We start from the raw sequence: 72,089 nt of genomic DNA, 5'->3' as shown, positions 1-72,089 counted from the left end.
TGAGAATCGAAGGTCTCGACAATGGTATTCCAGCGGTAAAGAGTCTGGCAAAAACCAACATCAGATAAAGAAGTTATGAATTTTCAAAGAAATTCCTTAAACACGATGGGTTTTTAATATAATAAAAAAAAAATTTCGGAATTTGCTGACGGAGTCTAAACGAAAGTTGTAGAGCGTAGTCTCACCTACGCGAGGATATAAAGACCATCGAAAACGGAGTTCGTATGAAGAAGATATGAAATTTTGAAGTTTATTAAATAAATTAATTATTTATTTAATTCAAAATTCGGATATTATCCGAAGGGGAGTCAGCATCCTCCTCCGAGGTACGCGCTGCGTACCCCTGTACGCCCCGCGTAACTGAGAGGATTGGCCTCTGATCGTCCACGTCGCGCTATCCGAAGAAACCGACCCATCCGACCCGTCCGAAGCCCCGACCCGTCCGACCCGACGTCCCATCCGACCCGGCGTCCCATCCGACCCGCGTACCCAGCAAACCGTCCCATCCGAACCGAGGCAGTCGAGGCTTCGGTCATGCATGACGTACGCGTACGCGCTGCGTACGAGCGTACGCCCCGCGTACCGAGGCAGACCAGCCTTACTATAAATAGGATGCGAGGGTTTCCAAAGAAAGGGTTCATTTCTCTTCTCTCTCTCTCAACTTTGCCTCGTTTTCCGTGTCCGTTCAAACCCGAAGCTCTGGTCTTTTTGGCTCAAGTCCCGAAGGTCGATTTTACTCCCGAGATTCCCGAGAATCCCGAGGAAAATCCGTTTCCCGAGACGAAACTCTGCCCGGTTTTCCATCTCGCTATCTCCAAAACTTTCAAGTGAGTTTCATACCCCTTAATCAACCGTTTTAATTATTCTAAATACTTTTATATGCTTTCAAGGGGGGGGGGGGGATTACAAGTAAAACACACGAGTATTATCGTGTGTTACATAAAGAAACTCTTTTATATACTGTTATATATTCAAATCACATGCGATTTATAAACCTTTAAGGAACTTTTATATATATATATATATATATATATATATATATATATATATATATATATATATATATATATAACATATGTTACAATAGCATTCGATCTTTTAAAAATATAAAGTTTTTGTAATGCCTGTATAAAACTAAACTGTTCTTAGATTATTCTTTTCTATCTTAGACTCTACACCAAAAATCTATGCTTTCATAAACAAGTGATTCTTTTTTTCTAGGTATTTCTAAACAAACAAGACACACTTTTTGAAAACTATAATAGGTATAGTTTACGAACAGATTTCTAACTCTTATGTACTAGAAACATATATTTCAAGAAGTTTACTTTCGTATACAAGAACAAACGTAACATTTTAACAAGTAGATCTGTTTTTATACCACGGTTTTGTGAGACACTAACTTCATGTACGTTCGAGTACACATTTCAAGTCCTGTATTATATACCAGAATCCCTTGGAGGGGGAGCATGGTGTTTGTGTATAGATCTATACGGGCTTGACAACCCGCGCCCTGACTGTTAGCTGCAGTCCACCGTTTGGGGTGACAAACGTCATAACATTCCAACGCCTGAAGAACGTTGTGTATAGGCATTCAGAGTCAATAGTATGGTTATAAAACTCACAAGGGGTATTAAAAATGCATTGATTTACAAGGTTTTCAAACTCATTGGTTATTTTACATTTACATACATTTTGGAAACAAACATTGGTCTTGAGTGAAGGCTACTTTTATACTAGTAGAAAATATAGGATTTTCTAAACACAAACAAACAAAGATAAAACATTTCATTTCATTCAAACATTGTCACTTAAATACTTATGAAATTCACCAGCTTAAATGTTGATCTACTCTTTCAAAATTACTTGTATGTCCCAGGAAATCAGTAATTTCAGGTATTCATTTCGCTTTTGATGAAGGGATGCTGCGGCGCCAGTTTAATCTCGTATTTTGACATCATATTGTAATTGAGTTTTGAACATGTAACTTTTGACAAATGTAAACTTTCAATTATATATATGATGGTTGTATTGCTTTCTTTACTATGTATTCATTTGTTACGCTACCACATGAAGTCATCCGCCCCCGAACGTTTCCGCCGTTCAGGTTTGGGGGTGTGACATATTACTTCACTTTTTGGTAAGTAGTTCCTTTAAACTCAAGTGTTATTCCATGTTTTCATAACATCCTTGAATCATCTACACACATTCTAACACCAAAGAATCGTTCTTAGGATCATCCAAGCGTTTACGTGTTCATCAAGTGTTCTTGACTTGATACTCCTCGTCTTTGACCTTCCACTCTTCCAAGAATCACTAAAGGTGAGTTCATAACCCTACATTTTCTAGTTTTATTTAGTTTTCAGGAGGGGGGGGGGAATACAAGTTAAAACACCAAAACATATTTGAAACTTAACTTGACAGCTTACAACATAAAAGTTGTGACTTGCTCACGAACTGTTTTACCCAACTTAAACTTAATATTTTTCAAAACTGTTCAATATGAAAATAGTTAATGTTTATAGCTTTAAAATGACTACTTTCACATCTCCATACAATTTTTATACAATTTATGGTGATTTTTACAAAACTTCCTATCACTGCTGCAACGAAATCGGACCAGGTTGTGAAAATCAACATTTTCACACTGGTTTGAGACCACCAAAAATTATAAGAAAATTTGTGAACATAGTAGACTCTTTTTCCAAACTCTCTGAGTTTACGGATTTAGTTTTTGACTTACGATAATTTTTCTATAAATAATCTAAAACAGTGACGGTTAAGAGTTAAATTGTTAAAACAAGTTTAAGAGTTATTCACACCTTGTAACATGCTGAGCAAGGTGTGTAAGATTTTATACTTAGCATTTTCAATGTCATTTTATTGAAATACAAGGTCATGCATAACAAGGTTTCATTTACAACATAAAACATTTTGATAAAACTATAATAGGTATAGTTTGGACACCTCAAATGGTAATACTATCGATTTATAAAGCGAGTAGTTTATCACAAACTACGTGAACATGTTAATAAATAAATTTTGTGAGACATTCATCTTCGGAGTACTCTTTAGTACTATAGAAAAGTCATGTAGTTATAGCCAAAATCTCTTGTAGGGAGAGCGTGATAGTTGTATATAGATCTATATTGGGTTTGACAACCCGCACCTGAGCTGCTTGCAACAGCTAGACCGGCAGGTCTGGGGTGACAAATGTCATAACATTCCGATGTTTGAAGAACATCGAGTACGAGGTCTTTGAGTCATAGTATGGTTATAACAACTCACATGGGAAATTAACAAACATGCCGTTCACGGGAATTTAAGGATTTCACAAAAAGGAGTTTTATTTACATATAAAACCACATATAAGTATGATGATTTACTTACATATACTAAGTCTTGGTTCAGTTAAGACTATAATAAACCGTTTAGAAAATATTGGATTTTCTGGAAACAAACTCATAACAAACTTTAAGGAACAACATTCATTTTTCATTCATAAATTGCTTATGAACTCACCAGCTTTAATGTTGATACTCTTTCAAAAACAACTTGTATTCTCAGGTAATCAATAATATAGGTAACCAAAAGACCTTTTGAAGATAAGACGCTAAGGCGTAGATTTCTTTTGAACTATTTTGACATCATATGTAATTTATTTGGAAACATGTATTTTGCAACAATGTAACCTTTTAAATTATATGTATGATGATTGTGTTTACTTTCTTCACTATGGTTATGATATTGCGCATGACGTCCTCCGCCCCCGAATGTTTCCGCTGTTTGGGTTTAGGGGTGTGACATTTCTGGGTCAGTGTAGTAAGTGGTTTAGCGATGCTAGAGTAGTTCTGTATGAACCTGCGATAGTAGCCAGTGAGACCTAGAAATTGACGAATTGCTGTAGGTGTCTTCGGTGCTGACCAGTTCTCAATAGCTTTGATTTTGGGAGGGTCCACATCAATTCCCTTCACTAATGATGTGACCTAGGAATTCGACTCTTCGAATCCAAAACTCGCATTTAGAGAACTTCGCGTAGAGCTTCTCGAATCGTATTGTTTCTAAGACTCTTCGTAGGTGTTGACTTTGCTCCTCCTTACCTTGAGAGTAGATAAGTATGTCATCGATGAAAACAATGACAAACCGATACAAGTAAGGATGGCACACCCTATTCATTAGATCCATGAATACAGTTGGTGTGTTGGTTAATCCGAACGGCATCACTACAAACTCATAGTGTCCATAACGAGTTCGGAAGACTGTCTTGGGGACATCTTCCTCTAGCACTCGTAATTGGCGATTTGGCTACTGGGGTAGCCCCTGGAACTATGTCGATTCGGAACTTGACTTAACGTTGTGGTGGTAATCCTGGTAGTCTTTTCTGGAAAGATGTTGGGAAAGTCGCGTACTTCTGGAATGTTCTAAATGCCTTTCACTTCTTGGCTCGTATCGACGATGTGTGCAAGGAATGCGTGATATTCCTTTCGCAAGCGCTTATGAGATTGAATACACGAAATGATGCGAATGTTTGTACTTGATTAGTCATCGTAGATAATTACAGTTTCATTGTTAGGGAGGTTAAGACAAATTGCTTTCTCAAAGCACATGATGTCGGCTCGATGTAGACTCAACCAATTCATACCGATTATGACGTCAAAACCTTGGGGTGGATTAGATGTCGTGAAGATCTAAAAGAAAGTATGATTACTCATGAATTATGGAAAAAGATAGGTACTTCTGTTCCATATGCATCTCTTGTCCCGATCGGCGGGAAAGACATTCGTTTGGCTTCTAAGTTTATTTGCATGGCAGCACAATCACTTGTAGTCTTGAGCAGTCTTTGTCTTGAAGTTCATAATATAACTCATACTTGGTTCATCAATCGCAGCCTCATGTATACGAGTCGTATATAATTAAGATTGAAAAGGCAGTCGGATAAATGATTCTTCTCTAAGCTCACATCCAAACAAGGAAAAGAAGTTAAAGCGGAATCATCAATTCTAAGCCTGTAGAACCTTGATTATGTACCACCCTTGCATATACATTCCTCAGTGATAGATTAACAATATGGGTCCTCGGATTGAACTTGACGTACTGTACGAGTGGTATTCCGGGGAGGTTTGCTGAGGTTACTTTGGGAAGGATACAAAACATAAGGCACTCTACGCATGAGTACCTCGGAGTTCTGGAACGATGGCTTTGCTAGAAAGTTGATTACGGGGAAAAGAATTTTCGCACGAAACTGGCACTGTGAGGATCGGATTGACTCAATTCAAATGGTAATGTCGGACTACTCAAAATAACTGGCGTTAGACTAGTTCAAAAGGGTGTTACAAAAACACAACGGTGCAAATTATGTCAGAGTTTCAGTATTTTAGTTTTATCTATGAAACTACTGCTGCGAACAAGGTATACTGCAAAAAGCAAGTACAAGCAGCACGGGAGTCCCTTGAACCGATGGGATCTTGCAGAAAGATATTGACTTGAGTTGCACTAGTTTTTAATAGTTTATAAGTCTGACTTTATCACTACGGAACGTACCAGTATTTCAACGTGGGTCCGGAGTAGTCTCTCCTACGGCGGTGATCCTTAGTATCTTCCCGTCTGCGCCAAAGTTCTTTGTTATTAGACAATCCTTCTTGAGATGTCCTATCTCACCGCATATATGACATATCTGGCTTGCACTAGCGTTGGTGGTGGAAGTGATGTGCAGGGTCAGAATTATGGGGACACGAGCACTTTCGTTGTCCCTCCTTTTTGGACAATTCCTTTTATAGTGTCCGGTTTCACCACAACGATAGCAAGTCGGGCTGACTCTGCTGCTAGTGATTTGGAAGATGGTTCGTGCCGACGTTCTACAGACACGAGCAGTGTGCCCCATTTTGTTGCAATTGTTGCATTGCAATTCTCGGCAAACTCTGTTATGACGAAAGTTACACTTGTCACACTTCGGGAATGTTCCCTCATATAGTTTTATCGGTGTTGAAGTGGCAGGGGTCACCATTTGTTGTTGTTGCATGGCAAGTCTTTGAGATCGCTTGCGCTCATTTTTGGCTTGACGCTTTCGTTTCCTATACTCAGATTTGTGGCCTTGGGGGTTTGTGACTACTATCTTTAGTTGATTTCCCGGGTTGTTACAAAAATTTGAACTAACAACACCGTTTCCATCTTTGTTTGTGTTACCATCGTTGAATTGTGCTAGGACAGCTGTCAGGGCAGCTGTTACCGCGGCTTGCAAAGTAGTGGCGTCTATATGCAGGATCGGGGTTTCATCGTTTGGCTGACTATTTCTGGATGATGACATGATTCTGTTATACGATAAGAAAATGAGTTCGTGAGCGATTATGGTCGTCCCTAGATGTATTCTAATCATTCATGTAAATGTAAATTTTTCGTTTTATTAAACTGTTCTCAATGGTTTGACCTACATCCCTATGATGCAGTACTGTTGAAGAGTAGAAGTAAGTTCATAGAATGGTCACAAGACGATTGTCATCCGAACTAGGCTATCATTGGTTGGTGGATAATACGATCCAACTTTCAACAAGAATTGGAAGTGATCCTTGAGCTAAATTACTATAGTTCAATACTTTGACGAGAGCGAGATTTAGATAGAATTCTAACGATAGGATATGATGAAAGTATTTGGATAAGGATTGTCACAGGGATTAATCGACTATCAATATCATTGATATTTAAGATGTAATAAGTTCGGGAAAATTTGACCTTAGAGTAGGTCTTTCATCAATATTTAGAAGTGGGAGAAAGTTTGACAGAACGAAGATCTAGTGAAACAGTACCTACGGTATATGAGTAGTTACATGGAAAAGTGCTACATAGAGCATAGATACGAAGGCTATTCCTTAAACCAAAACAGAGCATGAGTAGAGTATCTTCTACCGGCGACGGGTACCCCTCGGGTGAACCTCAAACTTGCCAGTTGACGCTCTATGTCGAGAAGGTGTCGTTTATAAACTCTCTGGCGAACCTGGAGTTCTATGACTTCAGCCCGATTCGCAGCAAGCTCTTGCTGCTGGGCCTCGTGGTCTCTCCTAGACATCTCACGAGCATCTTCAAGATGAATGGTGCTGATGGTATGCATTCTCACATTGGCATTAACTTTCGTGATTCGATGGAGAGCTGTCTTGCCCTGTATTTCGTTTCGGGCAACTCTACGGACCAGGATTGACAAGACCCTGTCTGTTGAGCCTCCTTTTCTCAGCTCATAAAAGCTTCGGTCTCGATTGAATGGCATGGGCTGATTCTGCTCTTGGCTCCATGTTTCCAAGCTTTCCACCCACGGAGACATCGGGCCTTGAAAAGTCGGACGAGGGTTCGGATTTGGGATTGGAGCCACTGGGGGTAGATTGTCAACTCCTGGCTCGAGATCAAGATCCTTGGTAAGGTCTTCTGCCAGATCATCATCTAAAGGGAGTTCAAGTTCTGCTTCTGGTTCTGCATTTAGCCCTCCTCCATTCTCTTGGCCGGGAAATTAAGGGTCGCCGAGGAGGTGGAATCCAGCCATTTATCTAGACGAGAAATAAGGGTAGAGAATCTATTTAACAGTTCTAAAATAGCGCGATAAACAAATAAAAAGTTTCTATAAGGGAAACTTGCTGTTAATCCTAATAATTTTGTTCTTTGAATAAATAGTGCCTAAGACAATCCTATAGTATTTTACTTTATGTTTTGTCATCATGTTCTTCTGTATATGAAGATGTATATGTATAATTTGGTAAGTTTTAGGTTTGTTGCAACACCCCAATCGCTCCCCAATACACGTTCACCGTATCTCAAATAAATATAGTTGACCAGGTTATATTTATCCCAGAGACGATTACAGAACTGCCAAGGTTTGACTGTTGTGTCCAATAATTAAATACATTTGTTATGTTCTAGTATGACACTGTTCTATAGTAAGTATGTAGGTATGTAATTATGTATACTTTTGGTTAAGTATTTTAGTACTTAAAAGTATAAACTCTTGGTCAGAGTATTTAATCCCTTTGTTATTATAGTTTGTATATCTTTTATGGGTTGATATGTGACAACCCGAAATTTCTATTCTGTACAAACATATCAAGTCAATAGAAGTCAGAACAGTTGCTGTTAATTTTCAGACTTTTTAGAGTAAGTTTGAGTATTTCAGGATTTCACACTTAGTGATAACAGAAGAGAGGATGCACTAGGGTTTCTGTGCAATGCAGTTATTCCAAAACTCTAAGAAATTAGAGTTCACTGCTTGAATAAAATATTTTCTAACAAAAACCCTAAATTTGAGAGTATATATAGAAGATCTAGTCATTATTTTCACTTTTTCCAAAACTTCTCAAGATCCAAAACCATTCTCTCTCAAGTATCATCCAAAAAGATATTCAAGATCTTCAATCTAGTAAGTGTTTCTAGCTTCCTTAAGTGATTATATGCTTAGATCTAGTGTTTTAAAACACTTCTAACCGTGAAATCATTCCAAAAAGGTTGATTCTTCCTTTTCACCAAGAACACCAAGAACACACACTAGTGTTCTTGGACTTTTAGCTCCTTTCAAGCTTCCACAAAGTAAGTACTTCTATCCTAGAGTCTTATAAAGCTTGCTATACATCTTTACATCAAGGAAATCACACAAGAACACCAAGAACAAGGTGTTCACGGTTCAAGAAGTTCTTGAACCGTAAACACCAAGTTATGGTGCCAAAGGGTGACTTAGGGTGCCTAGGTACTTCACAAGCCTTTGTAACAAGTCTAGATCCTTCCTTGATGGGTTTATCACACAAAAAGCACAAGAAAACACTCATTTATATGTGTTTACAGTTTGGGGATCTCCCAAAACCGTAAACACCCCAAAGAGTGTATAAATGTCCCATATTTATTCGTTATGCCTAGAATCTAACCTAGAATATTACCTTGATGAGCAAAGGACTTGAAAAGCCCCAAATACCATAAACCTTATGGGTTTACGGTAGTAAACCCAAAGGAAAATGGTTTAGGGACCGTAAACTCCAATTAGGAGTGAAATGGTGCCCTAGTTCCTTCCATGATCACATACATCAAGTAGAAAAGCTTCTAGGGACTCTTAAAGCTTCAAACAACAAATGGTCACAAAGGGGGTGAGCTTACGACCGTAAACCCTTTTGCTGGTGACCGCAAAACCGTAAACTCCCTAATGGAGTGTTCCTTGAACCCCAAACACACTAGCCCTTCCCTACAACACTTAGATGCAATCCTTGGGACTTATAACACTTGTATAAGGTGTTTAGCATGTCCTAGGGTGTCTTGACTTTGTTTTTTAGTTGTTTAAACACTAATTGGATACATATATGTGATATTATATGTTAACTAGGATCATAGAGTGTGTTCAAGACCTCACTTGACACCTAGCAATCCTACATCTTTAGTTCATCCGTACCACTCACTACAGGTGAGTTTATACCCCTTAATCAATGGTTTAAATGTTTTAAATGCTTTTATAGGGGGGAATACAAGTTAAATACTTATAGTTATTACATCAATCACATGTGATTAATAACTACAAAACTAGTGGTTTTCTTACTGTTCAAACTGTTTTACTTCAAACTGTTTTACAAACTCTTTTACTTATCAAATACTTTTACTTAAACTCTTTCATACTTATATATTGTCAAATGCATGTCTATGTATGTATATTTATATAAGCAATGTTTAAAAGACTTAGGAAGGCCAGCTCGCTTTAATTCATTTTCCTTGTTTGGATGTGGCTTTAGGGCATCGGTTATCCGTCCGAAGGTCGTTTAAATATTAGTTGTATATCATGTATACATACATAGTCATAAGAGTTCCTTCAATCAGTTCTATACCTTTGGGTAGCAAGGGTACACAAACATGATCATACATTGCTAGTAAACTACTATAGGAGTAGTTTAGGAAGACACTAATACTATTACTAGAACAATGAAACATACAATGAGTCAGTTCATACATGAGTCAAGAGATACAATGCCCTTGGGTAGCAAGGGTATATAAACATGTTAACACTATGATGAGAAACAAACAATGGACACTATGACGAGAAACAAACATACAGGCTAGACAGAGAAAGAACACACAATACAGCTAGCACACATATGCATTAACACAGTTATGTGAGCCATTAAACAGGGCATGGCACTACCTGCCATGACTGTTTTTGTATCAAAATCTCCTTAATTAGGGAGCATATGAGTTTGCGTATAGATCTATACTTGATTGACTATCCTACACCTTGCTGCTCGCTACAGTGGGACTTGCAAGTCTACGGGTGCCAAATGTCATTTCTTACGGCGTCTTACATCGTCGTTTTACTATTGAGTTGGTAGCAGGGTCAAGCCGATCACATGGTACTTTAAATAACAATTGGTTTAAGGTAGTTAGTACAAAAATAGTTACTTAATACAACACTATAGTACTATAATATTTATCCCATTACATTCACTTCGTGAACATTCACACGATGCACGGTAATGCAAAAACTATATTTTTTTGTTAATGAGAGTCGGATTTGGGAATATACACACTCTTACAAGAGACACACACAGTTACTAGATGCCTTCGTAGAAGGCTACTCTTAGTAGGAAACATAGGGTTTTATAGGATAGTTCAAACAAATACAAACTTTACAAAACTTATACATTACATCTTACAAATGCTTTCATACAAACTCAGACACTAATATACTTATGATCTCACCAGCTTTAAAGCTGATACTCACTTTCAAAATAACTTATATTCTCAGGTCACCAATAGACAGGTACAGGTGCCAGGCTTTTCAGAAGATGGAGTTCGTTCAAGACTCATCTTTTATTTTGATATGTACTTTCTGGTGTCTATAAAACTTGACAGAACACACTTGTATGAAATTATATTATTAATGCAATGGATGATGTTGTTGCTTGTTTACTACTTTGCATTGTTGTGATACTATACATGACGACCTCCACCCCCGAACGATTCCGCCGTTCAGGTTTTGGGGTGTGACATGATATACTCGATTGACTATAAACATTGCTCTGATACCAATTTGTCACACCCCAAAACTGGAACAACGGAAACGTTTGGGGGCGGAGGACATCATGTGAAGGGATTTGAGCATTCTAACACTTCCTAAGTGTACATGCAACCCTAATAACCTTGGATCTATGTTTGTCTAATTATCATGCTAAGTTGAATTCCAAGGTTATATTCCTATCTAGCATACATGGGGAACAATTTTAACTTGAATAATAGATAGAATAACTTACCTTGTTGTTGCTTGTGTTCCTTGAAACCTTGTGAGCCTAGCACCCCAAGTGTGATGCCTCAAATGCTTCACACAACACCAAATGCACTTGGAAAGACTCTTGAGATAATACACACTTCTTAAAATCGGCCAAGCCCTCTAGTTTCTTTTGTGTAGCCGATTTTGGTGGAGAATATGCTTCTTATATAGTGTTGACACATCTAGGGTTACACCATGTAAACCCTAATGTGTCATGACTCTTCATTTCCATGACCCATGGGTTTGTAACTCCCATGGAGCATCCATGGAGCATCCTATAGGTAGAACCCAACTTGATAATACATGGAGCCTCTTAGCCCACTATACAAGATATGGATGATTTACATAATCAACCCATATATTTAATTAGTTATCCTTTGATCACTTAATTAATTCCAAATTAATTCTTTGATCAACTAATCAAATAATATTATTAATATATTAGAACTTATAATATATTAATAATCTCCAAGTGTTATTTCTCTCATTTACTCTATCCAATTGCATGGTGCCATGCAACCCAAATGGACCATGCCGGGTCGGGTCAAGTACACACCTGAAATAGTTATGGACTTAGACACCTTATCCAACAGTCTCCCACTTGGATAAGTCTAATAACTATATCTCTAGTACTTCAGGAACCGACTGGCAATCGTAGCTCTTTCAAGGTCTCTCGGAACTGAGAAGATGATGGTACGCCATTTAAGATAAGTGATCATATAATCCTCCGTTCTAGATATCAGCCGGACAAATACATGGAACATTGTCTTGCTTATTGTCCAGCATTTGTTTCCCGATTTCCGATTTGTTTGACATAGAACTTAATTGAACACATCAACTTAGTTTTGACCGGGCCCGGTACATGGGTCAAAACAAAATCATCGAGGGGCCCAGATATCAGCTTCTAATCCAAGAAGGAACAGATAAACTTCGACTCATATGTTTGTTCTACCACTCATTGAATTACACACAAAAGTACGTTTTATAACATCGAGTTACCAATGCGGTTTCGTACAGTCAATGCATAACCAACTTGTAAGTAACAAATCATATCTCTAGGTTTAAAGACTTATATGATATTACCGTCTCACGATCACTCGAGATAGAATTCCATGAAGTGATTCCAGTGAGCGTGGGTTGAGTCCAATACTCAGAACTTATGAGCACTCATGATTGTTGTAGCCTTGTCCAAGACCTCTACAACCAAACATGACAGTCTTGATTCATATCTACTTCCAACATATGACCGACTGTGGAGGTTTGAATAATATGTTATACCAAACAGAATTATTCTGGAAGTCAAAACATGCAAAAGAAATATAGTAAACGATCGACAAGAGATAGCAACACTTTACTCATAAATAAAACACTTTTATTTATCATCAAATGTCAATTACACTTTACAAATTTCGAGATTATCTAACTACTAAATCTAATATCATCCTTCAGCCCTATGCTCCGAGCATGCTGAAGATGCTTAACCCGAGTCAGTCCCTTTGTGAGGGGATCTGCCGGATTCTCATCTGATGATACCCTCTTTGCCACGAGGTGTCCTTCTTCGATCCGATGTCTAATGAAATGGTATTTTCTGTCGATGTGTCTGGATCTCCCATGATCCCTTGGTTCCTTGGCTAAGGCAACAGCACTTTCACTATCACAGAAAATTTCCATTGGCTCTTTAATAGCTGGTACAACTCCAAGGTCTCCAATGAAGTTCTTCAGCCATATCGCCTCCTTTGCTGCCTCGCTAGCTGCAATATACTCTGATTCACAAGTAGAATCTGCCACTGTCTCTTGCTTGGAACTCTTCTAAGAAATTGCTCCTCCGTTTAGGGTAAAGACCCAGCCCGACTGAGAGTGGAAATTATCCCTATCAGTCTGGAAGCTAGCATCACTATACCCTACAACTCTCAAGTCATCACTCCCACCGAGGGTAAGAACCCAGTCCTTAGTCCTCCGTAGGTACTTGAGGATATTCTTTACCGCAGTCCAGTGTGCCTTGCCAGGGTTCGCCTGATATCTGCTAACCATGCTCAAGGCAAAAGCTACATCGGGTCGAGTACACGTCATAGCATACATGATCGATCCTACAGCCGAAGCGTAAGGTGTTCGACTCATTTCTGCTATCTCAGCCTCAGTGCTAGGGCTTTGTGTCTTACTCAATCTGGTGTTACTCTGGATGGGTAACTCTCCTTTCTTGGAATCCTGCATGCTGAATCTCTTCAGCACCTTATCCAAGTAGGTACTCTGACTAAGTCCAATTAGTCTTTTACTCCGATCTCTCAAGATTCTTATCCCTAAAATATAGGCAGCTTCACCAAGGTCCTTCATAGCGAAACACTTCCCAAGCCAGGACTTTACTTCCTGTAGGGTTGGAATGTCGTTTCCTATGAGTAGTATGTCATCCACATACAATACCAAAAAGCTAACTATACTCCCACTAGCCTTGACATACACACAAGATTCATCTTCACTCCTAGAAAAGCCAAATTCCTTGACCTTTTCATCAAAGCAAAGATTCCATCTGCGAGGTGCTTGCTTCAATCCATAAATGGATTTCTCAAGCTTACACACTCTATTAGGGTACTCGTTGCTGACAAAACCCTCTGGCTGACTCATGTAAACATCTTCAGCCAACTTTCCATTAAGGAAAGCGGTTTTGACATCCATCTGCCATATTTCATAATCATGAAATGCAGCTATGGCTAACAGAACCCGAATAGACTTAATCTTGGCTACCGGAGAAAACGTCTCATCATAATCCACTCCAGGAATTTGAGAGAAGCCCTTTGCAACCAGTCTAGCCTTATAAGTGTGTACTTTACCATCCATGTCGGTCTTCTTCTTGAAGACCCATTTGCACCCTACTGTCTTACGACCTGGTACATTTTCAACCAAGTTCCAAACTTGATTGTCATACATGGATTGTATCTCGCTATCCATAGCCTCTTTCCATTTAGCAGACTCGGGGCCTGCTATGGCTTCCTCGTAGCTGTTAGGGTCATCTTGACTTACTAGTGTCCCATCACTAATAAGTGTCTCACCTTCTGCAGTATTATGGAATCCATAGTAATGCTAAGGTGCACTCCTAACTCTCGTGGAACGTCTCAGAGATACAGATTTGTCAATTGGCTCAACAGGAGTTTCCTTCTCAAGTTGAGGGCTAGAGTTTGAAGTTCCTTCACCGCTTGATTCTTGAATTTCTTCAAGATCAATTTGCCTCCCACTGTCTCCTTGGTTTATAAACTCTCTTTCTCGAAAGACTCCTCTTCTTGCTACAAAGACCACATTTTCACTAGGTCTGTAGAAGAGGTAATCAAAGGATCGCTGTGGGTAACCGATGAAAATACACCTCTCGCTTCGAGGTTCGAGCTTATCATGAGTCTCGCGTCTCACGAAAGCCTCACAACCCCAAATCTTGATGTGGTCTAGTTTAGGTACTTTACCAGTCCACATCTCGTGAGGAGTTTTGGCAACTTTCTTTGTAGGGACTAGATTAAGAATATGGGCGGCAGTCTCTAAGGCATACCCCCAGAATGAGATTGGTAGCGTAGCTCGACTCATCATGGAACGAACCATATCTAACAAGGTTCGATTACGCCTCTCAGCCACACCATTCAACTGTGGTGTCCTGGGAGGTGTCAATTGTGAGACTATCCCACATTCCCTTAGATAGTCGAGGAACTCTGAACTAAGATACTCACCTCCTCGATCGGATCGAAGCATCTTAATGTTCCTGCCCAATTGATTCTCGACTTCCTGTTTAAATTCCTTAAACCTCTCGAAAGTCTCTGACTTATGCTTGATTAAGTAGACATATCCATATCTACTGTAATCATCAGTAAAAGTCAAATAATAACGATTAACATCCTTTGTGGCATGTTTGAATGGTCCACACACATCCGTGTGTATAAGGTCCAACAAACCTTCACCCCTCTCACACGAACCTGTGAAGGGTGACTTTGTCATTTTTCCAAGTAAGCATGATTCGCAACTATCATCTGACTTTAGGTCAAACGACTCCAAGACTCCATCCTTTTGGAGTTGGCCTATGCGTTTCTTGCTTATATGTCCAAGATGACAATGCCATAAAGATGCTTTATCCAAGTTATTATTAGTAGAATCAATACACAAAACATTATTTCCTAAATTATCTACAACAGACACAGCTTCATACACACCATCACAAGGTAATGCTTTAAAATAAAGAACATTATTAAAGAAAGCATCAATAGAACCAACTTCATTATTAAATGAAAAGGTAAACCCTTGTTTGTACAAAGCATGAAAGGAAATAATATTTCTTGCCATTCCTGGCGAGTAACAACATTTATTCAAATCTAAACTAAACCCACTACTTAGCGATAAAGTATAAACTCCAATCTTGGTAACAGGTATAGCTTTCCTATTCCCCATGATCAAGTTTATCCTTCCTTGCTCCACATCCTCACTTCTTCTTAGTCCCTGCAAGTCACAACAAATATGAATACCACACCCGGTATCAAGGACCCAAGAATTAGAATGGGGTGAGTTATTAGAAATGATAGTGTAAATACCTGCATGGTTGGGTTTAACTTTCCCATCCTTCACATCCTGCTGGTATTTTGGGCAGTTCCGCTTCCAATGAGATTTTTCATGGCAATAGAAGCATTCAGCCTCTTTTGGGTCAGAAGAAGGAGTAATGAAACCTTTCTTGGTTCCACTTGAAGAAGAGCCATCAAGGGTCCGAACCTTGGTACCCTTAGAAGAGCTCTTTCTCTTCCTCCCTCGACTTTTCCTGATTGCCAAAACAGGAGTAAAGTTTTGAGTAGGAGTGATAGCAACCGACTTCCCCTTAAGACCTGATTTTGCGGTCTTGAGAAGTCCCTGAAGTTTGCTGAGGGTGACTTCTTCCTTGTTCATGTGATATGTCATGCGGAATTGATCATAGCACGATGGTAAGGAATGCAAAATAATATCTATTGCAAGATCCTCCGGGAAGTTCACATTAAGCTTCAGCAAACGATCCACATACCTTTGCATTTTCTGCATGTGGCTCGTAACGGATTCCCCGTCCTTCATCATGGTTGTTATCATGGAGCAGATGATTTCATACCTCTCTTGTCGTGCACTTTGATGGTATCTTTCCATCAAATCTTGGTGCATTTCATAAGGGTAGAAATCCTCATAAGAATTTTGAAGTTCCGCTGTCATCGTGGCCATCATGATGCAAGCCACTTTCGTAGCATCCCTTTCATGTGCCCGAAATTCAGCGACCTCCTGAGGAGTTGCAGTGGACTCATCAATCTCCTTAAGCTCCTTGTCAAGGACATATTCTTTGTCCTCGTAGCGAGTAATCATCCTGATGTTTCTGATCCACTCATTGAAGTTGGATCCATCAAAGGTGACTTTCCCACACAAGTTCATAAGGGTAAAGGAGCCATTAGGATTAGAGCCAGAAGCATTGTTGAAAGACATCTGAAGAAAAGAGAACAAGATTAGTTTAGATATAGGAGAGTCCTTAATAAAACACCCAAATGTAATATTAAGGCTAGGATCCAATCACAATATAATATAACTTAGAAGAGGTATGCCGTAATCTAAGCTATATCATATTTGAAAGGTAGGTGAATAACGATTCACCAATTTCCACTACGAAAACCGCAATATTTTAGTATTAGGTTTTTGAATGGTTCTTAGAAATTCCTAGATTCTTTGAGATTCAATGAACTTTTCAAAGACATGTTTCAATCTCGAGTGTGCCCTCCAAGTTTTGTGACTGGGATACCGAGGATCACAAAACGAGGTGTGAAGTAACCATGCAAATCACTTGGTACCCTTAAAGTTTATCACTCAATCGATGTGCCGGTTAACCACACACGCTCCATCGATACTATAATAAACCCTAAGTCACCCTTTACCTACCTTGTTAAGTCCAAGTTAGTGTGCCGGTTAACCACACACGCTCCACCAACGACTTAATCAAAGTGTAAAGTGTAATTTCATGGAATAGCACCTTATTCACATTTTTCCTAAAGTAACTAAGATTGGGAATTTAATAAAACATTTAGTTACTTTATAATATTCATCATACTTTGAATGAGAATTAATAAGTCCTTGTCTTACCCGTTCGGCTAACGACCCTCCACCGATCAAGCAAGCGGTGGGTGAGAGTGGACACCCATTAAGTCACCATTTTATAGGCAACAACCTTATACCCACCTTATAGACCGACTTCGTGAATGAGGCGTACTAGCGGTAAGACGACTTTGTTCTTATACATATATATATAATTATTAAATCATAATAATATAAGTATAAGGGTTGAATTTTAACTTTTAAAATTCTAGGGGTTGGAACTAAAGTTTTAACTTAACTTTACTTGTTCCAAAACTTGAGGGCAAGTTTTGTAAACTTTCAAAACTTTTCATTTCTTGTAACTTATGAGTTTAATAGAGTAATAAAATGAGGACTTTTCATTTTTCCTAACTCTTGTGTTCTTTTAATGGTTTTTAATCCAAGAGACTTTTGGTTTTCCATAACTTGAGGACAAGTTATGGACTCCATTAAAACACATTATGATCACGAATTAATCTACCACATAGGTTACAAATAATTCCTATGATCATCTAAACATCATAAGAACAAGAATATGAATATGAACACTTTCAAGAATCAAAATCACATTTAATCTTTGTAATTTTGATAACTAGTTGTTGTAAATGAGTTAGAAAAGACATTACACCTTCTAAAACAAGTTTTCAAGTACCAAAACATTTTAGGGTAATGATTCTAATCCATTTCCAGCAACTCAAGTCGAAATTCTGCACTCTGTCGACCCTACTCGCCGAGTGCATAAACCTACTCGCCGAGTAGGTTGAAGATACACATGAACTCGACGAGTCCTCCCCATGGACTCGCCGAGTCCATCAGTCAGACAGCAGAATTTTCGACTTTCTTCAACTTTTAAGCACAAATAACAAACAAACAAGCCAGGCTCTGATACCACTGATGGGATTTGAGCATTCTAACACTTCCTAAGTGTACATGCAACCCTAATAACCTTGGATCTATGTTTGTCTAATTATCATGCTAAGTTGAATTCCAAGGTTATATTCCTATCTAGCATACATGGGGAACAATTTTAACTTGAATAATAGATAAAATAACTTACCTTGTTGTTGCTTGTGTTCCTTGAAACCTTGTGAGCCTAGCACCCCAAGTGTGATGCCTCAAATGCTTCACACAACACCAAATGCACTTGGAAAGACTCTTGAGATAATACACACTTCTTAAAATCGGCCAAGCCCTCTAGTTTCTTTTGTGTAGCCGATTTTGGTGGAGAATATGCTTCTTATATAGTGTTGACACATCTAGGGTTACACCATGTAAACCCTAATGTGTCATGACTCTTCATTTCCATGACCCATGGGTTTGTAACTCCCATGGAGCATCCATGGAGCATCCTATGGGTAGAACCCAACTTGATTATCCATGGAGCCTCTTAGCCCACTATACAAGATATGGATGATTTACATAATCAACCCATATATTTAATTAGTTATCCTTTGATCACTTAATTAATTCCAAATTAATTCTTTGATCAACTAATCAAATAATATTATTAATATATTAGAACTTATAATATATTAATAATCTCCAAGTGTTATTTCTCTCATTTAGTCTATCCAATTGCATGGTTCCATGCAACCCAAATGGACCATGCCGGGTCGGGTCAAGTACACACCTGAAATAGTTATGGACTTAGACACCTTATCCAACATCATGTACAGTATCATAACAATGCAAAGTAGTAAACAAGCAACAACATCATCCATTGCATTAATAGTATAATTTGATACAAGTGTGTTCTTTCATAGTAATATGACACCAAAACAAATAATCAAAATAAAAGACGAGTCTTGAACACGCTCCATCTTTGTCACACCCCAAAACCATGAACGGTGGAAATGTTCTGGGGCGGAGGACGTCATGTACAGTATCACAACAATGAATAGTATCCCATTCCCTACAATGGAGACAGAAGTTTCTACAACCTCACTATAGGAGGTTCTGCTGACAGAGTCCTACCCATCATGGTTCGTAGGATGTCTCGAAACACGATACTGGGTCAATCATCTATCAATCGAGTCTTGGAGATTGACGCCAACACTGGTGTTAACACTTCCGGATTCTCCAACTAGAGTCTGCTCATGAAAGGGCTCTGGTTCACAATGCAGCTCTTCATAGGGAACTCACTAAAACGCGAGCTGAAGTCAGAGAACTTCGAGCTCAGCAAGCAAGAGCTGACAGGCGTATGAGGGACATAGAACATCTTCTGTCGGGATCAAGAACTCACTCTGGTAGTTCTCGTCGCTGATAGATTCTCACCAACTTCACTCTTTTGGATATAACCTAGTTATGTAAGACTCTGGTCTAATTCTCTATCGTTGTAAATCGTAGGCCTGTTAGGTAATGGTTAGGTTGTAATTCTGTCAAAATTTTCCCATTTTGGTTGATGTAAGGCCTATTTCTGTTGGCCGTTTTTCCCGAACTTGTTACATCTATAATTCCAGTAATATTGACAGGTACCTAATCTTATGGGAATTATTATCCAAATGTGATCATCTATTAGTTCTAAATTTCCATGTAATCGTATCGTTGGGCTGTGGAGAGTTAGTCCATGAGTCATTCTCATCAATTCTTCCATTGAAATCTTATCAATATTTTCATCTTCATAAACTATAGATCAAAGATGCCGCCTCGCAGAAATCCGAGGGGAAACCTCAATAACGAAACACCACCTCCCCAACCACCTACTCCTCAGTTCGACACGATAGCCTTAAATGCTGTTGTAGCTGCAGCTGTGGCTACAGCCATGGCTCAGTATCATTCATCTGGTACCAATGGAGGAGGAACCCCTGTTCAATCTATCCAGGTTGAAGCTCCTGTGTGCTCGAGAGAGTGCTCCTATAAGGACTTCACCAACTGCAAGCCACTGTCCTTCAAAGGGACTGGCGGAGTCATTGCCCTCTCGCAATGGTTCGAGAAAAGCGAATCGGTTTTCGAAATCTGCTCTTGTTCCGAGGAGAGCCAGGTGAAGTACGCTGCTTTCACCTTTGAAACCAAAGCCCTAACATGGTGGAATAGCCATGTTAAGTCGCTATCTCTCATAGTGGCTAATGCTATGGGCTGGGATACTTTGAAAGACCTCATAATTGAGGAGTACTGCCCGAGGGACGAAATCCAAAAGTTAGAGGAAGAGCGATGGAGCCTAACCATGAAGGGCTCCAACATAACCGCTTATACCGCCAGATTCTGCGAGCTGGTGGCTCTCTGTCCCAACATGGTTCATACAGAGGGAAAGAAGATTGAGCGATATATATGGGGGCTGGTGCCACCGTACCAGGAAAATGTCTTGGCATCACACCCCACTACATTTGATAGTGCCAAGCAATTGGCACAAGGGCTCATAGACCATGGGGTTCATACCTCGGCCGCAACAACAACTACCCTGGCCATCTCAGAACCCGCAAGAACCACTGACTCCAAGCGGAAGTTTTGGGATGACAAGAAGAAAGCTAAGGCTGCCAAAAAGCAGCAGGTCGTGGCAGTACATGCTGCGATAGCACTTGCCGCTGCTGCTCCGGTAAAGCAGTATGCTGGAAGTTTGCCTAAGTGAAACAAATGCAACTTCCATCACGTTGGTGCCTGCCGGGAAATGCAGCGTATGAGCTGCAACAGGAAGGGGCACACTGCCCGTTTCTGTAAAGCTCTGGAAAATCCAATCAACCAAGTACCCGATGTAGGAGTGGGCAAAGCCTGCTATGGATGTGGCGAAGTAGGCCACTACAAAAGGAACTACCCGAAGGCAGGGATTGCCGATGGAGTGGCAAGAGTCCTGGCCATAGGCCATGAGGAAGCGGTAGCCGACCCCATAGTGGTCACTGGTACGTTCCTCCTAGATAACACTTATGCATGCATTCTATTTGATAGTGGAGCGGAGAGGAGTTTCGTGAACCAAAAATTTGCTCATTTACTTAAGCAAAAATCACGAGCACTTAATGAACCGTTCACTGTAGAAATGGCTAATGGAAAGACAGAGAGCACTAGCAGTATATTCATAGAGTGTACCCTAACTTTAGATAACCATTCATTTTCTATCGATCTTATACCGGTCTCAATTAAAAGTTTCGACGTCATTATCAGCATGGATTGGTTGAGTCTTCATCGTGCCGATATCATGTGTTACGAAAAGGTTGTTAGCCTTAACCTGCTGTCTGGCGAAACCTTAGTAGTTTATGGCGACAAACCCAACACGAACCTTCGTATCATCTCTAGCAACCAAGCACAGAAATTCTTGCGAAAGGAATGTCGTGCATTCCTTGCTCATGTGGTCAATGTGATCCAAGAAACCAAGGCCATTCAGAACATTCCAGTAGTACGCGAATTTCCCGACATCTTTCCAGAAGAACTCCCAGGATTACCTCCGCAACGTCAAGTCGAGTTCTGAATCGACTTAGTTCCAGGGGCTACTCTAGTAGCCAAATCGCCCTATCGTCTAGCACCTGAAGAGATGCAAGAACTGTCCGGTCAACTTAACTGTGACAACCCGAAATTTCCATTATGTATAACATATCAAGTCAATAGAAGTTAGAACAGTTGCAGTAAATTTTCAGACTTTTGGTATAAGTTTGGGTATTTCAGGATTTACACTTGATGAAATATCAGGAGAGAGGATGCACTAGGGAATTGTGGAACTCTATTATTCAAAAACTCTATGATATTAGAGCTCAATGCCTGAATAAAATATTTTCTGCCCAAAAACCCCAGGAGTATATATAGGATTCTGAGCCATATTTATTCATTTGTTACATTTCCAACTAGAGAAAAGCCGAATTCTCTCTCAAGGATCTTTGGACTTTCATCCCAAACCATGAGTACTTCTATCTAAGTGTGTTATAAGGCTTGATATGTGTCTAATACACTAGAAATCATAGGAAACCATCAATATTTAAGAGTCTACGGCCCAAGAACATCTTGGACCGTAAACCCTTCCTTAAGGGGCAAAGAGTGCCCTAGTCCCTTCCTTGTGCAATAAAACTAGTTTAGACTTGTACTCTAATGTGTTTAGGACTAGAAAACACCCTTAGAACACCAAGAGTAAGGTGTTCACGGCCCATGAAGTTCTTGGACCGTGAACTCCAAACAAAAGGGCCAAAGTGTGCTTTAAACTCTCCTAAAGCCTTGGACACTAGCCTAGATTAGTTCTTAGTTAAATTAGGGACTTAAAATCACCAAAAACACCCTTCCATGGGAGATTACGGCCGTAATCTCCAAGGGGTTTGGTCCCAGGGCCGTGAACTCCTCAAAGGAGTTAAAGGATGCCCTAAACTCTTCCAAAGACCTTGCGATTAAGTGGAAATTCTTCTTAGGGTCATGTAAAGCCTCAAAACTTTAAAAGATCAAGTAAGTAGGAGCTTACGGCCGTAAACCCATGAGTTTATGACCGTAAACTCCTTTGTTGATGACCTTAGGGTCGTGAACTCCATTAGGGAGTTTTCCTTGAACCCTACACACACTAGCTTGTCCCTACAACACCTAGATGCAATCCTTGAGGCTAATAACACTTGTTGAAGGTGTTTCACATGTCCTAGGGTGTCTTGACTTTTTTTATTAGTTGTTTATAGACTAATTCGATGCATATATGTGATATTATATGTTAACTAGGATCATAGAGTGTGTTCAAGACTTCACTTGACACATAGACATCCTACCTCTTCAGTTCATCCGTACCACTCACAACAGGTGAGTTCATACCCCTAAATCAATGTTTTTAATGTTTTTAAATGTTTTATGTGGGGATACAAGTAGAATCATGCTAGTTATTATATCAATCACATGAGATTAATAAGCAGCATTCAAATGATTTACTACTCATTCGTTGTTTTACCAAACAGTTTTCTTCACATGATTTTCATAAACGTTTTATATGTTTAAAACTCCTTATTAGACTGTTCATTATACACTGCATGTTTCGTTTCAAACTCATTTACAATTGTGTTTCAAACAAATGTTTATTTATACTTAAACTGTTTATCAAACTGTTTTGCTTCAAACTGTTTTACAAATTCTTATACTTCCCAAATACATTTACTTAAGCACTGTATTACTTATTATCAATTGCATGTCTATGTATGTATAGTTATATAAGCAATGTTTAAATGGCTTAGGAAGGCCTGCCCGCCCTATTTTCTTTTCGCCGTTGAGATGTGGTCTGGTGGGGTATCAGGTATCCGTCCGAAGGTCGTTTAAATTTTAGTTATATATCATGTGTACATATATAGTCATAAAGGTTCTTCCAGTCCATTCAATACCCTTGGGTAGCAAGGGTATACTTCCGTGTTCATACGTACCAGTTACTTCGCTAGTAAGTTACCATAGGGGTAGCACAGGAGGATACTAATACTATTACTAGAACAATGAAACATACCATGAGTCAGTTCATTGATGAGTCAGTTCGAGTAGCACTCACAGTACATTGCTATACATGCTAGATAGAGAGAGAACATACATTACAGCTAGTACACACAATACATTACTATACATGCTAGATAGAGAGAGAACACACGTTACAGCTAGCACACGCAGAACATTATAGTACATTACCATACTATTACATAGATAATATATGATGAGTTACTATTACATTTTATATGTATAGATCCTGTTATATAATCCTCATTCTTATCTTTACTTTGTGATACCATCACATACTTGACGAGATACATTGGATTTAATATCCTAGTACCAAAGGATACATTGCGGGATTAACCATTCCTAGAATCTCTGTTAGCTACAGAGGTAAAAGCACATCCCCGGATGTCAACGGTTGATACCATTACAGGTATACTTTAAGGGACTAACTATTCCTATACCCAGCTGTTAGCAAAAAAGGTAAATGTACATCTATGGATGTCTTCAGTTAACACTGTTAGTTATCCTAGTACAAAAGGGTAATACTTAGGTTAACATGATTACGCTTACATGAGTACGTTTACATAGATACGTTTACATGAGTGCGTTTACATATACGATAATAGGACATACATCACTAGGTGCTATAGCACGGAACGATTTCAGGATCTAACTATACCAATGAATCACAACGCATTGTGATAGTTATATTGGGTATACATGATCATAGTAATGTGGATGTTCACTGCTTGGAAATATGCAGGGGTGTCCTAAAATCCCTTTGACAAGGGAGCGTCTAGCCTGGGATCTAGCCATCACATTATGCCTTATCCCTCAAATAAGGCAATATTAGTACAGAAGTAGTCACTTATTACAAATACTACAGTACTTACTGGATTACAATAGACTTAAGGTAGTTAGTACGGTCGTAGTTATTTGATACTACACCATAGTACTATTTCATTTTCCCATTACATTCACTTCGTGAACATTCACACGATGCACGGTAATGTAGAAACTATATTTTTGGTTAATGATAGTCAGAATTTGGGAAAATACACACTCTTACAAGAGACACACACAGATACTAGATGCCTTGGTAGAAGCATACTTTTAGTAGGAAACATATGGTTTTCTAGGATGTTCAAAACGTTTTCAAATACTTACAGTTCATATACATACAAATACTTACATTTCAAATACATACAAATACTTACATACAAATTAAGACACTAAAATACTTATGATCTCACCAGCTTTAATGCTGATACTCTATTTCAAAATAACTTGTATCCTCAGGTCAACAGTAGACATGTACCGATGCAAGGTTTAGAGAAGATGGAGCTCGTTCAAGACTCATCTTTCATTTTGTTTTATACATTAGTGTTTATCATAATTTGACATAACACACTTGTATTAAAATTATATTATTAATGCAATGGATGATGTTGTTGCTTGTTTACTACTTTTCATTGTTGTGATACTGTACATGACGTCCTCCGCCTCAGAACGTTTCCGCCGTTCATGGTTTTGGGGTGTGACAGATTGGTATCTGAGCATTGTTTATAATGAATTAAGTATATCAACCCATAAAAAATATACAGACTATAAATACAATGGGATTAAAATACTCTGACCAAGAGTTTATACTTTAAATAATAAAATATTTAATTAAGTATACGTGCCTGCATTCATACTAAAATCAGTGTCACTAGGACAGTACAAAAGAATTACGATTGTTGGGCAACACTGGTGGACTTAGAGACATATAGTCAAAATTGGGAAGATATAGCCTGATCAACTATATTATCCGAGGGTTGACTAGCATGTGCCTAAGTGTAGTTGTGTGGTTGCAACAAGTCTAAAATCTTACCAACAATACCACAATGAGAACAGTAAAACATAACATTAAACTTAAAATACTATAGGAGTATTTTGTGTTACTATAAGTACTTTATACTTGAGAACTAAAACGGGATCTTCATTACTAAATTGATAGTTGCTAAGTGGATACACTAAAGTTATATGTAACTAGGATGTTATAGACTTAGAATCTGTGAAAATTTTGCTTTACCCCTATTCTGTGTGAATTTGGAGTTAAGGTCACTTATTCGAAGGCCTATCCTATTTCGATTACATATAACTGGTATGCACTTCACAATTAGTGATGTAACTAATGAAGATTTTATAAATAATTATCTAGATAGTTCATCTAATAATTATTTTCTTACCCCAATTCTCGCGTAGATAACATGGCTAGACTCCATCCCCATGATAATCAGTACCTTCCGAACGAAGTCATTGCTGGATGGTTTGGAGAAGAACCAGAGAATGATCATCCTATCCCTTTGAATGATCACCATGATGAAGACCTTTCGGACGGTGCTAACTCCGAACCCGAGGTTGAGAACCTACCCCAGGCAGCTCCCTTTCTAATTCCTAACCCTCGTCCGACCTTTCATGGCCCGACGCCTGAGTGGGTGGAATGCTTGGAAACATGGAGCCAAAGGACAAGAGCAGCCCATGCCATTTAATGGTGACCGAAGCTTTTACGAACTGAGAAATGGGGGCTCAGCAGACAGAATCTTGCCAATCTTGGTCCGTAGAGTGGCCCAGAATGAGATTCAAGGCAGGACAACCCTACTTTAGATCACAGAAGTTGTCACCAATGTGAGAATGCATACCCTACGCACCATTCGTCTAGAAGATGCTCGTGAGAGATCTGAAAGAGACCATGAAGCCCTACTTCAAGCACTGGCTGAATCACGAGCCGAAGTCATAGAACTCCGCGTACGCCAGAGGGAGTACGAAAGACACCTACTTGATATGGAACGCCAACTGGCTAAACTGAGAGTTCCCCAGAGGGATGACTGTCGCCAGTAGTACATGCTTTACCTTATTTTTCCTTGTTAAAAAGGAATTGTTTTTCTGTCTATGCCCGATGTGGCATTTTCTATGAAACTATCTTGTATTGTGGGTACTTTTTTGTTAGGTCTCTATGTTGTCAAGGACTATCTTCTCTGGATATGATGTAAGACCTTTTTAAAAGGTCATTCTCCCGAACTATTACGTCATGAATATCAAAGATATTGACAGTCGGCTAACTTATGTGTCATTCTTTATTCAAGTACTCTTATCATACTTTCATTAGAGTCTATCTGAAACATGCTTTAGTCTAGACATTGGACTATAGCAATTTAGCTCCGGAGACATTTCCAAGTCTCTTTTAGTGGTTGGATCATGTTATTCTCTAACCATCGATACCTCAGCTTGAACGACAAACGTCTTGAGACCATTCTACGAACTCACATCCACTCAGTACTAGGACTGCATCATAGGGATGTAGGTCAACCCTTCATAAACACACTTCCACTCAGTACTAGGACTGCATCATAGGGATGTAGGTCAAACCTTTGCGAACATACTTCCAATCCGTACTAGGGATGCATCATAGGGATGTAGGTCAAACTTTCGAGAACATACTCTTACTCTTTTCTTGAACAATCGAAGTACATCTAGGGTCAACCCAAAATCGCTCACAAAATCCTTATCTTTCATGTTACAGAATCATGTCGTCATCCGGAAACAATCAGCCGAGCAACGAAACCCATATCCTCCATATCGACGTTGCTACTTTACAAGCTGCAGTAGCAGCTGCTGTGACAACTTTCCTTACACACATCAACTCAGGAAACACAAGCAAGACTGACAAAGGAGTCGAGAGTTCCGATGGTAGTACCAAACCGGGAAACCAACAAATGGCAACAGTCATGGACTTGTGAAGCCATAAGACCGAAAAGAAGAGACGATATTGTCAAGCCCGAAAGGAGCGCAAGAGATCCCAAAGACTTGCCATGCCACCGCAGCAAGTGGCAACTCCTGCAGAACGCTTTAGGAAGCAATTTCCAAAGTGTAGTAATGAGGAAGGCACTCGTGTCCACGTAACTCTAGCTAAACACCTCACTCCCACCACCAATGCTAGTGCTAGCCAGTCATGCCACCAATGCTGTGAGATAGGGCACTTCCAGAAGGATTGTCCTATAATAAAGAACTCCGACACAGACGACAGAATTCTAAGGATCACAACTGCAGGAGAACCTACTACGGAACCATGTTAATGTAATTTAGGCGTTTCGTTGTAACAGACTTATAAACCATCCAAAACTAGTGCAACCATAGTTTTACCTTTTGCGAGACTCGTCGGTAGGGATGCTCGTGCTGCGTATACTTGTCTTTTGTAGTATACCTTATTCGCAGAAATAGTCTGGTAATAAGTCTAAAGTACTCTGTAACTCTGTTGATGGTTGCACGGTTGTGTTTGTCTATAACGCCTTATGTTCAAATTTAATGTCTTTAAGTTTCCTTATGATTCTGACATTATCATACGACTCGATTCAATTTGATCCGCACAAAACCAGCTTCATACGTACATCTCTTTCTTCGAAATCGTCTTTTTAGAGAAGCCGTCATAGCAGGACTCGGAAGTACTCCTACAGAGAGTACCTCATATTTCTTATCCTTTCTGAAGAAAACTCAGCAGACCTCTCCGAAGTACCACTCGTACAGTACATCAAGTTCAATCCAAAGATTCATACGGTTGATCTATCACTGAAGAATGTATACATAAGGTGATATATAATCAAGGTTCTACAGGTTTAGAATTGATGATTTCGCTTTAACTTCCTTTCCTCATTGGGATGTGGACGCAAAGATGAATCAGTTATTCGACTATCTTTTCAATCTTAATTATATACGACTCATATACGGGAGATTGTGTTCTTTGAACCATGTATGAATTCTAATATGAACTTCAGGATGGAGACTGCGCAAGACTACGAGTGATCACAATGTTATGCGAACAAACTTAGAACCCAGTATGATTCCTGTAACCAGATCGCCCTACGGTCTAAACACCTACGGCGATACAAAAACAGTCCGGACAACTTAGCGAACTACACAGAAATAGAATTGGAAGAATAGGCTTCTCACCCTGGAGAGCTCTGGTCTTATTCTTTCATAGTTCGACGGATTGCATCATATGTACCTCAGCTATCGAGGACTCCGTCAAGATTTTCCATTAGAAATCGTTGTCTCTGCCTCGCATAGATGAATTGGTTGAGCAAACGCAAGGAAAGAATTACTTGCAGAAATGGACCTAAGATCCGAATATCACCAGTTTGAGTGTTAGGGAAGGATGTCCGGAAGACTACCTTCCGAACTCGATGCAGACACTTCAAGTCCGTAGTGATACCCCTCGGATAGGACCAATACGCCCGAAGCATTCATGAGTTTAATGAATTGGGTCCGTCTTTCTTACTTGGATCAGTTCGTCATTCTCCATGTAACGACTTACTTATCTACCCTCGTAGTAAAAAGGAACCCACGGAAACATTACCCTCAGAGAAATTTTTCGCAAAGTTCCCTTAACGCGAGTTTTGGAATTGAAGAGTCAATTTCCGAAGACACACTATTAGCGATGTGGAAATCCTTGAGTACTATGTCAATTTATCCAAAACCGTTGGGAATTTGTCGACATCGAAGACGCCGACAGAAATTCGCCAAATTCTAGGTCTTACAGACCTACGGTCATAGTTCATCCAGAACTCCTCGCATATTACAGAAACCCTTACGACTTTCACCCAGCAAAGGGTGGCCTTTAACTGGGAAGTTAAGCAAGAAAAAGAAACCTTGGAAATTCCAAGTGAGAGACCAAATTCTGTAGGTAGTCTCACTCTGGGAATGGCTTAATATGCTTCGTAAAGCGTGGAAAGCTAAATCCAAGATAGTTACGACCTCGGAGATTCTTACAAGAATCGGTCTTGTATCTCACGAACTAGACCTACGATGCAAACTCAATAATGTACATTTTACCCGTCGCATCTCGATCTTGAAACCGTATCTTTCCGTTAGGACTCTCGAAAGTCCACTCGACGAGATCGAAATTCACGAGATCCTCGCCTTTGTATAAGAACCATAGTGACCCTCGCCCGAGAGGTCAAGCGGACGAAGCAAAGTCGTCGCCCGTTAGTGAAGGTTCGTTGAGATACCAACCGAGAACTTGAATTCACTTAGGAGCGCAAGAACCAATCGATTAGGAAGTTACCTACCTCATGACTCGATCATTCATACCTACTTCCTTACCTAAATTCTAATTTCGGGCCAAAATTCCCTTTAACAGGGGGATGATGTGACAACCCAAAATTTCCATTCTGTATAACATATCAAGTCAATAGAAGTTAGAACAGTTGCAGTAAATTTTCAGACTTTTGGTATAAGTTTGGGTATTTCAGGATTTACACTTGATGAGATATCAGGAGAGAGGATGCACTAGGGTATTGTGCAAATGTATTATTCCAAAAATCTAGGATATTAGAGTTCAATGCCTGAATAAAATATTTTCTGCCCAAAAACCCCAGGAGTTTATATAGGATTCTGAGCCATATTTATTCATTTGTTACATTTCCAACTAGAGAAAAGTCGAATTCTCTCTCAAGGATCTTCGGACTTTCGTCCCAAAATGTGAGTACTTCTATCTAAGTGTGTTATAAGGCTTGATATGTGTCTAATACACTAGAAATCATAGGAAACCATCAAGATTTAAGATTTTACGGCCCAAGAACATCTTGGACCATAAACCCTTCTTTAAGGGGCAAAGAGTGCCCTAGTCCCTTCCTTGTGCAATAAAACTAGTTTAGACTTGTAATCTAATGTGTTTACGACTAGAAAACACCCTTAGAACACAAAGAGTAAGGTGTTCACGGCCCAAGAAATTCTTGGACCATGAACTCCAAACAAAAGGGCCAAAGTGTGCTTTAAACTCTCCTAAAGCCTTGGACACTAGCCTAGATTAGTTCTTAGTTAAATTAGGGACTTGAAATCACCAAAAACACCCTTCCATGGGAGATTACGGCCGTAATATCCAAGGGGTTTGGTCCCAGGGCCGTGAACTCCTCAAAGGAGTTAAAGGATGCCCTAAACTCTTCCAAAGACCTTGCCATTAAGTAGAAATGCTTCTTAGGGTCTTGTAAAGCCTCAAAACATCAAAAGATCAAGTAAGTAGGAGCTTACGGCCGTAAACCCATGAGTTTACAATCGTAAACTCCTTTGTTGATGACCTTAGGGCTGTGAACTCCATTAGGGATGTTGAGTTATAAAAACTCTTATGATCGATTAGATCTTTGTAACAGGTAAATAAAGAACATAAAAAGTAGTGAAATAAAACACAAGTATGGATCACAATGAGTCGAATGATTCAATTACTCAATCCTCAGTAGAGCTCGACTAAGAACTTCCGCTGTAAAGGATTCTAGGGTTACAAAACAAGAACGATGAATATGCTTGAAAATACTTATCTAATCGTTTCTAATCATCATGTTCTAGGATGCATGCAAGCATCTATTTATAATAAACCCTACATAAAAACTCTTATGATCGATTAGATCTTTGTAACAGGTAAATAAAGAACACAAAAAGCAGTGAAATAAAACACAAGTATGGATCACAATGAGTCGAATGATTCAATTACTCAATCCTCAGTAGAGCTCGACTAAGAACTTCCGCTGTAGAGGATTCTAGGGTTACAAAACAAGAACGATGAATATGCTTGAAAATACTTATCTAATCGTTTCTAATCATCATGTTCTAGGATGCATGCAAGCATCTATTTATAATAAACCCTACATAAAACTCACGGATGGACAGGCCCATACCGGAGATAAACATTGGACTAGTTAACGAGCCCAATAGACGCAACACAATACTGGACCTAACAATCTCCCCCTTTGCGTCAATTTGGAGCAAGACTATCATTTCTTCTTGCTTGGACCAGCAGCATGAACTTTCTTGGTTGTATCAAACAGACGCGAGATAAGCGCAAGGATAGTCTGTCTGAAGCGAATGTATCATTGAATCATGTCGTCAAAGTACTTCTTGTCATCCGCTGTGTTCTGCTTGCACCGATGGATGATCCCTAAGACATGTTCCAGACATGCAATTGTATAAAGATGTTTGTCTGCCAAAGCGAAAAGACATTTTTGGCCTTCGTTTCTGGTAAACATAACAGAGTTTCTCTTCGGGTCTATCTTCCTCATCTGCATCATGTTTAGGTCACTTGCTGAGCCAACAGGAGATATGGTAGGCTTTTTCTTAAATACGGTCGCTATCTCCTAATCCATCTTGGCGATTGCCATAATGTAACAAACAAGCATCCTCTTGATGTGGTCGATGATCGGACCATATTCAACTTCATTAGTAAGAAGGATGTTGTGCAAGATGATCTAGTCGTGTGGATTCAAGTTGGGAAGATCAGCAAGCGAGATGGCATGTTCGGTCTTAGAAGATCTCCTTAGCACCTTAAAGCGAACGTTAGTGAAGTTTCCTTCCTTGTACGGCTTCAGAACCCGAACATTGATAATCTTCTGAGCGCTCCATGATTGGTACTGTGGTTGAGCGGCCCTCAGATAAAATTCGACTAAGTCCCTGTCAACCTTTGGATGAGGATGAGGGAACTCAGCAACGTTGTCAAAGGCATGGAATACAAACGCCTTTCGGGTTAGTGGCATGTCAAACTGAGAATCGACAGTATTATCACGATCAAGAGAGATGACCGGTTCTAGCCACAAGATGTTGGGTGTTTCGATGGCTTCTTTCAGTAGCTTCTCAAGAGTCCAAGGAGGAAAAAGAGTTTTCCTGCTCTCGAGAAGGTCGTGAGCTTCTTTTTGTCTTCTTTCGGCTTCTTCAGCCTCTCTAGCTACACGAGCACTGATGTCTGCATCTTTATCTCGACCCTGTCTTTTTAAATGGTCGGCAATTGTCTCCTTATCATCATCGTCGCTCTCCTCAGCAATTTTCTTGCCCTTGTCTTTCACACCGGAACTTGAGGCTTGACCTGTAGGAGGAGGTTCGGTTGTATGTGTTGCTGTTGAAGTAGGAGGCGGTTGAGACACATTCTCTTTTTCTCCCCCTTGTTTCGGAATGGACACGAAATCAAGGAGCCCTTCAATCTTGCTCAGTAGAGAGAGGGCAAGAGCAAGCTTTTCTACAAGAGTTCGCCTGACAGAATAGTTGATTATCGGGTCATGTGCTTCCAGGATGTTGGATATAGTTGAGTGGACATCTGAAACACACGAAGAAATTATCTCTCTTTCAGATCGAAGAGACTCAATCTCCTTTTGTGAGTTGGAGAGTTGAATACTCTTGACCTTAAGAGCGGTAGTCTTCCTTGCAAGAGCATCCATGAGGGAATTCTCAGCAGCTAAGTCTTCTTGAAGCTTGGAGAGGCGCTCCTTAATGGTTGTTTTGAAGGCTGAGTTGTCGTTAGAAAGAGTTTGAGGAAGAGAAGCGAACGACTTCAGCTCTGATACAACTGATGTAGCCAACTGGTTGATAATGGGTTCCAGCTTTGTTTTGGCAGCATCAGCAGATTCCTGTAAAGATTGTAACAAGGAAGAAGCATCAGTGAATAGTTTATCGACTTTTTCGGTCGCTGCCTCATAGGCTTTGGTTGAGGCATCAATGGCTGCAGTGGCAGAATCAAGAGAAACTTGATGAGCTTTGGAAAAAGCATCAACAATTTTCTGTATGGCAACTTCAGAGATGGAGGACTGGGATGTAGAAGATGAGGCGATGAGCGAATCGATTTTATCGTGAAGCTCTTTGAGATGCTTCTTTGTGATAGGAGCATCGTCATCATCGTCACTCTGAACTTGAAACGGACTATAGTAGACCAAATCGAAGGTCATGTCCTCTCCGCCAAGGAATGGTTCTTCGTCCTCTGCTGCCTGAGGTGAGGGTGGTGGTGAGGGTGGAGGCTCGGTAGTTGTAGTAGGTTCGGGTTGGGTGGTATGTTTGGTAGTTGGTGTGGGTTCGGGTGTTGAGGTGGATTTGGGTGTGTTAGTATGAACCCCCGTATCAGATATGTTGGTTTTTACATCTGCAGTGGTGGTGGTTGCTTCGGTAAAGATGGGTGGGGGTACTGGGATGGAGGTGGATGGTATTTGAGTGGTGGAGGTTATGGGGGGAATGGAAATAGGAATAGTAACTAGTGGAGAAGAAATTGGAGAAGTGGAAATGTGAATCTCTGGTGTAGGCGAACGTGGTGGAGTGTTACCACGAGGAGATCCGTCAGAATCAGAACCCTCTCCCTCAGATTCGCTTAAGGGAGAAGCGATAATCAGCTTTCGCCTTGGTTGGGTTTTTCTCTTCTTCATCGGAGGGGATTGGACAGCCTTGGTGGTTTTTCTCTTCTTGGGAGATGGGCCTTTTGCTCCCTTTGCAACCTGCTTGCCCTTATCAGTCTTCTTTCCTCTTGGGGCAGGCTTGTCAGCATCATGGATTGACTTGAGCATCTCAGGAGTAAGCTCTCTCAGACCAGAGCGTCGGAACTCCTTGTATGTTGTTATAATCCGGCTGTCAGCAGGAACATCGCCGTACATCGATTCAGGGATTGAACCGTTGAAGGGAAATTTTGAGGCGTCAGAGACAATGATCTTCGTGGTATGGAAAGTACCAATCGAAGACATTGGAGAACCAGCAACAATGGGGATGTTGTGCTTGTCCATCACCCACTTAGTAACAAGAGTCCAGAAACGGGCGTATGAAATTTCAGAGTGCCAAGAAGTTGAAGAGAGACTCTGAATAAGTTGTTGCCAAAGGACTGATCCGTAGTCCATATTGATTCCATTGTAGACCCCGTACAGAATCGAGAGAAAAAGACGACTTGCCCCGTTTGATCCAGCACTACATTCAGACAGCCCCTTGAACAGTACCGTAAATAACCCATTCCACAGAGGAGGCAGGCACGATTTCTTGAATTTCTTGACCGTAGTCAGCACCTCGGTGTACCCCATGTTGTAGAACATTGAAACAGGTGACCCACTGGAATCGATTCAGGGTTAACCCTAGTTGAATCAGGTTCAAACCCCAAAATCGAGCAAAAACGTTGTTTGGAGATCGACGCCTTGTGATCGAGCACGTCGAAGAAAATCTTGTCGACTGCCTTGTCGTAATGAGCAGTGGCGAAGATCTGAGATAAGAACTCCATAGGAACTGCTTCAACCTTGGTAAGAGCAGGAGCAATCGGCGAGTACTTGAGACACTCGATTATCGGGAACATGAAACCTTCGTACACCTCAGGAGTAAGATCGATGATCAAACTCTGCTGGGGACGAATCAGCAAGATGTGAGAGGTTGCATGAACTGATGAAGAATCCGCCATTGTTGTGAAGAAGATGGGAGAGATGATGAACAGTAGAATGCTTGAAGGTTTCTTGCTCTCTGAAATATGGGGGCAGTAAAGAGGTAAACAATGGTTTATGTTGCCTTTTATACTGTGAGTAGAGGAGAGAGACGAATCTGTCCCAAATCTTCAAGGGAAATGCGAAGGGTTTTTCGGAAGTGATTGATGCGTGACAGTTATGAGCACCGATGATCACGCATGAGAAAGAGTGTCAGTCCCGATTAGCACGCCTTCCCATCAGGCGCCGTTTAGAAATCAAAGGGTTCCTCTTCACACGCCTGGCTGGCAAGCGCCGTTTGAAAATCAAATCGATTGGACTCCCGTCTGAGTCAGCATTTTATCATCTTATCTTTTTAACGACATCTTTAAAGCAAAATTACCCACGTGGATTAATATTAACCACAACCCGTTTATAACTGCCAATCCCATTAGAATGCCTTGTAACTAATGAAATCGGAATTTTGGAAAATCAAAAAGATTTTCGTGATTAGTGTGTAAAAGAAAAAGAAATAAAGCAACACATTTGAGGGATTATGTGATGTCAATAAAGACACGAAACAATGGATCCCGGGCACGAATCTCTTCCTTCAAAGTCAAGAGAGACCTTAAAGTGTGTGTGTGGTTTCCCGTTGAATAACGATCAGACACTTATTAAGAAGTGTTGAAAGGCTTCTTTTAATTAGGCTTATTTGGGTGGCTTTCGCTTCAATGCAGAATTCCTGATCTTGATATAAGACAGAAATCGAACGAAGTACTTGTGAGACCAGTGTAGTCTGTTGAACAAGTAGGTTGGAGATAATTTAAGTGGCAAGGTAAAATAATGTATATAAAATCTCAAAAAAATAAAACTGGATTCCAAGGGAATAAATGTTATTGGTTTTAACAATTTCATAGAAATCACTCAAAAGGAATTTAGAGATGTTCCTTTGTATCCCCATGGATAAGTCCGTCAATTCATGAGTGAAACCTAGAGCAAATTTATTGTTCACCGTCAATGCATAGTAGGAATTGAATTGTGGGTTTCACTTAGCACGTAGTGACACGAGGCTAAGATCATGAACACAGAAATTGTGTAACCATAAACCTCAGTGGTAATTTCTGAGAGTCTCAAGGGTTACGTTTGTGAAGCGAATAAGATGAAGAAAAGTAGTGTAGATGGTGTAAAGAAACCAATGTACCTCTGCTGTTAAAATAGGGACCAAGCAGAAAACTCTTATCTCAGGTGAGAAGAGAGTTAGGTAGCTCATGATTAGAATAAATATGAAAGCCTAATTGGGAAGACAAGGTTTGTTTGTACCAAGTCAGTAAGGTTATTATTCAGAATCAGGTGAGGCTTTGGACACATACATCAGCATGCTTCTAGGGACACTTAACTAGTGAAATGATTTCCCACAAAAAAAAACTTAAAAAATTGGAAACATAAAAAATTTGGAACCGAACCCGAGCGTTCGGTCTATTTCGATTGATAAAAAAAATAAGTGTGAAAAAGAAAATAACTTTGAAAAAGAGTAAAATAAATAAAGAAAATGATACAAAAGGTTTACAACCAAAGAAACTACCTTAGAGTGATAAGCGACGATCAGATGATACGACCGAACCCGAGCGTTCGGTTCATTTCGGTACACCAGAACAAAACCTGAACCCGAGCGTTCAGTTTATTTCGGCATACATGAGACCCGAACCCGAACGTTCGGTCTATTTCGCTTCCAAGTTTTGATTTTAAGAAGTAATCTTTGGTACTGACTCCGATTCCATCATTCCTAGCCCTTGTAGAATTTTGTTGAAAGAAGCTTCAGGAAGAGCTTTGGTGAAGATGTCGGCCAGTTGATCAGTGGTTCGAACAAAGTGAATTTCGAAGTTCCCATCTTCCACATGATCCTTTATGAAGTGATACCTCAGTGCTATATGCTTGGTCTTGGAATGTTGCACTGGGTTATGACAGATCCTAATTGCACTTTCTGAGTCACAATATAGTGGGATCTTTTTCATATTGAGTCCATAGTCCCGGAGCTGGCTTTGGATCCAAATCACTTGAGATGTATAGGAGGCAGCTGCGATGTACTCTGCTTCGGCTGTAGACAGAGATACACATGTCTGTTTCTTTGATTGCCAGCTAACCAACTTCCCGTCTAGGAATTGGCAGCCTCCAGTGGTGCTTTTCCTGTCTAAACCACAACCTCCAAGGTCTGCATCTGAGTAGGCTTGAACGAAGAAACCTGAGTTCGATGGATACCATAAACCGAGAGAGGTGGTTCGTTTTAGATACCGGAGTATGTTTTTCACAGCAAGCATATGGGGTTCACGAGGATTCGCCTGAAATCTAGCACAGTAACAAACAGAAAACATTATATCAGGCCTGCTAGCAGTAAGGTACATTAAAGAACCAATCATCTAACGATATAACGTAATATCGACTGCCGGTTTCTCCAAGGATGGTGTAAGATTAGTGTCGAATGCCATTGGAACTTTAACTTTTGAGTCTCCCATCATGCCAAATTTAGCAAGAAGAGTCTTGGTGTAAGCTTCCTGGTTGATAAAGATGCCTTCGGGTCCCTATCCAATATTTAAACCAAGGAAAAAGTTAATCGGACCCATTGAGCTCATTTCAAATTTAGTCTCCATCAGCTTTCTGAATTCAGCCGTTAAGCTAGGATTCGTTGAGCCAAAGATGATATCATCGACATAGATTTGAACAATCATAAGGTGGTTACCTTCCTTCTTACAAAAGAAGGTTGGGTCAACTGATCCTTGTTTGAATTTAGACATCTTTAAAAACTTAGTTAGCATTTCATACCATGCCCTAGGTGCTTGTTTTAGACCGTAAACCGCCTTGTCCAGAATATAACAGTGATTGGGGTACTTTTCATTGACAAATCCAGGAGGTTGCTCCACGTAAACTGTTTCTTCAAGTTCTCCATTCAGAAAGGCGCATTTCACGTCCATTTGGTAGACCTCAAAGTTCTTATGTGGAGCATAGGCCAGAAATATTCGAACAGATTCCAACCTCGCTACCGGAGCAAAAGTTTCCTCATAGTCAATTCCTTCCTCCTGGCAGTATCCTTTCACCATGAGACGAGCTTTGTTTCGAATCACATTGCCTTCCTTGTCCATTTTATTTCTGAATACCCATTTGAGACCAACAACTGAGGCATCTTTAGGAGTTGGAATGAGGCGCCAAACCTTGTTTCTTTCGAACTCGTTGAGTTCGTCTTGCATAGCTTGAACCCAGTCAGAGTGATCAATAGCAGTATTAACTGTCTTTGGTTCAACTTTTGAGACGAAAGAATTGTACATACAGAACTCTACTTTGGAGAATAGAGAAGTTTGCTTTGCCTTCAGTTGAGATCGGGTCAGAACCTTTTCAGAGACATTACCCACTACCTGAGATACAGGATGATCTCTGGTCCACTTAACGAGAGGAGGGTAATTTGGATCATAGGATGGATCCAATTCAGCATTTACCATTTCTTCTAATTCAGATTGGCTATCATCGTCGTAAAACACATCGGCATTCTCCCCCTCGACTGAAGAGCTTTCAAGTGTAGCTGGACTTTCTGGTGCTACAAGACTTTCGGGTGGTGTTGAGCTTTCGGGTGCAGTTGAGCTTTCGGGTGGAACTGAAATGGAATTCTCCCCCTCAATTTGTGAGCTCGGTTGTTTTGAAGAAGGTGGATTCTCCCCCTCAACTGAAGCATCATGCTTTGGAGGTTCGTTTGGAACATGTTCTCCTTCACCCATTCGTTTGGCGGCATCTTCGACGATTTGCTTCAGATGGTCGACTTTGTTGTCTGCTGCCTTGGCTTCCGAGAGAGTAGCTTTCTCCGGTTCATCGAATAGTTCTACAATCTGCTCAAACAAATTAGCAATTGAGGCCGTGACTTGACCTGTTTGATTGAAAATCTCTCCAATTGCATCTTCAGTGGCCTTTAGCTTCTTGACATAGCTGTCATCGAAAGTTACATAATACGTTTCTTCGATCTTCCTCGAACGCTTATTTAAAACACGGTACGCTTTTGAAGTGAGTGAGTATCCCAGAAAAATTCCTTCATCAGCTTTAACGTCGAACTTGTTACGATGTTCTTTAGAGTTGAAGATGAAGCATCATGAGCCGAATACATGGAAGAATTTTACGTTCGGCCTCCTGTTGTTGATGATCTCATAAGGGGTAAGAGAAAAACGCTTGTTGAGATAGGACCTTTTCTGCGTAAAACATGTTGCAGCAATAGCATCAGCCCAGAACTATAAGGGTAGAGAAGCGAAACTTAGCATCGTTCGGGCCGCCTCACACAAGGAGCGGTTTCGTCTTTCGACAATACCGTTCTGTTGAGGGGTGTAGGGGGCTGAGAAGTTGTGACTGATTCCTTTTTCTGCCAAAAAGTCTTCAAATTCTTTGTTTTTGAACTCCAGTCCATTGTCGCTCTTGATGTTGCGAACGACTTTTCTCAGTTGCACTTCAACCTGCTTAATAAACATCTTTAGCTTGAGAGTGGACTCAGATTTGTGCTTCAGAAAGAACACCCATGTAAAACGTGAAAAGTCATCAACAACACAAGAATATAATTGCTACCGCCAATGCTTTCGATAGATGATGGACCGCATAAGTCAATGTGAAGTAACTCAAGTGGATCGACAACTTTAGTGTTTATAATGGATGGGTGACTTTGACAACTCTGCTTCCCCATTTCACATGCAGCACACAAATGTTCTCGATCAAACTTGAGCAATGGAAGACCCCGAACATGACCTCCAGTGACAAGCTTGTTGATATCCTTGAAGTGTAGATGGGAGAGCCTTCGGTGCCACAACTAGCTTTCATCAGAATGAGCTTTGGATAACAGACAGATAGCTAGATTTCCTTTGATAGGTTTGAGATTGAGAGGAAACATTTCGCCTTTGCGTTCTGATTTGAGAATCACCCTTTTTGTTTTCTTCTCTATGATTTCCGAACCCTCATCGTCAAATGAAACTTTAAGACCGGTACCTCCAACAAGCTGAGATACACTGATGAGGTTATGTTGTAGCCCTTCAACGTACGTCACCTTTCTTATAGTGAAATCTCCATTGGTTATCATCCCATATCCCTTTATTGTTCCATATGAGTTGTTCCCGAACTTGACATTCCCACCATTCTGAAGAGATCGAAATTCCCTTAGCTCTTCCTTCCTTCCTGTCATATGACGTGAGCAGCCACTGTCAATATACCATTCTTCGTCGAACTGCTCGTCACTAATAACCTGCAAAAATTAAGCAGATTTAGGAACCCAAAGTTTCTTGGGTCCATGTGAGCATTTCACAGGAACAGGAATAGTAAGAGAAACATCAACAAGATATGTTCTTTTTATTAATGTTGTTTCATCTTTCTTCTTAATGGTGTATACTTTGATTTTGTTAGGATTAGTTACAGTCGTTTTGGTTTCAGGTTTTGGCGTTTGGGCCTTGGACTGCTTTCGGTCATTCTTGACTGTGGAAACCTTCGATTTTCCTTTCAAATCCTTTGAAGATTTTGAACTTTGAGCAGGAACAGAATTAGGTTTAGAATGAGAAGTATTAGAATGAGAGAATTTGGATTGAGAATGTTTCCTGACATGAGGTTCTAAGTGACCCTTTTGTTTTTGATCATTAGAGGGACTGAACCTTGAACTTTGGTAGCTTTTGATTTCGGAACCGAACCTATGCTTTCGGTTGCTGGTGTTCTCTGAGCCGAACTTGTCCTTTCGGTTGTTGTTGCCCTCTTGCGGCCTGACAGTACTTTTCTCTGACTTTGATTTTTTGTTAAGATAAGAGAAATGGGCGTTTTGAGATCACCAGAACTGCTTTCGCTCTGAGAGTTTGTATCTCAGATTCCTTTGCTGCTTGTGATCCTTCACTTGTTTTGGCTGCTTTTGATCCTTCACTTGTTTTGGCTGTTTGTGAATGTTAGCCTTTTGCTTCTGATTTTTGTTAGCCGGTTCACTTTTCACAGATGATGTTTCGCTTGTGGAAGTAACTTCTTCTACAGGAACTTCTTTTGTACCACTAGTGCTTGGCACGTCGAAGTTGTCAGGCTTGTTTAGTGGCTCTGGCACATATCTGCCTTTGGTTTTCCAGGATGTCCGCTTTGACAGACCAACAGTTTCGTCGGCATTATCTATAGGAGCAGACCAAAAAAACTCATCATAGCCATCTACATTATCTTCGTTCACTATGGCAGTGAGTTTGGCTGTTTGATGTTCGGTTACTCCTGTGACCTTATATACCTGATTTGGTGTTGTTCTCACCTTTTGGTACACAACAGCCTTTTCTTCTAGAATCGGGGATTTATTTTGGGACAATCGAGCAAACTCCACAGAATTTTCAGAAATAAGATTTTTGTGGTTTTCGGGTTCGCTCTTGACAAACTCAGAAAATTTGACTTCATCCTCTACAGAAATTACGCTCATATCATCATCCTCATTAAGCTCAGACGCGTTTTCAACATCAATTTTATTTTCTGAGCTCAAGTTGGCATTCAATGAGTCAAATTTTTGTATGGTTTCGGTCCTTAGTTTCAGCTTATCGTTTTCATCCAAAAGGTTTCTCAGCATGTCCTTATGGTCCTTGGACTTTATAAAAGATTCGATTTTGTCCAGACCATACATATAGGTGGGATTCACATCATCAGACGATACAACACTTTCGCAGTTATATGCTTCAGCATCGATTTCATCCTCCTTAAACTCAAGAAAAGGTAAAATCATACGATGAATTTTCTGCCCTATTTCACAGTTTAGATGCAGTTGAGTGATGTTAGTATAAAGACGTTTAGCAATTAAACAAAAAACATTTCTCTGTTTCAAAAGTTTTAAATCGTCTCTTTGTAAATAAATGTTTTCGTCCTTAGACTTAATCAACTCTGACTCCTTTAGCTCTATCCACATCCTTCGTTCCTCACTCTTGGATGACACCCTACTTATTTGGTCAGTTAGGTTAGAATTGGTGACCCTTGTTTGAGTTAAACAACTATCCAGATTTGAAATTCTTGAATTTAAGCTATTTAATTCTTTTTCATATGATTTTTGTGGGACTTTGAATGAAGCAAAAAGAGATTGTACCTTCTTGATCAATTCATCAAGCTTATTGATCTGCACACTGAGAGGTTTTGCTGTGAAACATAAGTCCTCTCGCTCCTTGGTGTCCTCTTTTCCACTGTCTGTATTGTATCCCCTCATGTGAGATACATCAGTCACCATCAAACACTTCCCACTGCTTTTGTCACCTCTCGCAACATATGTCTTTCCATGAGATGGCTTCCTGACTTCATCATCCTCTGAGTCGGTTGACCACACCTGCACGCCACCGAACTCGTCATCCTTTGTCGAACCCTGTACAATAAGGGCATTCATTGAAGGGTTAGTAGCAGCTTTCTTCCTCTTGATCTCTTCCAGCTTTTTCATCAACATAGCCTCTTCATCTTTCTCCTCATCCTTTTTTGCCATTTTCTTCAGAACACAGTCTTTGGCATAATGGTTCTTTCCTCCACAGTAGTAGCAGTTGACACCAGAATCTCCTTCAACCTTCGCCTCTTTCTTTGGTTCTTCTGTCTTCGGCTCCTCTCTAACCTTTTCAGAACTATAGCTTCCCTGCCAATTTCGGTTCTTATTGGTAGGGAACCTTTTCTTGATAAACCTCTTTGGATTAGACACCATCATTGCATAATCTTCAGAAGTAAGATCATAGTTTTCTAGGTTTAGATCTTCATCTTCTACCACACTTTTGCTTTTAGACTGGAGGGCCAATGACCCCAAACTTGAGACCACATTCTTCTCTTGCATGACAATCTTTTCTTGGGATTTCAAGATTCCCACCAGCTTTGCTAGCGAATAAGACTTGAACTGCTCATGAGCTTTGACTGTAGACATAACTGCTCTCCATTCGGGTCTTAGGCCATTCAAAAAGGTGACCTTCTGTTCAATCAGCTTCCTTTCTATATCATGTTTGATCATCTTGCTAAGAAGATGATTGAAGCGATCGAATGTCTGAGTGACAGTTTCATCAGAATTCTACTTAAATTCACCAAACTCAGACAATAGCAACGTCTAAATGGAATGCTCCAAATCTTCATCTGTGGAATAAAGCTCTCGCAACCTATCCCAGATTTCTTTAGCAGTACTGCAGGAACTCAGTAACCTGAATGTATTAGATTGAAGAGTGAATCGGATTAGTCTCAATGCTTTGATATTGCACTGAAACTTTTCCTTTTCGTCTTGAGCGACGTCTTTTACATCTTTTAATAGATCATTATATTCTTTCTGAGTTTTGATGATCTTTGATGTTCCTGAGTGAGCGAATGGTCCAGACATGATTGCTTCCCAAATAAGATATCCATTATCTTCAGATCCGATGACATAATCTTCAAAATGATGCGCCCAGACTTCATAATCTTAGGTGTAAAGAATAGGAATCTTCGTCGTTGAACCAATGTTGTTTGAGATGTTGATAGGATTAGATTGAGACTCGTCCATGCTTGATCGTTTAACCTGTTTGAAAGATCAGACTTGTAATACGTAATATTAAGGCAAAACAAATAAATGCTAAGTTACGTCAATTATGGAATGACGGCTCAATAAATATCAGTTAATGCAGAATAACCCTAATCGTAAACTCTTTCACAGAAAAGATATGTATCGATTACACAGCCTCCTCCTCTGATACCAATTGTTGAGTTATAAAAACTCTTATGATCGATTAGATCTTTGTAACAGGTAAATAAAGAACACAAAAAGCAGTGAAATAAAACACAAGTATGGATCACAATGAGTCGAATGATTCAATTACTCAATCCTTAGCAGAGCTCGACTAAGAACTTCCACTGTAGAGGATTCTAGGGTTACAAAACAAGAACGATGAATATGCTTGAAAATACTTATCTAATCGTTTCTAATAATCATGTTATAGGATGCATGCAAGCATCTATTTATAATAAACCCTACATAAAACTCACGTATGGACAGGCCCATACCGGAGATAAACATTGGACTAGCTAACGAGCCCAATAGACGCAACACAATACTGGACCTAACAAGGGAGTTTTCCTTAAACCCTACACACACTAGCTTGTCCCTACAACACCTAGATGCAATCCTTGAGGCTAATAACACTTGTTGAAGGTGTTTCACATGTCCTAGGGTGTCTTGACTTTTTTTATTAGTTGTTTATAGACTAATTCGATGCATATATGTGATATTATATGTTAACTAGGATCATAGAGTGTGTTCAAGACTTCACTTGACACATAGACATCCTACCTCTTCAGTTCATCCGTACCACTCACAACAGGTGAGTTCATACCCCTAAATCAATGTTTTAAATGTTTTTAAATGTTTTATGTGGGGATACAAGTAGAATCATGCTAGTTATTATATCAATCACATGAGATTAATAAGCAGCATTCAAATGATTTACTACTCATTCGTTGTTTTACCAAACAGTTTTCTTCACATGATTTTCATAAACGTTTTATATGTTTAAAACTCCTTATTAGACTGTTCATTATACACTGCATGTTTCGTTTCAAACTCATTTACAATTGTGTTTCAAACAAATGTTTCTTTATACTTAAACTGTTTATCAAACTGTTTTGCTTCAAATTGTTTTACAAATTCTTATACTACTCAAATACATTTACTTAAGCACTGTATTACTTATTATCAATTGCATGTCTATGTATGTATAGTTATATAAGCAATGTTTAAATGGCTTAGGAAGGCTTGCCCGCCCTATTTCCTTTTCGCCGTTGAGTATCGGGTATCCGTCCGAAGGTCGTTTAAATATTAGTTATACATCATGTGCACATATATAGTCAGAAAGGTTCTTCCAGTCCATTCAATACCCTTGGGTAGCAAGGGTATACTTCCGTGTTCATACGTACCGGTTACTTCACTAGTAAGTTACCGTAGGGGTAGCATAGGAGGATACTAATACTATTACTAGAACAATGAAACATACCATGAGTCAGTTCGAGTAGTACTCACAGTTCATTGCTATACATGCTAGATAGAGAGAGAACACACATTACAACTAGTACACACAGTACATTACTATACATGCTAGATAGAGAGAGAACACACGTTACAACTAGCACACGCAGAACATTACAATACATTACTATACTATTACATAGATAATATATGATGAGTTACTATTACATTTTATATGTATAGATCTTATTATATAATCCTCATTCTTATCTTTACTTTGTGATACGATAACATACTCGACGAGATAGATTGGATTTAATATCCTAGTACCAAAGGATACGTTGCGGGATTAACCATTCCTAGAATCTATGTTAGCTATAGAGGTAAAAGCACATCCCCGGATGTCAACGGTTGATACCATTACAGGTATACTTTAAGGGACTAACTATTCTTATACCCAGCTGTTAGCAACAAAGGTAAATGTACATCTATGGATGTCTTCAGTTAACACTGTTAGTTATCCTAGTACAAAAGGATAACACTTAGGTTAACATGATTATGCTTACATGAGTACGTTTACATAGATACGTTTACATGAGTGCGTTTACATATGCGATAATAGGACATACATCACTAGGTGCTATAGCATGGAACGATTTCAAGATCTAATTATACCAATGAATCACAATGCATTGTGATAGTTATATTGGGTATACATGATCATAGTAATGTGGATGTTCACGGCTTGCAAATATGCAGGGGTCGTGTAAGGGTCCCAAAATCCCTTTGACAGGGGAGCGTCTAGCATGGGATCTAGCCATCACATTATGCCTTATCCCTCAAATAAGGCAATATTAGTATAGAAGTAGTCACTTATTACAAATACTACAGTACTTACTGGATTACAATAGACTTAAGGAAGTTAGTACGGTCGTAGTTATTTGATACTACACCATAGTACTATTTCATTTTCCCATTACATTCACCTCGTGAACATTCACACGATGCACGGTAATGTAGAAACTATATTTTTGGTTAATGATAGTCAGAATTTGGGAAAATACACACTCTTACAAGAGACAGACACAGATACTAGATGCCTTGGTAGAAGGATACTTTTAGTAGGAAACATATGGTTTTCTAGGATGTTCAAAACGTTTTCAAATACTTACAGTTCATATACATACAAATACTTACATTTCAAATACATACAAATACTTACATACAAATTAAGGCACTAAAATACTTATGATCTCACCAACTTTAAAGCTGATACTCTATTTCAAAATAACTTGTATCCTCAGGTCAACAGTAGACAGGTACCGATGCAAGGTTTAGAGAAGATGGAGCTCGTTCAAGACTCATCTTTCATTTTGTTTTATACTTTAGTGTTTATCATAATTTGACATAACACACTTGTATTAAAATTATATTATTAATGCAATGGATGATGTTGTTGCTTGTTTACTACTTTTCATTGCTGTGACACTGTACATGACGTCCTCCGCCCCAGAACGTTTCCGTCGTTCATGGTTTTTGGGTGTGACATTAACGAACTGCTCAGCAAGGGCTTTATAAGACCAAGCTTCTCACCCTGGGGAGCTCCAGCCTTGTTCGTCAAGAAGAAAGACGGATCATTTCGTATGTGTATCGACTACAAGGAGCTTAACAAGCTGACGGTTAAAAATCGTGATCCGTTGCCTCGTACCGACGATTTATTCGATGAACTTCAAGGGGCGAACTTCTTTTCAAAAATCGACTTAAGATCAGGATATCACCAACTACGAGTGCTAGGGGAGGATGTTCCAAAGACAGCCTTCCGAACTCGTTATGGGCACTACGAATTCGTAGTGATGCCGTTCGGATTGACAAACGCATCCGCTGTTTTCATGGACTTAATGAATAGGGTGTGTCGTCCTTACTTGGATCAGTTCGTCACCGTCTTCATCGATGACATACTTATCTACTCTCGAAGTAAGGAGGAGCATAGTCAACATCTGCGATAAGTTCTCGAAACATTATGTTTGGAGAAGCTCTACGCGAAGTTCTCGAAATGTGAATTTTGGGTTCGACAAGTCGAATTCTTAGGGCACGTGGTTAGCGAAGAGGGTATACACGTGGACCCTTCCAAAATCAAAGCCATTGAGAACTGGTCGGCACCGAAGACGCCTACAAAAATTCGTCAATTTCTAGGCCTCGTTGGCTACTATCGTAGTTTCATTCAGAACTTCCCCTGCATAGCGAAACCTCTTACAACACTGACCCAAAAGGGCGTGGCCTTTGACTGGGAAGAGAAGCAGGAGAGAGCGTTCCAAATGCTCAAACGAGCCTTGTGCACCGCACCAATACTATCCCTTCCCGAAGGAATAAAAGACTTCGTTATCTATAGCGATGCATCGAATCAAGGGCTCGGATGTGTTCTGGTGCAGCGAGGTAAAGTCATCGCCTATGCCTCGATACAGCTAAAGACACATGAGGTCAACTACAATACCCACGATCTTGAACTAGGAGCAGTTGTGTTTGCTCTGGAGATCTGGATACATTACTTGTACGGAACGAAGAGCACTATATTTACGTACCACAAGAGTTTACAACACATCTTCGACCAGAAAGAGCTCAACATGAGACAACGACCGTGGGTCAAGCTACTCAAGGATTACGAAAGCGAAATTCGTTATCATCCAGGTAAAGCAAATGTAGTAGCTGACGCCTTGAGTCGGAAGGAATATTCTGGGCGTAGAGTCAAATCATTGACTATAACTATCCATTCACACTTGTCCACACAAATTAAGGCAACTCAGCTCGAAGCTTTGAAGCCTGAAAATGTGGCGGGTGAATCCTTAAGAGGGATGGATAAGAACTTGGAGTTTAAGGGTGACGGAGCTTATTATTTCATGAACCGGATCTGGACCCCGAAACTCGGTGGTTTCAGAGACTTGGTCATGAACGAGGCGCACAACACTCGTTATTCCGTGCACCCAGGATCAGATCAGATGTATCTGGATCTCAAAACGCTATACTGGTGGCGTAACATGAAAGAAGAGATTGCTACCTTCGTGAGTAAATGCCTTACTTGCGCAAAGGTCAAGGTCGAATACCAGAAACCCTCCGGTCTACTACAACAGCCTGAGATACCGGAATGGAAGTGGGAGCCGATAACTATGGATTTCATAACCAAGTTGCCCAAGACGACGGGTGGACTTGATTCCATATGGTTCATCGTCGATAGACTGACCAAGTCTGCACACTTCCTGCCGATCAAAGAAACAGACAAGATGGAGAAACTTACAAGAAATTACATTAGGGAGATTGTAAGACTGCACGATGTTCCCTTATCCATTATCTCGGATAGAGATAGTAGATTCACTTCGAGGTTCTGGCAGTCGTTACAAAGTTCCTTAGGAACTAGGCTGGACATGAGTACAGCCTACCATCCACAAACCGATGGGCAAAGTGAGAGAACTATCCAAACCTTGGAAGATATGTTGCGAGCATGCGTGATAGACTTTAGGAAAGCATGGGATACTCATTTACCCCTTGTCGAATTTTCCTACAACAACAGTTATCACACGAACATAAAGGCTGCTTCATTCGAGGCCCTCTATGGCCGAAAGTGCAGATCCCCTCTGTCCTGGGATAAGGTGGGTGATACCCAGTTAGCTAAATGACAAGTTCCTGAAAGCACTCTCACAGGTCCGGAGATCATACGGGAAACGACGGAGAAGATCGTTCAGATCCGACAACGATTGAAAGCCTCCAGAGACCGACAGAAAAGCTACGTTGATAAACGTAGGAAACCGTTGGAATTCCAGGTGGGCAACCATATTCTATTGAAGGTCTCACCCTGGAAGGGCTTGATACGCTTCGGAAAGCGTGGAAAGCTAAATCCAAGGTACATTGGGCCTTTTGAGATTCTCGCAAGAATCGGCCCTGTAGCATACAAACTTAACTTACCGCACGAACTCAGCAACGTACATCCTACCTTCAACGTATCGAACATGAAAAAGTGTCTGTCCGACGAGACTCTTGTTATTCCACTCGACGAGATCGAGATCAACGAGAGCCTCAACTTCGTGGAGGAACCAGTAGAGATCATGGACCGAGAGGTCAAGCAAACGAAACAAAGCCGTATCCCGATAGTGAAGGTTCGTTGGAACGCCAAGCGAGGTCCGGAATTCTCTTGGGAGTGTGAGGATCAGATGAAACTGAAATATCCTCGTCTTTTTACTTAGTTATTTGTAACTACTTATTTGCTTAAATTCTAATTTTGGGACGAAATTCCTTCTAAGGATGGGATGATGTGACAACCCGAAATTTCTATTCTGTACAAACATATCAAGTCAATAGAAGTCAGAACAATTGTTGTCAATTTTCAGAATTTTTAGAGTAAGTTTGAGTATTTCAGGATTTTACACTTTAGTGATAACAGGAGAGAGGATGCACTAGGGTTTCTGTGCAAAGCAGTTATTCCAAAACTGTGACGACCCGAAATTTCTAGCTTACATTCTTCATTTTTATCAAAGTTAGCTTTGTTTTGTTATTTTATAATGAAGTTTTGGCTCTAAAAGAGTGCTTAAAGCTTAGTATAATTGAGATACGTGTCGAAGGATGGGTTAGATTGGGAGTAGCATCAAAAATTCGGGCCAAACACACCAAACCAGGTGTGTGCGGCCAGCCAACCGCACGCAGGCCAACCACACACCCCTCTAGCCGCACACACCATCCTATATATACTATCCTTGGTCATTTTGATCATTTCTTACACTTCTTCAAAGCAAGGACTCGAAAATCCTCTCAAGTATCATCCGGAAAGGTAACATCTTTCACCAAGAACACCAAGAACACCATGTCTTCTGGCAGCACACGCCTTCTGGCTGCACACACGTGCTGGCACCACACCTGGCCGCACTCCTGGTCGGACACACACTGATGGTGTGTATTTTGGCCATACACTCTCTTATATAGCCTTATAACCCTTCGTACAATCATTTATGGTTGTAACACTTCAATATAAGTATTTACTAGTCCCTAAAGTGGTCCCAGTTCAATAATTAGTTGTTCATAACACTAATTATATTCATATATGTATCAATATATGCTAAATAGGATTTGTCACACCCTAAAACCGAGAACGGCAGAATACGTTCTGGGGTGGAGGACGTCATGTTCAGTTTCATAACAATGCATAATAGTAAAAGCAAGCAGCCAGATCCATTGCATTAATGTAATACAAGTGTGTTCTGTACATTTATGTAGACACCCAAAAGTATAAACAAAATAAAAGATGAGTCTTATATGTGCTCCATCTTCCAAAAGCTGTACCAGTACCTGCTTATTGTTGACCTGAGAATTCAAGTTATTTTGAAAACGAGTATCAGCATAAAGCTGGCGTGTTCATAAGTATTTAGTGTCATTGCTTGTATAAAAGTGTTTACAAATCACATAGTATGACATTTATTAACAAAGTTTGAAGATGGTTTGATCCCTAGAAAATCCCATATTTTCCAGCAAAAGTAGTCTTCTACCGAGACTTAGTTATTTGTAAGTTGTTTCCCTGAAAATGTAATGGTTTCCTTGTGAAAATAATAGAATTAAAAATATAGTTTTAAACTTGTTCAATATAGAGAAATAATAGAGTTTCATCCCAGCAGCATCACTGCCGGTTAGGTGTATTAGTGAATGTAAACTCTGGATAGTATCAACTGTGGGTACACCTCGGGATGTGTGTTTAATTAAGGTTTGAATGTGAGCTTGTATGTAACCATACTGAGTGATAGTAGTGTAGTGGCTGACCCTCCAGGTCACCAATAGCGTAGTAGCGTTGTGGCTGACCCTCCAGGTCACCAATAGTGTAGTAGTGTTTTGTCATCCCTGGGCCTAAAAGGCTCGGACTGTAGCTAGTAGTCGGGATGGGGGAAAAATCCGTCCCGTATAGATCTATACACGTAGTGGTCGCTCTCCCTCCAGGAGACGATGATTACCCGACGATCGCATAGCGATAGGTCGTATAGAGAAATAATGCATCACATTCTATTGTAGTATTTTCTCTCGTATAGTATATAGTGTTCTCTTAGTATACCGTGTTCTGTACTCTTGAAGTAGTTTATAGTATTTCTCCTTACAGTAGATAGTGTTTCCTTAGTATAGTGTATAGTGTACTCTTTGCATAGTGTATTGTACTTATAGTCTTGTAATTGTACTGACCATAGTATGTATCGTAGTAACATCAGAAATGAGTGGTAATCCTTAACTATACCTATTATAGTTAAATAGAGTACTTGATTGAGAGTGTCTTCGATATGTAGGAATATCGAACTAGAGTGAAAACTTTATATCTAACACAAACATACAAGATATATAACTAAGTATTCAATGACAGTCAGACAGATAACCTAGCACCCTAAGTCCACAATCAAACAAAAACAGGAAATAAGGTCAGTTATCAGTTTCTAAGTCCTTCAATACTTACTTATATAAATATATTGGTGCAGACATGATTTGAAAATAATTTGAGTTTTGAAAACATTTAAAATTTGTTTTAAGACAATTGATTTGTAAACAAATGAGGTTGACAAACATTTGAAATAACTTTACTGACCAGGTACTTTGAAATGTAGAAAATCCTTTTGTTAGCAAGTTTTAAATCACGCATGATTGATACTGTAATGTATTGAATTCAACTTGTATCCCCCCCCATAAAAGCATTTAAAGCATTTGAAAGGTTAATTAAGGGGTATGAACTCACAGTTTAATGTAGGGTTTGAGTATGCGATTCGTATAAGTGTTGAGTGTCAACGGATGTTCTGAACGCAAGTAGCCCCTATTAATCATATGGTGACACATATATAAGTTAGAGCTAGGGTGTTTCATGACTAAACATGATAAGAAATCACCCTAAGGAATTGAAATCATTAGGACTAAGTGTCTCGTGTTCTATACTCAATGATCTATACAAGTTTAAGACCAAATATGGGTGTTGGGGTGTGTGTATGGCCATAAAGGTGAGTGTGCGGTTGGGGTATGCAGCCAAACTTGTGTGTGAGGCTTCACACTAGAGTGTGCGGCCGTACAGGGTGTGTGTGCGGCCGTACATAGGGGTGTGCGGCCGTACACTCCTTGTTTGAGTCCCATGTGTCGATTGTGTGGCCTTACTCTCACTTTGGAGGGTATTATGAGTGTGTGCGGCCACCTGATGAAGGTGTCCGGCCACACTCCTTCATAGGATGAAGAACATGAAGAACATTATGAGTTTGAGGCTCGGATTCAAGTGTTTTACCTCTATGAAAAGCTAAATGATGGTGTTTTTCATGTTTTGGAGGCCTTCTAGGTGTTCTTGGGTGGTTTTCTAGAGAGAGAAAGTATGCAGCCAAAAGTGAATGGAAGGGGGTTCTCCACTTTATATAGGGTTGAGTGTGAGGCTAAAGGGGGTTTGCTGTTGGGTGTGCGGTTGGCTGGCCGCACACACCTCTCTTGGTGTGTTTGGCTGGATTTTGTGATGCAACACCCTTCCTAATCCTTCCTAAGGTCCATATCTATGATATATTAAGCCTAAAACACTAGCGCGGACCCAATATACTATTAAAAGATGCTAAATTCAAGTGAATTATAGATATATGGATCGATTGCTAAGTGTAAAAGTGTCGGGTTGCCACATCCTCCCCCCGTTAGGGGAATTTCGTCCTGAAATTATAGTTCAAGCAACTAAGTTGTTACATATTAACTTAAGCAAAAAGATGAGGATATTTATGTTTCATTTGATCCTCACGCTCCCAAGTGAACTCCGGTCCTCGCTTGGCAGTCCAACGAACCTTTACAATTGGGATGCGGCTTTGCTTTGTTCGCTTGACTTCTCGATCCATAATTTGCACAGGTTCTTCCACGAAGTTGAGGCTCTCGTTGATCTCGATTTCATCGAGTGGGATTACAAGATTCTTGTCGGATAGGCACTTTTTCAAGTTCGAGACGTGGAAGGTAGGATGTATGTTACTGAGCTCGTGGGGTAGGTTGAGTTTGTAAGCCACGGGACCAATTCGAGCGAGGATCTCAAAAGGCCCTATGTACCTTGGATTCAACTTTCCACGCTTTCCAAAGCGTATCGTGCCTTTCCAGAGTGAGACTTTCAAAACGACTCGGTCCCCCACCTGGAACTCCAAGGGTTTTCTTCGTTTATCTGCGTAACTTTTCTGTCGGTCTCTAGCGGCTTTCAATCTTTCACGGATCTGAACGATCTTCTCCGTCGTTTCCCGTATGATCTCCGGACCTATGAGAGTGCTTTCAGGAACTTGTCCTTTAGCTAACTGGGTATCACCCACCTCATCCCAGCACAGAGGGGATCTGCACTTTCGGCCATAGGGGGCCTCGAATGGAGCAGCCTTTATGTTCGTGTGATAACTGTTGTTGTAGGAAAATTCGACAAGGGGTAAATGAGTATCCCATGCTTTCCCAAAGTCGATCACACAGGCTTGTAGCATATCTTCCAGAGTTTGGATAGTCCTCTCACTCTGTCCATCGGTCTGTGGATGGTATGCAGCCAAAAGTGAATGGAAGGGGGTTCTCCACTTTATATAGGGTTGAGTGTGAGGCTGGAGGGGGTTTGCTGTTGGGTGTGCGGTTGGCTGGCCGCACACACCTCTCTTGGTGTGTTTGGCTGGATTTTGTGATGCAACACCCTTCCTAATCCTTCCTAAGGTCCATATCTATGATATATTAAGCCTAAAACACTAGCGCGGACCGAATATACTATTAAAAGATGCTAAATTCAAGTGAATTATAGATATATGGATTGATTGCTCAATGTAAAAGTGTCGGGTTGCCACAGGATTCGCGTGTGTACTCATGTCACGACTTGGCACTTTGCAACTATTCCAACATTGTCATCAGAACCACTCACTACAGGTGATTTCATACCCCTAAATTAACCTTTGAAATGTTTTTAAATGCTCTTATGGGGGGAATACAAGTTGAACAATTATAGTTATTATATCAATCACATGTGATTAATGACTACCAAGCATATGGTTTTCTTACTTTCCAAACTATTTATCAAACTGTTTTTACTCAAACTGCCTTACAAATTCCTTTAATTGTCAAATACTTTTACTTAAACTCTTTGAAACTTATATTCTGTGTATCTGTACAGATATAGTTATATAAGGGACTGAAAGGACTTAGGACTGCTAGTCTACCCTACTTCCTGTTCTTGTTTGATTGTGGTCTTAGGGTATCAAGGTTAGTTGTCCGAAGGTCGTTTGAACCCTATTTATATATTATGTATATGTATATAGATATAAAAGGTTATTTCTTTCATTCAATTCCATGCCCTTGGGTAGCAAGGGTATACAAACATGATCATATATTACTGGTAAACTACCATAGGGGTAGTTTAGGAAGATACTATTACTAGAACAATGAAACATACAATGAGTCAGTTCATACATGAGTCAATACATACTATGATGAGAATTAAACATGAAACAGAGTGATGAGAAACAAACATACAGGCTAGACAGAGAAAGAACACAATACAGCTAACACCCAAATCACATTGCATATACATTAACCACATTTATGTAAGCCATTAAGCAGGGCATGGCACTTCCTGCCATGACTATTTTTGTATCAGGATCTCCTTCATTGGGGAGCGTATGAGTTTGCGTATAGATCTATACTGAATTGACTATCCTACACCTTGTTGTTCGCTATAGTGGGACTTGCAGGTCTACGGGTGCCAAACGTCATTTTTACGTCATCTTACATTGTCGTTTTTCAGCTAAGTTGGTAGCAAGATACAGGCCGATCACATGTTACCTTAAAATTTACACTTGGTTTAAGGTAGTTAGTATAGCAGTAGTTACTAATTACTACATTACAATACTATAACATTTTCCCTTTACTTTTTACTTTGTGATATTCACACAATAAACAATAATGTAAAAACTATATTTTTGGTTAATGATAGTCGGATTTGGGAAAATACACACTTTTACAAGAGACACACACACAGATACTAGATGCCTTGGTAGAAGGCTACTTTTACTAGAAAACATAGGGTTTTCTAGGAGAGTTCAATCAAATACAAAACTTTTACAAACATACACAGTACATCTTACAAATGCTTTCATACAAACACAGACACTAATATACTTATGATCTCACCAGCTTTAAAGCTGATACTCGCTTTCAAAATAACTTGTATTCTCAGGTGCCTGGTTTTGAGAAGAAGGAGCTAGTTCAAGACTCCTCTTTCATTTTTGATGTATATAATTTTTGGTGTCTTCATAACTTGATAGAACACACTTGTATGAAATTATACTATTAATGCAATTGATGATGTTGTTGCTTGTTTACTACTTTGCATTGTTGTGATACTGTACATGACGTCCTCCACCCCAGAACGTTTCCGCCGTTCGTCGGTTTTGGGGGTGTGACAGTTTGGTATCAGAGCATTGTTTATAGCGAATCGAGTGTATCAACCCATAAAAGATATACAAACTATAAACACAAGCGGGATTTAAAATACTCTGATAAAGAGTTTATACTTTTAAATAATAAAATATTTAACCAAGTATACATACCTGCATTCATACTAAAATCAGTGTCACTAGGACAGAACAAAAGTATTAAGATTGTTGGACAGCACAAGTAGACTTAGAGACATATGGTCAACCCTGGGAAGATGTAGCCTGATCAACTACATTATCTGTGGAGTGACTAGCATGTGCCTAAGTATTGTTGTTAGGTTGCAACAAGTCTAAAAACTTACCAACACTACTACAACAAGAATAGTAGAACATAACACTAAACTTAAAATACTATAGCAGTATTTTGTGTTACAATAATCATTTATCTGAGAATTAAAGGTCTTTATTAATATGTCAATAGTTTCTTAGTGGAAACATTACGGGTATATTTTCCTAGGACGTCATAGCCTTAGAATCTGTAAATCTTTGCTTTACTTCCTATTCTTGTTTAATTGTGGGCTTAAAGTTAGGCTTCACTTATTCGAAGGGCTATCCTATCATGAGTACATATATCTGGTATGCACTAAACAAGTTTTGGAGTAACTAATAAAGATCATCTAATAATTATCTAGTTAGTTTGTCTATTACTTATTTCCTTATCCCTATTCTTGCGTAGATTAAATGGCTGGATTCCATATCCCTGGAGACCCGTATTTCCCCAACAATGGCAATGCAGGATGGCTAGAAGATGAACCAGAAGATGATCACCCAATTCCTTTGGATGATCATGAAGCTGAAGGCTTTTTTGATGGTTCTGACTCAGAGCCTGAAGTCAACAACCTACCTCAAGTAGATCACGCTCCGAATAACAACCCCCGACCCGCATTTCAAGGACCCACACCTCTATGGGCAACAAACTTGAATACTTGGAGCCATGAACAAGGTCAACCCATTCCCTACAATGGAGACAGAAGTTTCTACAACCTCACTGATGGAGGTTTTGCTGACAAAGTCCTACCCATTATGGTTAGTAGGATGTCTCAGAACACGATATTGGGGCAATCATCTATCAACTGAATCTTGGAGATTGATGCCAACATGGGTGTTAACACTGTCCACATTCGCCAACTAGAGTCTGCTTAGGAAAGGGCTCAGGTCAGCAATGCAATGCTTCAGAGGGAGCTTGCTGAAACCCGAGCTGAAGTCAGAGAACTTCGAGCTCAGCAAGCAAGATCGGATAGGCGTATAAGGGACATCGAGCATCTTCTGTCGGATTTGAGAACTCACTCTAGCAGTTCTCGTCACCGATAGAATCTTATCAACTTTTCTTTTGGATATAACCTAGTTATGTAAAAACTTTAGGCTAATTTCATGTCCTTGTAAATCTTAGACCTGTTAGGTCTTGATTAGGTCGTAGTCCTGTCAAAATTTTCCATCTTGGTTGATGTAAGACCTACTTCTAGGTCATTTTTCCCAAACTCATTACATCTATAATTCCAGTATTTTTGACAGATGTCTAATCTAATGGAAATTATTATCCAAATTGCTTTTGTCTTCATTCAATCATATTCATTCAATTATGCTGTTGGGCTATGGAGAGTTAGTCCATGAGTCATCCTCATCAATTTTCCTATCAAATTCTTATCAATATATATATATATATATATATATATATATATATATATATATATATATCTTTCTAAACTTTCAGTTAAAATATGCCTCCACGCAAATCACCAAGAAACAATCCTCCACCACCACCTATTTCTCAATTTGATACAGCAGCCCTCAATGCTGTTGTAGCTGCAGCTGTGGCAACAGCAATAGCTGAATATCATTCCTCAAGTTCCACTGGAGGAGGGACTCCTATTCCAACTATACATGTTGAAACCCCTGTGCACTCGAAAGAGTGCTCCTACAAATATTTCATGAACTGCAAGCCGTTGTCCTTTAAAGGAACTGGCGGAGTCATTGCCCTCTCGCAATGGTTCGAGAAAACCAAATTGTTTTTCGCAATCTGCTCCTGTCCAGTAGGGAGCAAGGTGAAGTCCGCAACTTGCACCTTTGAAACAAAAGCTCTAATGTGATGGAATAGCCATGTTAAGTCACTATATCTTCCAGTGGCAAATGATCTGGGCTGGGATACTTTGAAAGACCTCATGAGTGAGGAGTACTGCCCGAGGGGAGAGATTCAAAAGCTGGAGGAAGAACTTTGGCGCCTAACCATGAAGGGCTCTGACATCGTCGCATATACTGCCAGGTTCTGTGAAATGGTGGCCCTCTGTCCCAATATGATTCAAATAGAGGGAAAGAAGATCGAAAGGTTTATATGGGGGTTGGTGCCACCATACCAGGGCAATGTTTTTTCATCACGCCCTACTACATTCGATAGTGCCAAGCAATTGGTACAGCAACTAATTGACCATGGGGCTCGTACCCCGGCCGCAACAACAACAACCACCCTAGCCATCTCAGAACCTGTCAGAACCGCTGAGTTCAAGCGGAAATTCTGGGATGACAAGAAAAAGAATAACGCTGCCAAGAAACAATAGGTCATGGCAATTCATGCTGCTACAGTACCTGCCACTGCTGCTACTCCATTAAAGCAGTATTCTCGAAGCTTGCCGCTTTACAACAAATGTAACTACCACCATGTGGGAGCATGTTGGGAAATGCAGTGTGTAAACTGCAACAGGAAGGGGCACATTGCTCGTTTCTGCAAAGCTCCGGCGAGGCCAATCACCCAAGTCCCCGACGCTGGAGTGAGCCAAGCTTGCTACAACTGTGGTGATGTGGGCCACTACAAAAGGAACTGCCCCAAGGCAGGAAATTCTGGTGGAGTAGGAAGAGTTCTGGCTATAGGCCATGAGGAGGCGATTGCCGACCCCACAGTGGTCACTGATATGTTCCTTCTCGATAACCCTTATGCATGCATTCTATTTGATAGTGGAGCAGAGAGAAGCTTTGTGAATCAAAAATTTGCTCGTTTACTTAAGCAAAAATCACGAACACTCAAAGAACCGTTCACAGTAGAAATGGCTAATGGGAAGACAGAGAGTACTAGCTGCATATACATAGGGTGTACTTTAACTTTAGATAGTCAATCATTCTCGATCGATTTCATGCCAGTCTCAATTAAAAGTTTCGACGTCATCATTGGCATGTATTGGTTGAGTCTTCAGCGTGCCGACATCATGTGTTACGAAAAGGCTATCCACCTTAATCTTTCGTCTGGCGAAACCCTAGTAGTTTATGGCGAAAAACCCGGCACGAACCTTTGTATCATCTCGAGCATTCAAGCTCAGAAATTCTTGCGAAAGGAATGCCGCGCATTCCTTGCTCATGTGGTCGATGTGAGCCAAGAATCGAAATCTATTCAGAACATTCCAATAGTACGCGACTTTCCCGACATTTTTCCAGAAGAACTCCCAGGACTACCTCCGCAACGACAAGTCGAGTTCAGAATCAACTTAGTTCCTGGGGCTACCCCCATAGCCAAATCGCCTTATCGTCTAGCACCTGCAGAGATGCAAGAACTATCCGGTCAACGAACTGCTCGGCAATGGCTTTATAAGACCAAGCTTCTCACCCTGGGGAGCTCCAGTCTTGTTCGTCAAGAAGAAAGATGGATCGTTTCGAATGTGCATCGACTACAGGGAGCTCAACAAACTAACCGTTAAGAATCGTTATCCTTTGCCAAGGATAGACGATTTATTCGATCAACTTCAAGGGGCGAACTTCTTTTCAAAAATCGAATTAAGATACGGATATCACCAACTACGAGTGCTAGGGGAGGATGTTCCGAAGACAGCCTTCCGAAATCGTTATGGGCACTAAGAATTCGTAGTGATTCCGTTCGGATTAACAATCATGCCCGCAGTATTCATGGACTTAATGAATAGGGTGTGCCGTCCTTACTTGGATCCGTTCGTCATCGTCTTCATCGATGACATACTTATCTACTCTCAGAGTAGGGAGGAACATAGCCAACATCTGCGATTAGTATTAGAAACCCTGCGCGCAGAGAAGCTTTATGCGAAGTTCTCGAAATGCGAATTTTGGATCCACCGAGTCGAATTCTTAGGGCATGTGGTTAGCGAAGAGGGAATACACGTGGACCCTTCCAAAATTAAAGCCATTGAGAGCTGGTCAACACCGAAGACGCCTACAGAAATTCGTCAATTTCTAGGCCTCGCTGGCTACTATCGCAGGTTCATTCAGAACTTCTCCCGCATAGCGAAGCCTCTTACAACACTTACCCGGAAGGGCGTATCCTTTGACTTGAAAGAAAAGCAGGAAAGAGCGTTCCAAACGCTCAAACGAGCCTTGTGTATCGCACCAATACTATCCCTCCCCGAAGGGATAGAAGACTTTGTTGTCTATTACGATGCATCAAATCAAGGACTCGGATGTGTTCTAATGCAGCGAGGTAAGGTCATCGCCTATGCCTTGAGACAGCTGAAGACACATGCGGTCAACTATACGACCCACGATCTTGAACTAGGAGCAGTTGTGTTTGCTCTGAAGATCTGGAGACATTACTTGTACAGAGCAAAGAGCACTATCTTTACAGACCACAAGAGCTTACAACACATCTTCGACCAGAAGGAGCTCAACATGAGACAACGACGGTGGGTCGAGCTACTCAGTGACTACGAATGCGAAATTCATTATCATCCCGGCAAGGCCAATGTAGTAGCTGACGCCCTAAGTCGGAAAGAATATTCTGGTCGTAGGGTCAAATCATTGACTATGACTATCCATTCACACTTATCCACACAAATTCAGACAGCTCAGCTCGACGCTTTGAAACCTGAAAATGTGACCAGTGAATCCCTGCGAGGGATGGATAAGAACTTGGAAGTCAAGGGTGGCGGAGCTTATTATCTCATGAATCGGATCTGGACCTCGAAACTTGGTGGTTTCAGAGACTTTGTCATGAACGAGGCGCACAACACCCGTTATTCCGTCCACCCAGGTTCAGATAAGATGTACCTGGATCTTAAAAAGTTATACTGGTGGCCTAACATGAAAGCAGAGATTGCTACCTTCGTGAGTAAATGCCTTACTTGCACAAAGGTCAAGGTCGAGTACCAGAAACCCTCAGGCCTCCTTCAACAGCCTGAGATCCCAGAATGGAAGTGGGAGCGAATCACTATGGATTTCATTACCAAGTTGCCCAAGACAACGGGTGGACTTGATACCATATGGGTCATCGTCGACAGATTGACCAAGTCCGCACACTTCCTACCTATCAAGGAAACAGACAAGATGGAGAAACTTACAAGAACTTACATTAGGGAGATAGTACGACTGCACGGTGTTCCCATATCCATTATCTCGGAGAGAGATAGTAGGTTCACTTCTAGGTTCTGGCAGTCGCTACAGAGTTCCCTAGGAACTAGGTTGGACATGAGTACAGCCTACCATCCGCAGACAAACGGACAAAGTGAGAGGACTATTCAAACCTTGGAAGATATGTTGCAAGCCTGCGTGATCGACTTTGGGAAGGCATGGGATACTCATTTACCCCTTTTCAAATTTTCCTACAACAACAGTTATCACACAAGCATAAAGGTTGCTCCATTTGAAGCCCTCTATGGCTGAAAGTGCAGGTCCCCTATGTGCTGGGCTGAGGTGGGTGATACCCAGTTAGCTAAAGGACGAGTTCCTGAAAGCACTCTCACAGGTATGGAGATCATACGGGAAACAGCGGAGAAGATCGTTTAGATTCGTGAACATTTGAAAGCCACCAGAGACCGACAGAAAAGCTACGCTGATAAACGTAGAAAACCGTTGGAATTCCAGGTGGGCGACCGTGTTTTATTAAAGGTCTCACCCTGGAAGGGCTTGATACGCTTCGGAAAGCGTGGAAAGCTAAATTTAAGGTACATTGGGCCTTTCGAGATTCTTGCCAGAATCGGCCCAGTAGCTTACAAACTCAATCTACCGAGCGAACTTAGTAACGTACATTCTACCTTCCACGTAACGAACTTGAAAAAGTGTCTGTCCGACGAGACTCTTGTAATCCTACTCGATGACATCGAGATCAACGAGAGCCTCAACTTCGTGGAAGAACCAGTAGAGATCATGGACCAAGAGGTCAAGCAAACGAAACAAAACCGTATCCCGATAGTGAAGGTTAGCTGGAACGCCAAGAGAGGACCTGAATTCACTTGGGAACGAGAGCATCAGATGAAACTGAAATACCCTCGTCTTTTTACTTAGTTACTTGTAATTACTTAATTGCTTAAATTCTAATTTCGGGACAAAATTCCTTCTATGGAGGGGATGATGTGACAACCCGAAATTTCTAGCTTACATTCTTCATTTTTATCAAATTTAGCTTCGTTTTGTTATTTTATAATGAAGTTTTGGCTCTAAAAGAGTGCTTAAAGCTTAGTATAATTGAGATACATGTCGGAGGATGGGTTAGATTGGGAGTAGCATCAAAAATTCGGGCCAAACACACCAAACCAGGTGTGGGCAGCCGCACACTAGAGTGTGCGGCCAGCCAGCCGCACACAGGCCAACCACACATCCCTCCAGCCACACACACCCTCCTATATATACTATCCTTGGTCATTTTGATCATTTCTTACACTTCTTCAAAGCAAGGACTCAAAAATCCTCTCAAGTATCATCCGGAACGGTAACATCTTTCACCAAGAACACCATGTGTACTGGCAGCACACGCCTTCTGGCCGCACACATGGCCGCACACACGTGCTGGCAGCACACCTGGCCGCACACACACTTATGGTGTGTATTTTGGCCATACACTCTCTTGTATAGCCTTATAACCCTTCGTACAATCATTTATGGTTGTAACACTTCAATATATGTGTTTACTAGTCCATAAAGTGGTCCCAATTCAATAATTAGTAGTTCATAACACTAATTATATTCATATATGTATCAATATATGTTAAATAGGATTCGTGTGTGTACTCAAGTCACCACTTGGCACTTAGCAACTAATCCAACATTGTCATCAGAACCACTCACTACAGGTGAGTTCATACCCCCTAAATTAGCCTTTGAAATGTTTTTAAATGCTCTTATGAGGGGAATACAAGTTGAACAATTATAGTTATAATATCAATCACATGTGATTAATGACTATCATGCAAATGGTTTTCTTACTTTCCAAACTATTTATCAAACTGTTCTAACTCAAACTGCCTTACAAACTCCTTTAATTGTCAAATACTTTTACTTAAACTCATTTAAACTTATATTCTGTGTATCTGTATAGATATAGTTATATAAGTAGGACTGAAAAGACTTAGGACTGCTAGTCTACCCTACTTCATGTTCTTGTTTGATTGTGGTCTTAGGGTATCAAGGTTAGTTGTCCGAAGGTCGTTTGAACCCTAGTTATATATTATGTATATTTATATAGATATAAAAGGTTATTTCTTTCATTCAATTCCATGCCCTTGGGTAGCAAGGGTATACAAACATGATCATACATTACTGGTAAACTACCATAGGGGTAGTTTAGGAAGATACTATTACTAGAACAATGAAACATACAATGAGTCAGTTCATACATGAACCCTAGTTAGTTGTCCGAAGGTCGTTTGAACCCTAGTTATATATTATGTATATTTATAGATATAGTTATATATCATTTAAACTTATATTCTGTGTATCTGTATAGATATAGTTATATAAGTAGGACTGAAAAGACTTAGGACTGCTAGTCTACCCTACTTCATGTTCTTGTTTGATTGTGGTCTTAGGGTATCAAGGTTAGTTGTCCGAAGGTCGTTTGAACCCTAGTTATATATTATGTATATTTATATAGATATAAAAGGTTATTTCTTTCATTCAATTCCATGCCCTTGGGTAGCAAGGGTATACAAACATGATCATACATTACTGGTAAACTACCATAGGGGTAGTTTAGGAAGATACTATTACTAGACCAATGAAACATACAATGAGTCAGTTCATACATGAACCCTAGTTAGTTGTCCGAAGGTCGTTTGAACCCTAGTTGATTGTGGTCTTAGGGTATCAAGGTTAGTTGTCCAAAGGTCGTTTGAACCCTAGTTATATATTATGTATATTTATATAGATATAAAAGGTTATTTCTTTCATTCAATTCCATGCCCTTGGGTAGCAAGGGTATACAAACATGATCATACATTACTGGTAAACTACCATAGGGGTAGTTTAGGAAGATACTATTACTAGAACAATGAAACATACAATGAGTCAGTTCATACATGAGTCAATACATACTATGATGAGAATTAAACATGAAACATAGTGATGAGAAATAAACAATAGACACTATGATGAGAAACAAACATACAGGCTAGACAGAGAAAGAACACAATACAGCTAACACCCAAATCACATTGCATATACATTAACCACATTTATGTGAGCCATTAAGTAGGGCATGGCACTTCCTGCCATGACTGTTTTTATATCAGAATCTCCTTCATTGGGGAGCATATGAGTTTGCGTATATATCTATACTGGATTGACTATCCTACACCTTGTTGTTCGCTACAGTGGGACTTGCAAGTCTATGGGTGCCAAACGTCATTTTTACGGCATCTTACATTGTCGTTTTTCAGCTAAGTCGGTAGCAAGATACAGGCCGATCACATGTTACCTTAAAATTTACGCTTGGTTTAAGGTAGTTAGTACAGTAGTAGTTACTAATTACTACATTACAGTACTATAACATTTTCCCTTTACTTTTTACTTAGTGATATTCACACAATAAACAATAATGTAAAAACTATATTTTTGGTTAACGATAGTCGAATTTGGGAAAATACACACTTTTACAAGAGACACACACACACATACTAGATGCCTTGGTAGAAGGCTACTTTTACTAGAAAACATAGGGTTTTCTAGGAGAGTTCAATCAAATACAAAACTTTTACAAACATACACAGTACATCTTACAAATGCTTTCATACAAACACAGACACTAATATACTTATGATCTCACCAACTGTAAAGTTGATACTCGCTTTCAAAATAACTTGTATTCTCAGGTCGCCAGTAGACAGGTACAGGTGCCTGGTTTTGAGAAGAAGGATCTAGTTCAAGACTCCTCTTTCATTTTTTATGTATATAATTTTTGGTGTCTACATAACTTGACAGGACACACTTGTATGAAATTATACTATTAATGCAATGGATGATGTTGTTGCTTGTTTACTACTTTACGTTGTTGTGATACTGTACATGACGTCCTCCCTCCCAGAACGTTTCCGCCGTTCATCAGTTTTGGGGATGTGACAAAAACTCTAAGAAATTAGAGTTCACTGCTTGAATAAAATATTTTCTGACAAAAACCCTCAATCTGAGAGTATATATAGAAGATCTAGTCATTATTTTCACTTTTTCCAAAACTTCTCAAGATCCAAAACCATTCTCTCTCAAGTATCATCCAAAAAGATATTCAAGATCTTCAATCTAGTAAGTGTTTCTAGCTTCCTTAAGTGATTATATGCTTAGATCTAGTGTTTTAAAACACTTCTAACCGTGAAATCATTCCAAAAAGGTTGATTCTTCCTTTTCACCAAGAACACCAAGAACACACACTAGTGTTCTTGGACTTTTAGCTCCTTTCAAGCTTCCACAAAGTAAGTACTTCTATCCTAGAGTCTTATAAAGCTTGCTATACATCTTTACATCAAGGAAATCACCCAAGAACACCAAGAACAAGGTGTTCACGGTTCAAGAAGTTCTTGAACCGTAAACACCAAGTTATGGTGCCAAAGGGTGCCTTAGGGTGCCTAGGTACTTCACAAGCCTTTGTAACAAGTCTAGATCCTTCCTTGATGGGTTTATCACACAAAAAGCACAAGAAAACACTCATTTATATGTGTTTACGGTTTGGGGATCTCCCAAAACCGTAAACACCCCAAAGAGTGTATAAATGTCCCATATTTATTCCTTGTGCCTAGAATCTAACCTAGAATATTACCTTGATGAGCAAAGGACTTGAAAAGCCCCAAATACCATAAACCTTATGGGTTTACGGTAGTAAACCCAAAGGAAAATGGTTTAGGGACCGTAAACCCCAATTAGGAGTGAAATGGTGCCCTAGTTCCTTCCATGACCACATACAACAAGTAGAAAAGCTTCTAGGGACTCTTAAAGCTTCGAACAACAAATGGACACAAAGGGGGTGAGCTTACGACCGTAAACCCTTTTGCTGGTGACCACAAAACCGTAAACTCCCTAAGGGAGTGTTCCTTGAACCCCAAACACACTAGCCCTTCCCTACAACACTTAGATGCAATCCTTGGGACTTATAACACTTGTATAAGGTGTTTAGCATGTCCTAGGGTGTCTTAACTTTGTTTATTAGTTGTTTAAACACTAATTGGATACATATATGTGATATTATATGTTAACTAGGATCATAGAGTGTGTTCAAGACCTCACTTGACACCTAGCAATCCTACATCTTCAGTTCATCCGTACCACTCACTACAGGTGAGTTCATACCCCTTAATCAATGGTTTAAATGTCATAAATGCTTTTATAGGGGGGGAATACAAGTTAAATACTTATAGTTATTACATCAATCACATGTGATTAATAACTACAAAACCAATGGTTTTCTTATTGGTCAAACTATTTTACTTCAAACTGTTTTACAAACTCTTCTACTTATCAAATACTTTTACTTAAACTCTTTCATACTTATATATTGTCAAATGCATGTCTATGTATATATAGTTATATAAGCAATGTTTAAAAGACTTAGGAAGGCCAGCTCGCTTTAATTCCTTTTCCTTGTTTGGATGTGGCTTTAGGGCATCGGTTATCCGTCCGAAGGTCGTTTAAATATTAGTTGTATATCATGTATACATACATAGTCATAAAAGTTCCTTCAATCAGTTCTATACCTTTGGGTAGCAAGGGTACACAAACATGATCATACATTGCTAGTAAACTACTATAGGAGTAGTTTAGGAAGACACTAATACTATTACTAGAACAATGAAACATACAATGAGTCAGTTCATACATGAGTCAAGAGATACAATGCCCTTGGGTAGCAAGGGTATATAAACATGTTAACACTATGATGAGAAACAAACAATAGACACTATGACAAGAAACAAACATACAGGCTAGACAGAGAAAGAACACACAATACAGCTAGCACACATATACATTACATATACATTAACATAGTTATGTGAGCCATTAAACATGGCATGGCACTACCTGCCATGACTGTTTTTGTATCAGAATCTCCTTAATTAGGGAGCATATGAGTTTGCGTATAGATCTATACTGGATTGACTATCCTACACCTTGCTACTCGCTACAGTGGGACTTGCAAGTCTACGGGTGCCAAATGTCATTTCTTACGGCGTCTTACATCGTCGTTTTACTATTGAGTCAGTAGCAGGTTCAGGCCGATCACATGGTACTTTAAATAACAATTGGTTTAAGGTAGTTAGTACATCAGTAGTTACTTAATACAACACTACAGTACTATAATATCTATCCCATTACATTCACTTCGTGAACATTCACACGATGCACGCTAATGTAAAAACTCTATTTTTGGTTAATGATAGTCGGATTTGGGAAAATACACACTCTTACAAGAGACACACATAGTTACTAGATGCCTTGGTAGAAGGCTACTCTTAGTAGGAAACATAGGGTTTTCTAGGATATTTCAAACAAATACAAACTTTACAAAACTTATACATTACATCTTACAAATGCTTTCATACAAACTCAGACACTAATATACTTATGATCTCACCAGCTTTAAAGCTGATACTCGCTTTCAAAATAACTTGTATTCTCAGGTCACCAATAGATAGGTACAGGTGCCAGGCTTTTGAGAAGATGGAGTTCGTTCAAGACTCATCTTTTATTTTAATATGTACTTTTTGGTGTCTATAAAACTTGACATAACACACTTGTATGAAATTATATTATTAATGCAATGGATGATGTTTTTGCTTGTTTACTACTTTGCATTGTTGTGATATTATACATGATGTCCTCCACCCCCGAACGATTCCGTTGTTCAGGTTTTCGGGTGTGACATGATATACTCGATTGACTATAAACATTGCTCTGATACCAATTTGTCACACCCCAAAAGTGGGACAACAGAAACATTCGGGGTGGAGGACATCATGTACAGTATCATAACAATGCAAAGTAGTAAACAAGCAACAACATCATCCATTGCATTAATATTATAATTTGATACAAGTGTGTTCTTTCATAGTAATACGACACCAAAACAAATAATCAAAATAAAAGACGAGTCTTGAACATGCTCCGTCTTTGTCACACCCCAAAACCATGAACAGCAAAAACGTTCTGGGGCGGAGGACGTCATGTACAGTATCACAACAATGAATAGTATCCCTATGTTTTGTAAGATGTTTTGAACTCTCCTAGAAAACCCTATGTTTCCTACTAAAAGTAGCCTTCTACCAAGGCATCTAGTATCTGTGTGTGTCTCTTGTAAGAGTGTGTATTTTCCCAAGTCCAACTAATCCTTAACAAAAAATATAGTTTTTACATTACCGTGCATCGTGTGAATGTTCACAAAGTGAATGTAATGGGGAAATAATATAGTATTGTAGTATTCTAATAAGTAACTACTGCTGTACTAACTACCTTAAACCAATTGAATTTAAAGTAGCATGTGATCGGCCTATATCCTGCTTCCGACTCTAGTAAAACGATGATGTAAGACGCCGTAAGAAATGACATTTGGCACCCGTAGACTTGCAAGTCCCACTGTAGCGAGCAGCAAGGTGTAGGATAGTCAATCCAGTATAGATCTATACGCAAACTCATACGCTCCCCAATTAAGGAGATTCTGGATACAAAAACGGTCATGGAAGGTAGTGCCATGCCCCGTTTAATGGCTCACATAACTACATGAATGTGTATGTAATGTATGTGCTAGCTGTATTGTGTGCTCTTTCTCTGTCTAGCCTGTATGTACTGTAATGTTCTGCGTGTACTAGCTATAATGTGTGTTCTGTCTTTATCTAGCAAGTATTGAAATGTACTTTGTGTACTAGTTGTAATGTGTGTTCTCTCTCTATCTAGCAAGTATTGCCTCATGAATGAACTTACTCTTTGTATGATTCATTGTTCTAGTAATAGTATTTGTAACTTCCTAAACTAAGCCTATCGTAGTTTACTAGTAATCTGACTTGTACGTATACTCATGAATGTATGCCCTTGCTACCTAAGGGTATTGAATTGGCTGATAGAACTTTTATGTCTATATATGTATACATAATATATAACTAATATTTAGACGACCTTCGGACGGATACCTGATGCCCTAAAGCCACATCCAAACAAGGAAAAGGAGATAAAGTGAGCTAGCCTTCCTAAGTCCTTTAAACATTACTTATATAACTATACATCCATAGGCATGCATTTGACAATATAAAAGTATAAAAAGAGTTTAAGTAAAAGTATTTGACAACAGACGAGTTTGTAAAATAGTTTGAAGCAAAACAGTTTGCTAACACAGTTTGAAAAGTAAGAAAACCACTTGTTTGGTAGTTATTAATCACATGTGATTGATATAATAACTATAATTATTCAACTTGTATTCCCCCCCCCCCCAAAAAAAAAATCATTTTAAAACATTAACAGGTCAATTTAAGGGGTATGAACTCACTGTTGGGTTTTAAGCATTCTAACACTCCTAAGTGTACATGCAACCCTAAATACCTTGGATCTATGTTTTCTCTATTATACATGCAAATAAGAACATCCAAGGTATTATCCTAATCTAGCATACAAAACAATGACTATAGCAAGATAGAATACATACCTCTTTGGTGTAGAATGTCTTCATGAAGCTTGAGTGCCTAGTGCCCCAAGTGTGACACCTCAAATGGAATCACAATCATCAAAACACTTAGAATAGCTTGAGAGAATTCTACAACTCATGAAATCGGCTAGCCCTCTCTAGAATAATACTAGCGCCAATTTTGGTCAAGAATAAGATGCTTATATAGTTAGGGTTACACCATGTAAACCCTAATTGACATGGCCTTTCATTTCCATGATCCATGGGTACAAATACACCATGGAGCATCCATGGACCATCCTATGGGTTTTAGCCCAACTTGATTATCCATGGAGCATTAGCCCACTATACAAGTATGGATGATTTACACAATCAACCCATATATTTAATTAGTCTTCTTTTGATCACTTAATTAATTCTTGATCAATACTAATTAAATAATCTTATTATTCTTATTATTAATATACTAGAACTTATAATATATTAATAACCATAAGTGTCTTATTTCTCTCATTATAGTCTATCCAAGTGCATGATGGTATGCAACCCAAATGGACCATGCCGGGTCGGGTCAAGTCTTACCAATTATAGTTATGGACTTAGACATTAATCCAACAGTCTCCCACTTGGATAAGTCTAGAACTATTGTTGCGTATAACTTCAGGAACCAACCGGCAATCGTAGCTCTCAAAGGCTTCTGTCGAACTCTGACCTTGTAGATGAACTCTGACCTTTGTCAGTGACTTGTCCATTAGATAAGGGATCATATATTCCTCCATTCTAGATATCATATGGATTGAGACATGGATTATAATCATTCTCTCTGTCCATTTGTTGTTTCCCGATTTCCGATTTATGACGACTGACTAATTGAACAAATCAAATCAGTCCTGGCCCGGCCGAGCACTTCCATTTGTCATCATCAAATCATCGAGGGGCCCACAGATATCGCTTTTATCCCGAAGATAAAAGGAACGGATAAACTTCGACTCATATGGCTTGTTCTACTACTTGTTGAATCATACACAAAGGCACGTTTTATAGCACCGAGTTACCAAATGCGGTTTCGTGCAATCAATGTACTATCAACTCATAGTAACAACTCATATCTCTAGGTTTGAAGAATATAAGATATTATCGTCTCATGATCACTCGTGATAAAATCCATGAAGTGATTCCAATGAGCGCGGGTTGAATCCAATACTCAGAACTTATGAGCACTCATGAGTGTTGTAGCCCTTTGTCCAACACCTTAGACCTCTACAAGCCAACCCATGACAGTCTTAATTCATATCTACTTCCAACATATGACCGACTGTGGATAGTTTGAATAACTTAGTCATTCCGGAAGAATAACCCAGTTTATTCGGGAAGTCAAAACATGCAAAGTGAAACACAATAATAATTGAATCCAATATGGTATCAAAACCTATGAACATAAATAAAACACCTTTTATTTATCACCATATGATTACACATTATTCATTGTATACTGTTTCAACTATCAACTTTATTCTTGAATTTAAAACAATAGCTGTCCCATGCTCCAAGCATGTACACTATGTTTTCATAAACACTAGTCATGCCATACACAAAGTATGCATACTATGTTTGTCTATGATCTTTACTTTGTGAACTAGATCAATTGAACATAACTCCAATGATTCTCTTTTCACACTCCCAAATCCTTACCGTAATTGCAAGAATTCCAAATTCATGCGATTTACTGAAATCTGTTAGATTCTAAACTTATATGCATTGATCCTCTTGTAATGATTATGCACAAAGTCATAAAGACTTGGCAACAATCATTACAGAGTATTCCAAAGGAGATCAACTCCTTGGAAACATCCTTCTTGCATTAAGTTTCCTTAATCTTACATAGATTGAAATTTCTAACTTTGAAACATTTCCAGATTCCATTTTGACTATCACTTCTGAACAAGAGTTGCCTCCTTACAGATTATGTCAATATGGTCCTTCCAGAATTATCACTATACTTTCAACTGTCCTTGAGCAACCAATCCTTGGTAAACCTGAGATTGTCCTCGACAATTGTTTAATCCTTTTAGTCATATCCAGTTCTAAACCTTTTCCCTTCTTAATGCCCCAGGCATTTGGAAAATTTTAGAACGGATGAATATAGCACATGTAATCGATCCTATATCCGAAGCATATGGGACACGAATCATGATGTCTCACATAAAGACTAATCCAGTCTTTTGCTATAATATTTCCATTTCAATTTGCCAAGTTCTCATAATTCAGATTATGAAAAGGGATGCCGTAATCATAATCGAATTTAAGAACGCAAATAATGGACTCATATACAAAATTTCCTTATGTTGAGCCATTCCAACATGAAATTCATATATATCCTTGACTAAATGATTAAAACCTCACGATCTAAGCTTATAGATTTGAGATGAAGTATAATTTCCTCTCCCTTAATTATAGCAAAACAACTCTTTCCCAATTGAAACTTTTGTTTTTCTATAATTAACATTGCTAACTTGCAATACTTATCAGAATTATCATGCTCCCACTAACATGATGATTATTAGCATAACACTTATGCTCCCACTAGCTTTGACATGTACCCAGAAATCAGCTAGACTTCTAGAAAACAATACCTCATTGACTTTCTTACCAAAGTTCAGATTTCTGAACTAGATTGTTTTGATAAAACTTTATCAAAAAACATACACCTTCCCTTAGATAGCACACTTGTGTGTCTAAACAGTTATGAAGAGGTATGCCGTAATCATAATGGTTAGACCCTTTTTGCCACTTCTCACAAGTCCATATTAGTGTGCCGATTAACCACACGCGCTCCACTAACGATTTTGAGAATGCAAATATCACAATTGCTATCTAGATAAAATCTACTTAGTGAAGGTGTTTCCTCACCATCATTTTC

The sequence above is a fragment of the Lactuca sativa genome, chromosome 1, assembly GCF_002870075.4.
Source record: "Lactuca sativa cultivar Salinas chromosome 1, Lsat_Salinas_v11, whole genome shotgun sequence".
In the NCBI taxonomy this organism is placed as follows: Eukaryota; Viridiplantae; Streptophyta; class Magnoliopsida; order Asterales; family Asteraceae; genus Lactuca; species Lactuca sativa.
The sequence above is the reverse complement of the archived record's forward strand: the minus strand, read 5'-3'. Positions refer to the sequence as shown.